At 43.5% G+C, this 72089-nt stretch overlaps 1 protein-coding gene and 1 pseudogene across 1 annotated transcript; both read right to left on the bottom strand.

Moving 5' to 3' along the window:
- Positions 1–3481: 3481 nt before the first annotated feature.
- On the bottom strand, positions 3482–6722 carry LOC123158446 (receptor-like kinase TMK3; annotated as a pseudogene).
- Positions 6723–21379: 14657 nt separating this feature from the next.
- Positions 21380–24622, bottom strand: LOC123158445 (putative receptor-like protein kinase At4g00960). The gene is made up of 9 exons (XM_044576434.1): positions 24506–24622; positions 23494–23752; positions 23171–23399; positions 22922–23072; positions 22752–22817; positions 22364–22433; positions 22052–22133; positions 21781–21928; positions 21380–21457 (listed from the first exon to the last, which is right to left on the bottom strand). The coding sequence occupies exons 1-9, from the start codon at positions 24620–24622 to the stop codon at positions 21380–21382; spliced, it is 1200 nt and encodes a 399-aa protein (XP_044432369.1).
- Between the last annotated feature and the right edge of the window lie 47467 nt (positions 24623–72089).

Below are 72089 nucleotides of genomic sequence, written 5' to 3'. Positions count from 1 at the left end.
CTCGTAAAATCACAGAGAAGAGTTGTAAGAGTTGTGGGGAACCAAACTTAGAACCTCTAGTATGAGGTAGAGCTGGGCAAACCATGTGCGCTAACATCTATTCATCCCTAAAAAGAAAGCTAACATCTATTTGTGATTAATACCACCTCGATAATTTATATTCAATGTTACCAATTTATTTACGTTTACAACTTATCTGAAATATCAACCAACCTCCTCGGAAAACAAAGAACAGATGGAATTAGAATGAAGACCAGAAAAGAATTAACTCAAGGAATGGGATTGTGTGCGTCTGATACATGATACTTCCATACTGGAATTAACATATCTAAAGACTTGATTAAAAATCGACTGAAAAAAAGAATAAGGTGCCACCTGTGACAATGCATGTGTCCAGAAATTGATGGTGCACTTAATTAACGCTAAAATTGCTTTCTCCTAATTAATGTGAGAGGGAAGCCTGGAACGGGCAGGTGCCCATGAGCCGTCCAGCGTTGCTCCTCCTCCACGGCTTCCCGGAGAGGTGGAGGTCGTGGCGCAGCCAGATGGTCGCGCTTGCCGCGCTCTCGCGACCTCGCCCCCGACTTTCACGGCGGCGACTCCAGAACCCCCTTCCACCCCGCTGTTTATGTTCCTCAACCTGCGATGGGTTCTACATCACACGGGGTACCAGGTGACACGCCAACCCCTGTGTCTTTTTGTTCTTCAATTACAATTAATTGAGTTCTCTGTAATGGAAGTTCACACAACAAATCGACTCTCAATGTCAATGCTGGAGAATGTTGGAGATGACTACAACTACTGCATGCTACGGCGTCGACAGTGGCTGCACCGGACTCTGTGAAAGATAGATGGGTGCAGAAACCATGCATGTGAATGTTGCCATGTAGTGGCGCCAGGGGCGAATCTACTGTATAGGCTTTAACAGGCTTGAGCCTGCCCTCCAATCGGATTAATTAGGCCTTTACTGCTCATGATACAGGGCCCAACCTAGCAAATCGGGTGTTTTTCGGTCCATCTTAGTGCCTCCTCCCTTGTTCGAGCCTACCCTACAATTATGTTGTAGATTCGCTGCTGAGTGGCGCCACGAGAGCTAACTCTTCGAGTTACCTACTCCCTCCGTACAGGTGAATAAGTCATCTTAGTTGTGCACCGCGATCGAGGAGAAGAGGAAAATGAGAGTATTTAATGTTTATTTATTGGTTAATAGTATTGCATGCAATGAACTATCCACTGCATGTCGTGTTTGGTAGTCTCAAGTCATTAAAAGCATGCACGCGACATCTCTTATTGGTTGATATGTCAAGAAACAAGAAACGAGGTGGGAGTTAATGCAGCACGCCTAAGTGTTTTGCGATTATTTGGTATTTGTAAGATGACTTATACACCTAGACGGAGGGACTAGATCTGATTGCACGCATGCTGGAAAAATGGGAAAGTTTATGTGACCCATGCATGTAGGCTTAATTACAGCAATTATCTCAAGCATGCAAACACACCTAATTATTTTCATAGACTAATCCATTAGTGTCTAGTTCACACTGCACCACGACGTCCCCGTTGCAATGCTCGGGCATTTGTGCTAGTAAATACTTAATTATGTTCTTATTATATTATTATTTTCTGAAACAGTAAAACTGAGGCACCTACGGCTGCTAAAGCGATTTAACATCCTTAGGCCTTGTACAATGCAAGATGCTTAGGGGAGATGCTTAGAAAAATAAATCAGGCTTTCCTTAAGCACCGGTGCTTATTTGTACAGGGTAGACATTTAATTAGGCGTCTCTCCTGTAGAAACAGGCACCGGTGCTTCAGAAAAATCCGGTTTATTTTGTTAAGCACCTTCCTAAGCACTTAGCATTATACAAGGCCTTAGACATCCAATCTAGATACTCATGGTCCACATTCTCTGAGCATGCCACTGACTAGCGTTGGTGATGCTTACCATAGCAGGCGCACATAGTGGGACCACGAACGGGTAGCTGCTCCACGGACATAACTGTGTGCACTACGGTTAATTCGGGTTAGGAGTCGATGACATTGTTGGTTTCTCTAACTCCCAGACACCCCTGTGTTCGGCTCCTCTCCTTTTACCCTCCTTTCCCCAGTCGAGTTGCAAGTCTTCACCAACTCCACTGTTTAGTTCAGAAAAACTATCTTTATGAAGGTAAGCTTCTAAAGAAGGAAAATAGCACTCAGTATAGAAGCACGATTGGTGTTCTGCAATATTTAACTCTTGCTAGACCAGATATCTCCTTTGTTGAAAATAAAGTGTGTCAGTTTATGCATATGCACCTACCACCATGTATTGAACTGCTGCTAAACGCATCCTAAGATATGTAAACAACAACAAGTGTTGGAGTAAGATTCAGTAGGTTTCGGTCTACCCTTGTGAGTGAATTTACTAATATTGACTGGGCTGAAAGTCTTCTTGACAGAAGGTCCATAGGTAACTTTGCCATATTCTTTGGTCCAAATCTTATATATGTGCTAAGAAACAGTCAACTATCTCTAGGTCTAATACAGAGGCTAAATATAAGCAACTAGCAAATGGCACTGCAGAAATTATCTGGCTTCAGTCTATGCTAAGGGAACTTGGGGTGACACAAGTACAAGCTGCTCGTCTTTGGTGTGACAAATCTTGGTGCTACTTATTTTTATGCTAATTTAGTTTTTCATGCCAGAACAAAACACATTGAGATAGATTTTCACTTTGTAAGAGAACGTGTTTGCAACAAACAATTGGATATTCATTTTATTTATTCAAGAGATCAGATTACAGATGGCTTCACCAAGGAATTGCCCACAAGATATTTTGAATAATTCAAGTGTAATGTCAACTTGATCAAGTTGTAATTCAGGGGCTATTTTGAACATATCCTAGGTGGGCGCATATGTTCTGTTAGAGCTAGTTAGTTGGAGAGATCGATTAGTATCTCATGGTTTAAAGTTTTTTTTATCTCTCTATCATCCCTTGTACTCCAGAAATGTAATATCAACTTGCATACGCATATGGGATAAGCCCCATCATATCAATAAATACACGCGCGGCCCTCCCTCCGTTCCTTTATATAAGGTGTATTTGTTTTTCCAAAAGTTAAACATGTGCAAGTTTGACTGAGTTTTTAGAAAAATATACCAATATCCACAATACCAAATTTATATCATTTGATTGCACATGAAAAGTAGTTTTATATTTTATCTATTAGGTATTGCAGATGTTTCTTTTTATTCTATAATCTTGGTCAAACATTCACATGATTGACTTGCACGAAAATCAATACACCTCATATTCTGGAACAGAGGGGGAATTTAACAAGGCTACCCTAGCCCATCACCTCCGGCGAGATTCCCTTCTCGAAAGGATGGATGTCATCCATGGAGAGTACAGGAGGAATGGATGTCGATTAAGGGAGTGGATGGGGACACCGCGTCCTAGTGGGAAGTTGTGGTGGAGTTCAGGCTCCATGGCATCTCTTATCTAGTCACCAATTTTCTGGAACGCGATCCATGGCATCGACTTGAGATAAAAGGATGTACAAACATATCCAATGATTTGCTAAACATGATTAAATTATACTGAATCACCGTGGATCATGGAAGTGCAGTTCTATCAGCAATTATCGTGCAACCGAACTAAATGTCCATATGATTATCACAGCAGGCACTATAAGTTCCATCTTAGAAATAAACTGCAAGTATGAGGGGATATGATCCTAAAAATCATCACTAGTGCCTAATTTTTGGAAAGTCAATATATGATGGATTTCCCAATATCGAATGTCAAGAACGCGATACGGAAGAGACGGAATGGTAGTCTAGCAATATAATGAAGTTGAACAAGGTAACAATAGAATAAAACAGAAGAAATGTGATTCTTACCTTGCATATTGGGCGTAGTGGATCCGTTAAATTAACATGTAAATTGTCACTTTTGAGGTCAAAGTGCACTATGTTTTTGTGATGCAAGTACTCCATTCCAAAAGCTGCATCCATGGCTATAATTAATCTCTTGTGTCGGCCAAGGCTCCTGTGTATGCAGAGAATATTAATCCATTGAACTTCATGTAAGATTACAGATTTCTTTTTATTAAGAAATGGCAGACTTAAAAGAGATATGCTAGAGTGCTAGACATCTAAATAGTGGATGTACTTGGAATTCTTCCACAAAGCCGTCCTAAGTGAGCCATTAACCATGTATTCTGTAACTGTGGCAATGGACCCCTCATGTCCATCTAGAACAATACCATAAAAGGCCACAACATTGGGATGGTGTAGACCTGCATGGTTTGATACTTCGTTCCAAAACTCATTCCGCTGCAAATATTCAGGAGTTATCTGTAAAAGGACAAGTATAAGCAAGTACAAAGAAATCTGAAATATGAGAACTGTACCAGTCTGTCGGAAGAACCTCGCTCTTGCTGATTGGTTCTTTTTATTGCAACATCAGAGCCTCTCCATTTACCATGACATACCATTTTATAATCAATAGAACTGAGCTCTCGGAGCTCTTCGAGATCATCGTCCTTTATAATCTGAAACATGAACATGTTGTTGGTAGAAAATATTAGTTTGTAACTAGACTTGTCCCTATAGTTGAACTTGTCTAAAGTACATTACGGCTGAATCCAACTAAGAAAATTCATGGCCATTAGTATAATATGTTCCGTTGGTGCACTACATATTTTGAGACTCTTGATTCGCACCTGGCACATCAACGACAGGTCATTTCTTGATGCATAAATACACTCTGTTTCCGTGGCATTCAGTTTATCAACAATATCCTGTATAGTTGGCCTTTTGTGTCGGTCCTCCTGCACACAACTTAAACCTATTTCGATGCATATCTTTACTTGTTCGGAATATGCCTTCCTCAGGTTTGATGTTTCAAGTAGCCTATTTGTCCAGATTAACTGCACCTACCGATTCAGAGAACAGAAAAATGGTAATATATTAGTATAACTGAAGTATTACTTATGAAATACGTACAGATGATCTCGATAAAGATAACACGTTCTCTTACAACATTGCTGAATTCCTGGGAAGACATGTTAGCGCTATTGAAGTAGCCCGCATGTCCTGCCATTATCTTTATGATTACAACACCCAAGCTGAATATGTCGAACTTATTTGAGATTAAATTATTGCAAATGTATTCCGGCGGTAAATACCCACTGCATCACACATCATATACATAAATGCTACTAATATTAAACATTTAATGAAAAATAAAGTTAGCTTCTCAAATTCAGTTGACATTAAGAATGCTTACATTGTTCCTAAAGAACTATTTGTAGCTCGTGTTTTTTCATCTCTGAAGAGCCTTGACATCCCAAAATCTGCGATTCTGGCAACCATGTTCTCATCTAGTATACATTGGCTGGTTTTAAATCCAAATGATAAACAGGAGGTTTTAATTCATTGTGGAGGTATTTCAGACCCTGGCAAATCCCCTTAATTATTCCATAGCCTGTCTGCCAATCATATCTATCACACTCATCTGCAAAACCAAATTAGGAGAATTCTCGAGCTCTAAATTTTTAAAATGGTATATACTAATATGCCAACTAAAACAAGAAAAACATCTTCATTACCAGAAAGATACTTGTCAAGGCTTCCATTAGACATATACTCCAAGCAGAGCGCTCTATGTGTCTTTTCAGCAAGAACCAATTTAGCTTTGTACTCTACTTGTACTTCCTGAATATTGTGGCAATAGCCAACTAATCGCACAATATTTTGTTGTCTGAGCCTTGTAAGATTGTTAAACTCATTCTGAAACTGCTCATCATCAATTCCTGGCATGTCATAGAGTATCTTCACAGCAATCCTTTTGCCATGTTGATGCACTCCCTATCCAACATTTCACATGGTTATTTTTTCTTTACATAGTTACATATACAACGTACGTAAAGCAGAAAATGCTATGTTGGAATGTGACCCAAATTATTTACTGCTATGTGATGGTTAAAAGAGCAATGCAAGATCAATTATGTGAGTTAATCATAATGAGGATCAGTAGAGAATAAATATAGCTTTCCTCTGCTTTCAGGATCTATTCATCTGCAACAGGAAGCACTGCAACATCATGCTAAGGGGAATGGTGGTGGGAAATACCCTTTGGCTCCCGCATGTATATACACCCTATATGTTTTTTAAAGATAATTAAACAAAAATTCAAAATATTTCAAAAGTATTTTTAGATTAAACTTGACTTACTTGTGCACTAGTATATAAATTTTCACAATCAAAAAACCCAACGTTTACTTCACAGCGAAAAAGACAAAATTTATTTGCTAGTATAGGTCACTATTCATGCTATTTTGACTGAAAATTTGTCTTTTTTGAAAAGAAATCAAAGAGGAATTTTCTTTTTGTGGAATTTTTCTCACTAGTACAACCCTATGTGCTGTTATAAAAAATTGTTCGTAAAGCCTTTGTGTTCGCCGCTACTTTGCTTTGTTGTTTCTGGCTTCCCAGGCAGCTGAAAGCCTGGGAAACTCCTAGTTATGGTTTTGTTAGCTATTGGTGGCAAAACTCTGCATGCTAAACTGATCTCGTAGTTATGATTTTGTTCAGGAAACCATGTACAGCATTAACCTTACCAGGTAAACCTTTCCATAGGAACCGCTACCAATCCTACGCTCCTCGGAGAAATCATTAGTAATTTCTCGTAATAAATCTAGCGGCATAACTGTTGTCTCTGAACTTGCATAATCCATGCTGTTGTTTTTCCTGGAAGAAGAAGGAACACTTATACCTTTTGTATATAACAACTTGAAAAAGGTAGTAATTTTCTTTGGGGTAGAAAAGGCTAGTATTTAATTGAGAGCAATCAAGGAGTCCTTGCTGACATCTACCAGTAGATAAATATACACTGAACAAATAAGATACAAAATACAATATAAAAACAGACAGTATGGGAAGAATAACTTTCCGGGCTCATACAACAACGATAAATGATGATTTACACGGATGATGTCGAAGATGCATGGAGTTTCCACAAAATCATCGATGGAATTCGTGGAGAGCTACACAATGGGGAAAGCACATACCTGGAAACGGCCAGGGGCGAGAAGAATGCTGCTAGTTGACGGCAGTGGTTGATGCAGGGGAATAAAGGAGAGTGAGCATCCTGGTAGCTTTTTCCTCTTTAGCAAAAGCAGATTGATAGCTACAAGAGGCCGGCGAGTGGGGCCTTCTTGTCGTGCTCGGGGAGGAAAGAGGAGCTCTGTGGAGACGGCGGCGCCTGCTGCTGGCCGGCTGAGTATTGGGGTCCTGGGAGGCGTCGGGGCATGCTGCTGGCCGGAGGAGGTGGCAGTGGCTGGTAAACCGTAACAGAGCATCGCTTCGACGGAGGGATCCACCAGAGTTTCGCGGGTGGACTCGATAGAAAGAGAAGTGGGGAATTCCTCAACGTGGGTACAAAAGGGCAGGCGTCGCACCCTGCTTTTTCGTCGACAGCGCTGCTACATGCACGCGGTGGGTTTTACGGATTCAACGTGCTGTGAGTACGTGGCAGATTTTGAAGGGATACGGGGCCCACCCCCATTAAAATGGGGTGGGGGTGGGGGTGGGGGGGGCTGAGATTACTTAGCAATGAGTACCCCGTGGAAGCCCCGTAATCTTCCGTATTTCTAGGATTTTTGGTTGACGAAGGACAAAACCCCGGTGCCATCAGGACGATGCATGCAATCTCTACCTTAATTTATTTAATAATAAAGAGAATTGGGTTTTTGTCGTCCGTTGCACCATTTTGCAAAAAAAAAAACCTGTATTTTCTTCAAATCAACCCGCAGTCCGGACTTAAGTTATCCAAACCGTTATTTTACAGTTTTTATATAAAAAAAGCCCTTGTATTTTTTCTAAATCAACCCGCAGTCCGGACTTAAGTCACACGAACTGTTATTTTACATTTTTTCGAAAACTCCCCAGACCTTTTAGGTAATTCATCCCCGGGTCATATTTAACTCAAACAAATGATTTTCTAAATCATTCATATCTTTTAGACCGTAACTCCGATTTAAACATCTTATATATGAAATTTGATTCGGAAAATATGAATATGTGATTATTTTAACCTGTTAAGTATTTTTAAATATTATGTTAGAAGATATTAATGTAAAACAAATGATTTTTTAAATTATTCGTATCTTTTAAACCGTAACTCCAATTTTAACATGTTATATATGCAATTTGATTACAAAAACATGTGAAATCTGAATAAGATGTTAATTTTACTTGTTGATTACTTTGTAAATATTATTTTGGAAGCAAACTTATAATGTATAGTGCACAATCCGTTTTTCTTCCGTACTCGCAGCGATTCGGATTGCAAATAAACACCCACTATAACCATATAGGAAAAAGAAAACATCGATAACTACACATGCATACCTCTAAATTCGTCAGAGGAAAAAACAACAGATTTATCATGGCGAGTGTGAGAGAAAGCGAGAGAGAGAGAAAGAGGGAGAGGGATGAGAGAGGGAGAGAGAGGGAGAGAGCGACGCCTTAGGATTAACCACATTCAAACATGTTTTGGTTTGTGTGAACACAGAGTCCACCACCGGCGAGAGTGAGAAGGAGGATAAGCGGCAACACAAATATGATGCCTCGCTAAAATAAAGGAGATGGACCTATTTGTGGTCTTGAGTGATGGTTGTTGGGTTAAGAGTGTGTGTTGTGCTTTTTTCTCCCGTTGCAACACACGGGCTCTTTTGCTAGTATGTTATTAATGGTGCAAAATCCAACAACAAAACACCAACTACCAGGAAAAAACCCCGAAAACAAACCCTAAGGTCGTATACCTCGCGACAATAACTCTTCCACATAGCCACTAACCCTATGATATAAGACACAACATAAACAAATAAATACACAACACCTAGGCGCGGCGTGCCGAGCGAGGAGGAGGAGCGCGCGTGTAGATCTCCTCTTCTCATGCTCATACAAGTGGTAGAAGAGCTCATCTTATAAAGAGGTGTAAGTCTCACTCAACTTCCGGGAAGGGACTAAACTTTAGTCCCACTCACACCACTCATTAGCTATGAATGAATGAGCCAAGAGAATTTCAGAATTTTAGTTGAGCTTTGGGGCAAAGGCCTACTAGCAAATTCCAGCAAAGGCTATATATATATATGCACACCGTACAGGTGGGAGCTAGAAAGAAATAAATATGATAATAGCTCATTAACATGGTAGATGTTATATACCACTAAAGATGAGTATGACTGCTGGAAATCAAGGAAGAATGCATTCATGTCATGACTTGTGCCCGCCATCCAAGGCACCGAATGTTAGTGCTAATCTTGTTTTAGAGTCTGTCAGATCTTGCATTTGTTTTCAGCTTCATGCATTGGTTAGTTAGGCTAGTTTGATTACGTGCATGTCAGCATGTGTTTGCATCTTGTAGCCTGAAACGTGCCCGTTCACGTTGAGGTTTAGTTTGTCTAGTTTCGTGTTAGGTTTGCATGTAGTTGGCATGGCACATCCAACGTGCTGCATGAGTTAGTTATATGGGCTAACGTGAGAGATCACATTTGGCCGTGTCGTGTGCGTGTGTTGTTAGGCCATAAGCCGAGTCGTGGGATGGCACGATTCACATGGGTTGTGGTGTAACTATAGGATCTTAATCTCAGTAACGGAATAAAAGGAAAGAGAAAGAAGCCAAGGAAGTCACGCGGCACAAAATCATCTTCTTCCTTGTGTCGTTCCGCTCTGTGCGTCTCTCGCCGCTACCGTGATCCCGTGTGTTTCCTCCCTCTGATCTAACAATTGGTATACAGAGCTTTAGGCTTAGGATCTTGGGCGTTTGGCGACGCTGATCGGAGGAGTTTCTGCGGTGGCGATGGGGGATACATCTCCGAAGAGTAGCGACGGGAAGAGCAGCAGCGGCGGCGGAAAGTACATGCCGCCGGCGGCCAGGAAGGCTGCTGCAGCGGACGGCGGCGCTGTCGTGCTCGCTACCCCGTCGAGGGCCATGAGTGTGCCCGTCCAGTATCCGATGCTGACGGACACCAACTACTCGCTGTGGGCTGCGAAGATGAAGGTCCTGATGAAGCCGTTGCGTGTTTGGTCCGCGATTGAAGGCTCTGGTGAGTATGATCAGGCTGCGGATGAAGGGGCGTTCGCCGCGCTCTCTCAATCCGTTCCGGATCACGTGATGCTGCAGGTTGCGGAGTGCGACACCGCGCGTGAGGCGTGGGAGATGATCCGTTGTGCGCGCCTCGGTGAGGATCGCGTGAAGAAGGCGCATGCACGACAACTGAAGAAGCAGTTTGATCGCCTCGACATGGCTGACGGGGAGACGATCCCAGAGTTCGCCAAGAAGCTCATCCCGTTGGTGAGCGAGATCCGCTCTCTCGACGTCACACTTGAAGATGAGGCCGTGGTGGAGCGGCTCTTCAGCGCTGTTCCAGACCGTTTCACGGAAAATCGTCAACACCATTGAGCAGTGGGGTGATGTCTCCGCGATGACGGTGCAAGAGGCGATTGGGCGCCTCACCGCGTTCGAGCAGAACCAGCGCGGTCGTCGTCAGAATGGTGGCGATGAAGGCGAGAAGCTAATGCTTGTTTCACGTGCCCAGCTAGAAGAGTTGATCCTTAAAGAGAAGAAGAAGGGTGTGGGCTCCAGCAGCGGCAACAAGAATGACGACCAGGACGGGCGTGGCGGTGGCCGCGGCCAGGACGGTAAGAAGAAGGAACGTCGTGGCAAGTTTGACAAGTCGAGGATCACTTGCTTCTAGTGTGGCGAGAAGGGCCATTTCGCCTCTGAGTGCGAGGAGCCGAAGAAAGAAAAGGTGCTGCTCGCCGACGCCGGCGACGACGAACCAGCACTGTTGATGGCGATGGCATGTGAGCACGGGCCATTGGTGGAGCACGCCAAGGTCAAGCCCAAAGAGAAGAAGGCTGAGATCACTCTTTTTGGTGCATCCATGGAGGAGTTGGAAGCTGCCAAGGACGAAGCAGAGAGGCTGCGTGGGGAGCTGGCTGCAGCCGAAGCAAAGTAAGCGGGCAGCACATACTCCTTAATGATGTGTATTTTGTTTCCAAACTCACAAGCAGTATACTAAGTCTTGGTCAGCTCAACGAGGAAGGGTGCAAATCAGTTCTACGACATGGGTTTCTGAGTGTGTTTGATCACTCAGGGAAGCTGATAGCCAGAGCCCGGAAAAACTAAGAATCGGCTCTATGTGCTGAATTTGAAGAAGAGGCAGTTGTGTTTAATCGAACTTCCATGACAGCAGTAGAAAACAGAGGTCCTGTTCAAGACAGCGCTGACATCAAGCCAGCATGAAGGTGCTCGGTATGCAGAAATAAATTGTGTAACAAGATTAGGTAGGTGATTGTTAGTGCTAATCTTGTTTTAGAGTCTGTCAGATCTTGCATTTGTTTTCAGCTCCATGCATTGGTTAATTAGGCTAGTTTGATTATGTGCATGTCAGCATGTGTTTGCATCTTGTAGCCTGAAACGTGCCCGTTCACCGTTGAGGTTTAGTTTGTCTAGTTTCGTGTTAGGTTTGCATGTAGTTGGCATGGCACATCCAACGTGCTGCATGAGTTAGTTATGGGCTAACGTGAGAGATCACGTTTGGCCGGGTCGTGTGCGTGTGTTGTTAGGCCATAAGCCGAGTCGTGGGATGGCACGATTCACATGGGTTGTGGTGTAACTATAGGATCTTAATCTCAGTAATAACGGAATAAAAGGAAAGAGAAAGAAGCCGAGGAAGTCACGCGGCACAAAATCATCTTCTTCCTTGTGTCGTTCCGCTCTGTGCGTCTCTCACCGCTACCGTGATCCCGTGTGTTTCCTCTGATCTAACACCGAACACGTCTATATAATACGGTCGCCGAAGCAGGCCATAGGTGCCGTCGTTTTACTCCTTTCCTTGCGTCTTTGCCGTTTCCACTCCCTATTTCCCTCCTTGCCCTTCCGACCTTGTCGTCGGCATGGTCCGGTAGGGGATAAGATGCTCATGGTCCGAGCGGAGATCGCTGCTAAATTTTGATCTTCGGATGAGACCTCGGACATCTTCGGATGGATGTCGATGGTCGAAAGTACATATGTGTGGAATGCATGGAAAACGTGGATCCTCTGCATATGTACCATTTGATTCGATTCGAGTTGCCGTCAATGATCAACGCCGATGCAGACCAGACATGGTTATCGATGGAGTAAACACTGTCCCCGTCCACCGGCACACGGGGTGGCATGCCAAGAGGCAAGGCAAGGGGCGGCAGATGAGATTGCCTCAGTGGATTCATCAGCCCATACGTTGTTGACCTCGGTAGATGCTTCTCTGACCCAAGGCCCTCGCCAGGCATCCTTTAATTTCTTGGGGTCCAGATTGGTTAATTTGTGTTCGATCTCGTTATCAGGAATTTCCTAGGGTCCGGATTTCATCCGTGTTCGGCCTCTCCATAAAATCAGCGGGGTTGAGACTTTTGAAGTCGGGCCTCTCCTTTATCATCAGCACGAGGGTATTGAATGAACTTTCCAGTGACCGAAGCAACCTCTTCACAATCTGATAATCAGTAATATCTTGAGCACCAAGACCATTCAGCTCACTAGCGATATCACTCAGACGATCAAAGGTTTATTGACAATTTTCTTTCATGATTCTCTTGAAGTGGTTAAACCTCGACCGAAGAATATCAATTTGTGTCTCTTTCTGTGTTGGCACACCTTCATTGATTTTCTCAAATCTGTCCCAGATTTCTTTCGTTGAAGTCTTCTCTACTGAAGGATCAGTCAAATGCAAAAAACACAGTGGAATCACGCAACACACGTTGCTGGTCTGCTTCCTGCCCACAAGGAAAGAAGAGCGACAAGGTTCAGATTTGACTGTTTGCAGCATGGGAGCTGATTGTGTCCTTGAGAGATGGTTGCAAAACGCATGCTTTGCTTCAGCATCCAGTTATACAAGTCTCTTCTCGTACGCAATGAGATTCAATGAGATAACCGTGAGTCTCAATCATGCCATTTTGCACCACATGCCATATGTCTTCATCGATAGCTTTCATGCAAGTCCACAACTTCTCTTTCTAGAACAGTTAATCTAGCCCATCAAAAATAGGAATCTTGTTCGTGGACTTGAAGTTAACTGCGGAAGACATACTCAACACCAAGGTGGTTAGACCTTAAAAACAAAGAAAAAGAGTATCTTGCTCTGATACCAATTATAGGACTAGAATATATCGACCAGCGAGGGTGAATGGAAGATTTGAAATTTCTTTTCAAACTAGAAATCTCTTAGCACAGCACAACACAACGGGAAATAAACTAAACAAATGTATTTTACTAAAGAAAACAATAGGAAACATGAGAGGACAAATAGAATATCTCTAGCTAGAAATCACAACTAGAAATAAACTACATATATTAAATCTGAAGTTAGATAGAACCAATGGTGCTCAAAGGTGACAAGTTATTTTTTTCGACGAGTTCACTCTTCTACAAAAGAGCTACGTCTGGTTGGAGGGACTTGTGATTGAACACATGAGCAAAACTCTCTCTGTCCTATTCTCCTTGACAAAGTTTGTCAACTAGCATCAATTTACTCTAGGTAGAAACATCAGGCGATGTCCGTAACCTTCATAGAGTTTTCTTCGCAAACTGGAATGACTCTTGGTACTTAATTAAGACTTTGACGCCTAACCATCTAGACAGTTAACATTTCTCAAGAGTACTAGGGAAAGGTTTCTCAACTTAGATCTGCGTGATGCTCAACCACTATCTAAGTTTATACTATGGGGTTTTCTCTCTGTGGATTCACTCAAAACGACTGAAGGCATGGTACTCAGACAGTCTTGTCAAAATATCACGGAGCGGACAACCATAATAGTAGGCGCAGAGTGGCTATTTGTAGCCAGAGCAATCCCAAGGGCGAAGTGACAAATTGGGGCATGTGGACCAACCAATGGCCAACCGACACGTTTACAACGGTTGGATTTGCAACTCAGACGACACCTTTACTTGAGGAACAAGTAAATCAGACTCCTCTACTAGAGTAATTCTCTTGCAGCCTAGAAGAAATTTGTCTCCGGCTAGTGAGTGATTATTTTTTGCATGAAGAGATTTCTCTCAACTCAGTTGGGATATATTTTGGTTAAGTGTCAGCAGGCATAAGTCTCGAAATACTTCAACGCCTCTTAATAGTATGGTGGTCCTACGACTCAAAGAAAGAAAATGAAACTACAAAATAAAAGAGCTACGTCTTCACGTTGTCTTCAGTCTGCTCTACTGCAGTCATTTTCTCTCGAACATCATGCTAACAATTGCTTCGACTCAGCAATAGTTTTAGGGGTCGTCTCCGACACACAATCTTCTCGATAGCAAACTTCTCTGGGGCATTTATAGCAAACTCCTCAATACTCTCGTCACAGATTTTGCAGTTAGGGTTGTGTGAGAGATCACACTCTGCAAGGGTGTCATTGGTTAGCATTCGGCCCTTAATCAGAAGCAAGAAGAAGGACCTGCATTTGGCCTCCACCTTGGCCTTCCACAGCTTGATATTATTTCTTGAAGGAACGCAAAGTAGGCAACGCATGGAATCTATCCATGGAATGATGCTGCAAAAGATGTTGTATAATGTTGTGATACTTAAATCTATTATTTGTGTGAAAGGCCACAACATTGAAAAAGGCAGAGTTGGTCCTCCGACAAAATGATAATGGTGTTCGACCAGATAATTTTAAATACTGACACAGAAGAGTTAAGACGTTCTGCATTTTTCACAAATTAATGTTTTTCTTTTTAATAAAAAATTCAACTATTCTATTAAAAAATGGACGGAAGCGGCAACACGCGCCATCATGATCTAGTATAACATATTTCAGCAGTTTCAACACTGAATTCCTAAATGTAAGAACTTGTCGGCGATGCTCCAGAATTCAGTTACCGTAGGGCTGCGCCTTCTTGGCTGCAGCCATGGAGCGCAATCTAGCAGCAATCTGGGTAAAGCTTGGGCGTTGTAATGGTTCTGCCGCCCAGCATTGCTCCATCAGAGATCTCCACTCTGGGTCACATGAGTCAGGCACCGGCGGCCGCAGAGTGTTCATCACAATACCACCTGACAGTAAAACCACAGTCTTCTATCAAAATTTGAATGCAAATGCAATTTCTAGGAGGGAATCACATATTCACACGATGGCTGATTTTGTACCCACCAAGAATAGCACCGTAATGTAAACCTGCATATGGTTCTTCTCCCGTGAGGATTTCCCACAGAACAATCCCAAAAGAGTAGACATCAACCTGGGGGAAACATGTCAAACAGTAATCCAATGTGCGAGTTGTACGCTAACTTGGCTGGATATAGGTATCTATATGGTACATACAGACAAAGATGGATTAGCAGACCTTTTCAGAGACCAAGCTGGTAGTCCCATTCAGAAGCTCTGGGGCCATCCATGGAAGCATTCCACTCACATCACAAGAGATGAGCGTGTGGCACTTTACTTTGGAAAGTCCAAGACCACCAACCTGCATCATCCAAGAGAATCACTGAAAATTAGATATAAAAAGAAATGGTGTTAGCCTAAATGATACTATGAAAGCCAATTTGTTCGCATGGGTCGATCCAGTTTCTTGACAGTTTGCATACGCAATGTTGCATTTGCATGTGGCAATGAAAAATATTAAACGGAAGCCTTAATCTGGTATGAATGTTGAGTAAATGATCCAGTAATAGATGAAAAAGTTCAGAAGCCAAAATTCAGAAGCAAAGAATGAATTAGTGGCAATGGTATATTAGAAGAAAGAAAATGAAAGTGAAACTAGAATAAAATGTTTTGTTGTGAGAACATAGTACCGACGTTGGGTTAGAACTCAACGCCACTGGCCCACTGCACATCAGTTGTTGCTGGCGGTGCATGGCTATCCAACGCCGCTAACGTGGCCCGACCCAAAGACAGAGGGAGGGTATTATCCATCCGGCAGTGGATTGGTCTTATCCACTGCCCCCTCTCCGCACAAACCCTCACTAGCTCAAACCCTCACTCCCTCTTGCACCGCTGGCTTCTCGATAGATGAGTCGCCGGATCCATCACCAACCAGCACTTATATTGACATCCGGGAGTGGGACATCGACATGGTGAGTGAGATGACATAGGCCGAGAATACAAAACAGAAAAGGCGAGTGAGATCTTGACTTTCTATTATCATACAACATAGAAGTATTTGATCAGGGGGAAGCATCTAGCCATGGAGGCGCAAAACAAGGCGCACCGCACCGAGGAGGACCTCATGGCGCACATCAGCGCCGACCAGGACTTCACGCAGGAGTAGATGGCCATCGACCGCTCCTTAGTGTCCCTTCGGGAAGACGAGAAGATGTGCCGGCAGGAGATGTAACCTCCTTAGGCTCCGGCTCCGCCTGCTCCTCCATCCACGGAGGAATTCCGGATGGCAGACGCGCTCGTTAAGAATAGCGACATACTAGTTCGCTTCCTCCTGGCGAGCGGGAGGAGATCTTGCAGGAGCAGAGCCAGCCGCCTCCCGCTCCGGCTACTCCTCCATCGGACATCGTAGAAGGCGCCGTCTGCGGTTGCGGCCATGAGGATGTCATCGACATGTAGGCGGCCCGATAGTGACAGAGGCGGCCGGTGGTGAGGAATCGGGTGCACGAATTAGTTGTAATTAGATGATATTATTTTGTGATTGAATAGTACTGTTCAAATTTTTTTGTAATATATAGATGCCAACTAGTTTATTATTAACTAAGATTTAGTTTAGTTAATATTTTCACTAGATTAGTGTAACACGCTTATCTGACAGTCGTGGTTTACTGACGATAGGGACCTGCGGCTCAAAGCCAGTCCGAGCAAAATGAAACTTGAGTAGTACTACCGGTGTATGTTCACCAGGGTGCGGTACTGATTACTAGTATTTCGATGGTGTGTTGATCCCCAACGCAACGTTGACACATATACAAGTGGCATTTATGACGGAAGCCGGTAGTATCAGCTTACCACATGCGTCATACTACTGGGGTCGGGCCTCCGTGTTGATAACAACGTTTTGGAACGCCGCTACTAGGCTTTTTCCAACACTAGGCTTTTTCCAACTAGTGAAAATTGCACTTCCTATAATATGCAATTGAATACATATATAATCACACCTATTGTACAGCATTTGCATGAATATATTTACACTCACCCAACATAAAAAGAAATACCCATAACAAAGTATACTAAAAAGCGAAAGAAACATAAAAATAGAAAAAAAAACAAAGGGAGGGTGTGGAGGGCTGGGTTTTAGATGGGCTGGACAGAGTTTTTTTTTTGAGAATTGGCTGGACAGGGCTAGCCTAGTCGCACAGCTAACGGGCCTCAAGCTAGCCTGGTCACACAGCTAATGGGCCTCAGCCCATTAAGGTATTGACTAATCCAAAGAAAAGGCCAGTCACAAATTCCCAGCGCAAAACAAACACACCACACAACAGGACAAAGGGGGGGGGGGGGGGGCACGAATTTTACAGTACCAGTCATCGGAAAGGAAAACCGACTGATCCAAATTCAAAATCCAGGCAACTTATATATAGCTAAAGTGGTACTCCCTCCGTCCGAAAATACTTGTCATCAAAATGGATAAAAAGGGATGTATCTAGAACTAAAATACATCTAGGTACATCTCTTTTTATCCATTTTAATGACAAGTATTTTTGGACGGAGGGAGTATATATTAGATATAGTAGATATACCTCAATTTTAATAAGGTCTCATGTGGTTATGATTTCTCTTACCTACTAATAAAGCAAATACGTATTTTTAGTCCGCCAGGCATATTTATGTATTTTTTTTAGAAAAAAACCCGCCATACATAATTAACCCCCCCCCCCCCCCAAAAAAAAGGTATAAAAAGTTCGCTTATGGGCCACCATACACCAAGTGGGCCTCGTAAAATCACAGAGAAGAGTTGTAAGAGTTGTGGGGAACCAAACTTAGAACCTCTAGTATGAGGTAGAGCTGGGCAAACCATGTGCGCTAACATCTATTCATCCCTAAAAAGAAAGCTAACATCTATTTGTGATTAATACCACCTCGATAATTTATATTCAATGTTACCAATTTATTTACGTTTACAACTTATCTGAAATATCAACCAACCTCCTCGGAAAACAAAGAACAGATGGAATTAGAATGAAGACCAGAAAAGAATTAACTCAAGGAATGGGATTGTGTGCGTCTGATACATGATACTTCCATACTGGAATTAACATATCTAAAGACTTGATTAAAAATCGACTGAAAAAAAGAATAAGGTGCCACCTGTGACAATGCATGTGTCCAGAAATTGATGGTGCACTTAATTAACGCTAAAATTGCTTTCTCCTAATTAATGTGAGAGGGAAGCCTGGAACGGGCAGGTGCCCATGAGCCGTCCAGCGTTGCTCCTCCTCCACGGCTTCCCGGAGAGGTGGAGGTCGTGGCGCAGCCAGATGGTCGCGCTTGCCGCGCTCTCGCGACCTCGCCCCCGACTTTCACGGCGGCGACTCCAGAACCCCCTTCCACCCCGCTGTTTATGTTCCTCAACCTGCGATGGGTTCTACATCACACGGGGTACCAGGTGACACGCCAACCCCTGTGTCTTTTTGTTCTTCAATTACAATTAATTGAGTTCTCTGTAATGGAAGTTCACACAACAAATCGACTCTCAATGTCAATGCTGGAGAATGTTGGAGATGACTACAACTACTGCATGCTACGGCGTCGACAGTGGCTGCACCGGACTCTGTGAAAGATAGATGGGTGCAGAAACCATGCATGTGAATGTTGCCATGTAGTGGCGCCAGGGGCGAATCTACTGTATAGGCTTTAACAGGCTTGAGCCTGCCCTCCAATCGGATTAATTAGGCCTTTACTGCTCATGATACAGGGCCCAACCTAGCAAATCGGGTGTTTTTCGGTCCATCTTAGTGCCTCCTCCCTTGTTCGAGCCTACCCTACAATTATGTTGTAGATTCGCTGCTGAGTGGCGCCACGAGAGCTAACTCTTCGAGTTACCTACTCCCTCCGTACAGGTGAATAAGTCATCTTAGTTGTGCACCGCGATCGAGGAGAAGAGGAAAATGAGAGTATTTAATGTTTATTTATTGGTTAATAGTATTGCATGCAATGAACTATCCACTGCATGTCGTGTTTGGTAGTCTCAAGTCATTAAAAGCATGCACGCGACATCTCTTATTGGTTGATATGTCAAGAAACAAGAAACGAGGTGGGAGTTAATGCAGCACGCCTAAGTGTTTTGCGATTATTTGGTATTTGTAAGATGACTTATACACCTAGACGGAGGGACTAGATCTGATTGCACGCATGCTGGAAAAATGGGAAAGTTTATGTGACCCATGCATGTAGGCTTAATTACAGCAATTATCTCAAGCATGCAAACACACCTAATTATTTTCATAGACTAATCCATTAGTGTCTAGTTCACACTGCACCACGACGTCCCCGTTGCAATGCTCGGGCATTTGTGCTAGTAAATACTTAATTATGTTCTTATTATATTATTATTTTCTGAAACAGTAAAACTGAGGCACCTACGGCTGCTAAAGCGATTTAACATCCTTAGGCCTTGTACAATGCAAGATGCTTAGGGGAGATGCTTAGAAAAATAAATCAGGCTTTCCTTAAGCACCGGTGCTTATTTGTACAGGGTAGACATTTAATTAGGCGTCTCTCCTGTAGAAACAGGCACCGGTGCTTCAGAAAAATCCGGTTTATTTTGTTAAGCACCTTCCTAAGCACTTAGCATTATACAAGGCCTTAGACATCCAATCTAGATACTCATGGTCCACATTCTCTGAGCATGCCACTGACTAGCGTTGGTGATGCTTACCATAGCAGGCGCACATAGTGGGACCACGAACGGGTAGCTGCTCCACGGACATAACTGTGTGCACTACGGTTAATTCGGGTTAGGAGTCGATGACATTGTTGGTTTCTCTAACTCCCAGACACCCCTGTGTTCGGCTCCTCTCCTTTTACCCTCCTTTCCCCAGTCGAGTTGCAAGTCTTCACCAACTCCACTGTTTAGTTCAGAAAAACTATCTTTATGAAGGTAAGCTTCTAAAGAAGGAAAATAGCACTCAGTATAGAAGCACGATTGGTGTTCTGCAATATTTAACTCTTGCTAGACCAGATATCTCCTTTGTTGAAAATAAAGTGTGTCAGTTTATGCATATGCACCTACCACCATGTATTGAACTGCTGCTAAACGCATCCTAAGATATGTAAACAACAACAAGTGTTGGAGTAAGATTCAGTAGGTTTCGGTCTACCCTTGTGAGTGAATTTACTAATATTGACTGGGCTGAAAGTCTTCTTGACAGAAGGTCCATAGGTAACTTTGCCATATTCTTTGGTCCAAATCTTATATATGTGCTAAGAAACAGTCAACTATCTCTAGGTCTAATACAGAGGCTAAATATAAGCAACTAGCAAATGGCACTGCAGAAATTATCTGGCTTCAGTCTATGCTAAGGGAACTTGGGGTGACACAAGTACAAGCTGCTCGTCTTTGGTGTGACAAATCTTGGTGCTACTTATTTTTATGCTAATTTAGTTTTTCATGCCAGAACAAAACACATTGAGATAGATTTTCACTTTGTAAGAGAACGTGTTTGCAACAAACAATTGGATATTCATTTTATTTATTCAAGAGATCAGATTACAGATGGCTTCACCAAGGAATTGCCCACAAGATATTTTGAATAATTCAAGTGTAATGTCAACTTGATCAAGTTGTAATTCAGGGGCTATTTTGAACATATCCTAGGTGGGCGCATATGTTCTGTTAGAGCTAGTTAGTTGGAGAGATCGATTAGTATCTCATGGTTTAAAGTTTTTTTTATCTCTCTATCATCCCTTGTACTCCAGAAATGTAATATCAACTTGCATACGCATATGGGATAAGCCCCATCATATCAATAAATACACGCGCGGCCCTCCCTCCGTTCCTTTATATAAGGTGTATTTGTTTTTCCAAAAGTTAAACATGTGCAAGTTTGACTGAGTTTTTAGAAAAATATACCAATATCCACAATACCAAATTTATATCATTTGATTGCACATGAAAAGTAGTTTTATATTTTATCTATTAGGTATTGCAGATGTTTCTTTTTATTCTATAATCTTGGTCAAACATTCACATGATTGACTTGCACGAAAATCAATACACCTCATATTCTGGAACAGAGGGGGAATTTAACAAGGCTACCCTAGCCCATCACCTCCGGCGAGATTCCCTTCTCGAAAGGATGGATGTCATCCATGGAGAGTACAGGAGGAATGGATGTCGATTAAGGGAGTGGATGGGGACACCGCGTCCTAGTGGGAAGTTGTGGTGGAGTTCAGGCTCCATGGCATCTCTTATCTAGTCACCAATTTTCTGGAACGCGATCCATGGCATCGACTTGAGATAAAAGGATGTACAAACATATCCAATGATTTGCTAAACATGATTAAATTATACTGAATCACCGTGGATCATGGAAGTGCAGTTCTATCAGCAATTATCGTGCAACCGAACTAAATGTCCATATGATTATCACAGCAGGCACTATAAGTTCCATCTTAGAAATAAACTGCAAGTATGAGGGGATATGATCCTAAAAATCATCACTAGTGCCTAATTTTTGGAAAGTCAATATATGATGGATTTCCCAATATCGAATGTCAAGAACGCGATACGGAAGAGACGGAATGGTAGTCTAGCAATATAATGAAGTTGAACAAGGTAACAATAGAATAAAACAGAAGAAATGTGATTCTTACCTTGCATATTGGGCGTAGTGGATCCGTTAAATTAACATGTAAATTGTCACTTTTGAGGTCAAAGTGCACTATGTTTTTGTGATGCAAGTACTCCATTCCAAAAGCTGCATCCATGGCTATAATTAATCTCTTGTGTCGGCCAAGGCTCCTGTGTATGCAGAGAATATTAATCCATTGAACTTCATGTAAGATTACAGATTTCTTTTTATTAAGAAATGGCAGACTTAAAAGAGATATGCTAGAGTGCTAGACATCTAAATAGTGGATGTACTTGGAATTCTTCCACAAAGCCGTCCTAAGTGAGCCATTAACCATGTATTCTGTAACTGTGGCAATGGACCCCTCATGTCCATCTAGAACAATACCATAAAAGGCCACAACATTGGGATGGTGTAGACCTGCATGGTTTGATACTTCGTTCCAAAACTCATTCCGCTGCAAATATTCAGGAGTTATCTGTAAAAGGACAAGTATAAGCAAGTACAAAGAAATCTGAAATATGAGAACTGTACCAGTCTGTCGGAAGAACCTCGCTCTTGCTGATTGGTTCTTTTTATTGCAACATCAGAGCCTCTCCATTTACCATGACATACCATTTTATAATCAATAGAACTGAGCTCTCGGAGCTCTTCGAGATCATCGTCCTTTATAATCTGAAACATGAACATGTTGTTGGTAGAAAATATTAGTTTGTAACTAGACTTGTCCCTATAGTTGAACTTGTCTAAAGTACATTACGGCTGAATCCAACTAAGAAAATTCATGGCCATTAGTATAATATGTTCCGTTGGTGCACTACATATTTTGAGACTCTTGATTCGCACCTGGCACATCAACGACAGGTCATTTCTTGATGCATAAATACACTCTGTTTCCGTGGCATTCAGTTTATCAACAATATCCTGTATAGTTGGCCTTTTGTGTCGGTCCTCCTGCACACAACTTAAACCTATTTCGATGCATATCTTTACTTGTTCGGAATATGCCTTCCTCAGGTTTGATGTTTCAAGTAGCCTATTTGTCCAGATTAACTGCACCTACCGATTCAGAGAACAGAAAAATGGTAATATATTAGTATAACTGAAGTATTACTTATGAAATACGTACAGATGATCTCGATAAAGATAACACGTTCTCTTACAACATTGCTGAATTCCTGGGAAGACATGTTAGCGCTATTGAAGTAGCCCGCATGTCCTGCCATTATCTTTATGATTACAACACCCAAGCTGAATATGTCGAACTTATTTGAGATTAAATTATTGCAAATGTATTCCGGCGGTAAATACCCACTGCATCACACATCATATACATAAATGCTACTAATATTAAACATTTAATGAAAAATAAAGTTAGCTTCTCAAATTCAGTTGACATTAAGAATGCTTACATTGTTCCTAAAGAACTATTTGTAGCTCGTGTTTTTTCATCTCTGAAGAGCCTTGACATCCCAAAATCTGCGATTCTGGCAACCATGTTCTCATCTAGTAATACATTGGCTAGTTTTAAATCCAAATGATAAACAGGAGGTTTTAATTCATTGTGGAGGTATTTCAGACCCTGGCAAATCCCCTTAATTATTCCATAGCCTGTCTGCCAATCATATCTATCACACTCATCTGCAAAACCAAATTAGGAGAATTCTCGAGCTCTAAATTTTTAAAATGGTATATACTAATATGCCAACTAAAACAAGAAAAACATCTTCATTACCAGAAAGATACTTGTCAAGGCTTCCATTAGACATATACTCCAAGCAGAGCGCTCTATGTGTCTTTTCAGCAAGAACCAATTTAGCTTTGTACTCTACTTGTACTTCCTGAATATTGTGGCAATAGCCAACTAATCGCACAATATTTTGTTGTCTGAGCCTTGTAAGATTGTTAAACTCATTCTGAAACTGCTCATCATCAATTCCTGGCATGTCATAGAGTATCTTCACAGCAATCCTTTTGCCATGTTGATGCACTCCCTATCCAACATTTCACATGGTTATTTTTTCTTTACATAGTTACATATACAACGTACGTAAAGCAGAAAATGCTATGTTGGAATGTGACCCAAATTATTTACTGCTATGTGATGGTTAAAAGAGCAATGCAAGATCAATTATGTGAGTTAATCATAATGAGGATCAGTAGAGAATAAATATAGCTTTCCTCTGCTTTCAGGATCTATTCATCTGCAACAGGAAGCACTGCAACATCATGCTAAGGGGAATGGTGGTGGGAAATACCCTTTGGCTCCCGCATGTATATACACCCTATATGTTTTTTTAAGATAATTAAACAAAAAATTCAAAATATTTCAAAAGTATTTTTAGATTAAACTTGACTTACTTGTGCACTAGTATATAAATTTTCACAATCAAAAAACCCAACGTTTACTTCACAGCGAAAAAGACAAAATTTATTTGCTAGTATAGGTCACTATTCATGCTATTTTGACTGAAAATTTGTCTTTTTTGAAAAGAAATCAAAGAGGAATTTTCTTTTTGTGGAATTTTTCTCACTAGTACAACCCTATGTGCTGTTATAAAAAATTGTTCGTAAAGCCTTTGTGTTCGCCGCTACTTTGCTTTGTTGTTTCTGGCTTCCCAGGCAGCTGAAAGCCTGGGAAACTCCTAGTTATGGTTTTGTTAGCTATTGGTGGCAAAACTCTGCATGCTAAACTGATCTCGTAGTTATGATTTTGTTCAGGAAACCATGTACAGCATTAACCTTACCAGGTAAACCTTTCCATAGGAACCGCTACCAATCCTACGCTCCTCGGAGAAATCATTAGTAATTTCTCGTAATAAATCTAGCGGCATAACTGTTGTCTCTGAACTTGCATAATCCATGCTGTTGTTTTTCCTGGAAGAAGAAGGAACACTTATACCTTTTGTATATAACAACTTGAAAAAGGTAGTAATTTTCTTTGGGGTAGAAAAGGCTAGTATTTAATTGAGAGCAATCAAGGAGTCCTTGCTGACATCTACCAGTAGATAAATATACACTGAACAAATAAGATACAAAATACAATATAAAAACAGACAGTATGGGAAGAATAACTTTCCGGGCTCATACAACAACGATAAATGATGATTTACACGGATGATGTCGAAGATGCATGGAGTTTCCACAAAATCATCGATGGAATTCGTGGAGAGCTACACAATGGGGAAAGCACATACCTGGAAACGGCCAGGGGCGAGAAGAATGCTGCTAGTTGACGGCAGTGGTTGATGCAGGGGAATAAAGGAGAGTGAGCATCCTGGTAGCTTTTTCCTCTTTAGCAAAAGCAGATTGATAGCTACAAGAGGCCGGCGAGTGGGGCCTTCTTGTCGTGCTCGGGGAGGAAAGAGGAGCTCTGTGGAGACGGCGGCGCCTGCTGCTGGCCGGCTGAGTATTGGGGTCCTGGGAGGCGTCGGGGCATGCTGCTGGCCGGAGGAGGTGGCAGTGGCTGGTAAACCGTAACAGAGCATCGCTTCGACGGAGGGATCCACCAGAGTTTCGCGGGTGGACTCGATAGAAAGAGAAGTGGGGAATTCCTCAACGTGGGTACAAAAGGGCAGGCGTCGCACCCTGCTTTTTCGTCGACAGCGCTGCTACATGCACGCGGTGGGTTTTACGGATTCAACGTGCTGTGAGTACGTGGCAGATTTTGAAGGGATACGGGGCCCACCCCCATTAAAATGGGGTGGGGGTGGGGGTGGGGGGGGCTGAGATTACTTAGCAATGAGTACCCCGTGGAAGCCCCGTAATCTTCCGTATTTCTAGGATTTTTGGTTGACGAAGGACAAAACCCCGGTGCCATCAGGACGATGCATGCAATCTCTACCTTAATTTATTTAATAATAAAGAGAATTGGGTTTTTGTCGTCCGTTGCACCATTTTGCAAAAAAAAAAACCCTGTATTTTCTTCAAATCAACCCGCAGTCCGGACTTAAGTTATCCAAACCGTTATTTTACAGTTTTTATATAAAAAAAGCCCTTGTATTTTTTCTAAATCAACCCGCAGTCCGGACTTAAGTCACACGAACTCTTATTTTACATTTTTTCGAAAACTCCCCAGACCTTTTAGGTAATTCATCCCCGGGTCATATTTAACTCAAACAAATGATTTTCTAAATCATTCATATCTTTTAGACCGTAACTCCGATTTAAACATCTTATATATGAAATTTGATTCGGAAAATATGAATATGTGATTATTTTAACCTGTTAAGTATTTTTAAATATTATGTTAGAAGATATTAATGTAAAACAAATGATTTTTTAAATTATTCATATCTTTTAAACCGTAACTCCAATTTTAACATGTTATATATGCAATTTGATTACAAAAACATGTGAAATCTGAATAAGATGTTAATTTTACTTGTTGATTACTTTGTAAATATTATTTTGGAAGCAAACTTATAATGTATAGTGCACAATCCGTTTTTCTTCCGTACTCGCAGCGATTCGGATTGCAAATAAACACCCACTATAACCATATAGGAAAAAGAAAACATCGATAACTACACATGCATACCTCTAAATTCGTCAGAGGAAAAAACAACAGATTTATCATGGCGAGTGTGAGAGAAAGCGAGAGAGAGAGAAAGAGGGAGAGGGATGAGAGAGGGAGAGAGAGGGAGAGAGCGACGCCTTAGGATTAACCACATTCAAACATGTTTTGGTTTGTGTGAACACAGAGTCCACCACCGGCGAGAGTGAGAAGGAGGATAAGCGGCAACACAAATATGATGCCTCGCTAAAATAAAGGAGATGGACCTATTTGTGGTCTTGAGTGATGGTTGTTGGGTTAAGAGTGTGTGTTGTGCTTTTTTCTCCCGTTGCAACACACGGGCTCTTTTGCTAGTATGTTATTAATGGTGCAAAATCCAACAACAAAACACCAACTACCAGGAAAAAACCCCGAAAACAAACCCTAAGGTCGTATACCTCGCGACAATAACTCTTCCACATAGCCACTAACCCTATGATATAAGACACAACATAAACAAATAAATACACAACACCTAGGCTATGCCTTCGAGAAGAAATCTCCGCACGTGCGCCGATGATGACGAGTCCACCACAAGGTTGAACTTTGGATTGTCATCCTCAAAGCAAAGGTTTAATCCACCACCTTCAGCAATGACACGACGCAGGTGCGCGACGACATAGCCCGTTGAGAGATCCTGTGTTTTCACCGGAGTGCATAACCTCGTCGTTGAAGCCGTCTGTACTATCCGCCCATATCTATCTACTGCCGCCTCGATAGTTGGATACCTCTGGAAGAGACAACGGAAGGCAAAGACGTCCCATACCACCTGCCTCCCGCTACTGTCGCACCACCTTCGATCCAACAATAACAGGCTAAACTTGACACCTCCGCCAGAGCCATCGTGCATCGATCACCTGCTGGTAGACGACATGACTTGATGTCTCCCTATAATACGTCATGTGTATCATCCGCCGGTAGCACATCCACTGGTGACTTCACCTGCTGATGACAGACACCGCCCAACAACTCCGAAAGAGGCACATGTGTCACCTGCCAAGCCACATCGAACCAGACCTATTGACATAAGGGACATCCCATACTGCCACAACTTTAGAAGGCCGTCACCATCCCAAGATCCGGACTCCGAGTCGCCTACACAACCCCGGAGTCCGCCACCATTGATGAAGAGCCCTCCCTGAAGGAAATATGCCCTAGAGGCAATAATAAAGTTGTTATTTTATATTTCCTTATTTCATGATAAATGTTTATTATTCATGCTAGAATTGTATTAACCGGAAACTTGATACATGTGTGGATACATAGACAAAATACCATGTCCCTAGTAAGCCTCTACTAGACTAGCTCGTTGATCAAAGATGGTTAAGTTTGCTAACCATTGACATGTGTTGTCATTTGATAAACGAGATCACATCATCAGGAGAATGATGTGATGGACAAGACCATTCGTTAGCTTAGCATTCTGATCGTTCAATTTTATTTCTATTGCTTTCTTCATATCAAATACATATTCCTTCGACTATGAGATTATGCAACTCTTGGATATCGGAGGAATGCCTTGTGTGCAATCAAACATCACAACGTAACTGGGTGATTATAAAGATGCTCTATAGGTATCTCCGAAGGTGTTTGTTGGGTTGGCATGGATCGAGATTAGGATTGGTCAATCTAAGTATCGAAGACGTATCTCTAGGCCCTCTCGGTAATACACATCATAAGAAGCCTTGCAAGCAAAGTGACGCAGGGCCTCGGTTTGCTGCATGGACTGTCTATACCTAATGATTTAGTTGCAGGGTGATGTATTACGGAATGAGTAAAGAGAGTTGCTGGTAACGAGATTGAACTAGGTATGAAGATACCGACAATCGAATCTCGGGCAAGTAACATACCGATGACAAAGGGAATAACGTATGTTGTCATAACGGTTCGACCGATGAAGATGTTTGTAGAATATGTGGGAGCCAATATGAGCATCCAGGTTCCTCTATTGGTTATTGACCGGAGAGGTGTCTCGGTCATGTCTACATAGTTCTCGAACCCGTAGGGTCCGCACGCTTAACTTTCGAGGACGACATTTTATTATACTAGCAAAAGAGCCCGTGCATTGCAACGTGAGAGAAAACATAACACACACTCTTAACCCAACAACCATCACCCAAGACCACAATAGGTCCATCTCCTTTATTTTTGCGAGGCATCATATTTGTATTGCCACTTATCCTCCTTCTCACCCTCACCGGCGATGGCCTTGGTGTTCACACAAAACAAAACAAAAACATGTTTGAATATGTTTAATCCTAAGGCGTCTCTCTCTCCCTCTCTCGTCCCTCTCCCTCCCTCCCTCCCTCCCTCCCTCCCTCCCTCTCTCTCTCTCTCTCGCGAAAACGGATCTTATGCTATAAATTATAAGTTTGCTCCCAAAACGATATTGTAAAAATATTTAACAGGTAAAATTAACATCATATTTAGATTCCACATATTTTTTTAATAAAATTTCATATATAATATGTTAAAATCGAAGTTACGGTTTAAAAGATACGGATAATTTAGAAAATCATTTATTTGACTTAAATATAGTCCAAAATAATATTTAAAAATACTTAACAGGTGAAAATAATCTCATATTCATATTCTACATATTTTTCTAATCAAATTTCATAAATAACATGTTCAAATCGGAGTTACGGTTTAAAAGATATGGATGATTTAAAAAAATATTGTTTGACTTAAATATGACCCGCAGATGAATGACCTAAAACATCAGGGGGGTTTTCGAAAAATGTAAAATAACGGTTCGGGTGTGACATAAATCCGGACTGCGGGTTTATTTCAACAAAACACAGGGACTTTTGTGTGAAATATGAAAAAAACCGATTCGTTTTAACTTAAAACAGGACTGCTGGTTGAATTCTCTGAAATAGAGGGACTTTTCTAAAAAATGCCATGACGGACGAAAGAAACCCAATTTGTTTTATTATTTGGTAAAGATGAGCTATGTGATTTGGTGACCGAATGTTGTTCGGAGTCCCGGATGAGATTACAGACATGATGAGGAGTCTCGAAATGATCAAGAGGTAAAGATTGATATATAGGACGATAGAGTTCGGACACCGGAAGTGTTCCGAAGGGTATCAGGTATGTATCGGGTCACCGGAAGGGGTTTCGGCCACCCACCGTCAAAAGATATGGGCCTATTGGGCCATGAGGGGAAACACATCAGCCACTAGGGGCTGGTGCGCCCCCCATATGGCCCGAACCATAGGAGAAAGGAAGAGGGGAAGGGAGAAAGGAAGGGGGGGATTCGGCCTCCCCCTTCCTTCCCTCCTCCCTCCTCTTTCCTTCCCCCTCCGGCATTTATGGAAGGGGGAGGCCGAATTGGGAAGGACCCCAAGTAGGACTCGTCTCCCCATGACTGCCTCTCCCCCCACACCTATATATATATACATGGGGGCACCTAGAACACACAAAATCAATTATTAGCCGTGTGTGGCGCCCTCTCCATAGTTTACAACCCCGGTGATATTATCGCGGTGCTTAGGCGAAGCCCTGCAAGGACCACTTCACCATCACCTTCACCACACCGTCGTGCTGATGAAACTCATCTACTACGTCGACACCTTGCTAGATAAAGAAGGCGAGGGACGTCACCGAGCTGAACGTGTGCAGAACTCGGAGGTGCCGTACGTTTGGTTTTTGATCGGTCGGAGCTAGAAGAAGTTCGACTACATCAACCGTGTTGTCAAACGCTTCCGCTTACAGTCTACGAGGGTATGTAGACACATTCTACCCCCCGTTGTTTTTATGCATCTCCTAGGTAGATCTTGCATGAGCGTAGGAATTTTTTGAAATTGCACGCTGTGTTCCCCAACAGTGGCATCCGAGCCAGGTCTACGTGTAGATGATATGCACGAGTAGAACACAAAGAGTTGTGGGCGGTGATCGTCATACTGCTTACCACCAATGTCTTACTTTGATTCGGTGATATTGTTGGATGAAGCGGCCTAGACCAACCTTACATGACCACGTTCATGAGACCGGTTCCACCGACAGACATGCAACTAGTTTTGCTAAAGGTGGCTGGCGGGTGTCAGTTTCTCCTACTTTAGTTGAATCGAATTTGACTGTGTCCGGTCCTTATTGAAGGTTAAAACAACAAACTGGATAAATCACCGTTGTGGTTTTGTGATGTAGGTAAGAACGGTTCTTGCTAGAAGCCCGTAACAGCCACGTAAAACTTGCAACAACAAAGTAGAGGATGTCTAACTTGTTTTTGCAGGGCATGTTGTGATGTGATATGGTCAAGACATGATGTGATATACGTTATTGTATTAGATGATCATGTTTTGTAAAAGTTATCGGCAACCGGCAGGAGCCTTATGGTTGTCTCTTTATTGTATGAAATGCAAATGCCATGTAATTGCTTTACTTTATCACTATGCGGTAGCGATAGTTGTAGAAGCAATAGTTGGTGAGATGACAACGACGCAACGACGGAGATCAAGGTGTCGATGTTGGAGATCGTTGCAGAAAATAAAAAAAATTCTACACATCACCAAGATCAATCTATGGAGTCATCTAGCAACGAGAGAGAGAGAGATGCGTCTACATACCCTTGTAGACCGCGAGCGGAAGCGTTCAAGAGAACGGGGTTGAAGGAGTCGTACTCGTCGTGATCCAAATCACCGATGATCCTAGCGCCGAACGGACGGCACCTCCGCGTTCAACACACGTACGGAGCGGAGACGTCTCCCGCGCCTTGATCCAGCAAGGAGGAGGGAGAGGTTGAGGAAGAGATCTCCAACAGCAGCACGACGGCGTGGTGGTGATGGAGAGGCAGTACTCCGGCAGGGCTTCGCCAAGCTTCTACGGAGGAGGAGAGGTGTTGGGGAGGGTAGGGGCTGCGCCTTGGAGGTGTGTATGCAGCCCTCCCCTCGCCCCTCTATTTATAGGGGGAGGAGGAAGGGTGCCGGCCCCCTCTAGAAGAGATCTAGAGGGGGGGCAAGGGGGGGGGGACTTGCCCCCCAAGCAAAGGAGGGCGCCCCCCTTAGGGTTTCCCCCCCAACCCTAGGCGCATGGGCCCAAGGAGGGGATGTGCCCAGCCCTCTAAGGGCTGGTTCCCTTCCCTCTACGGCCCATGAGGCCCTCTGGGAGAGGTGGCCCCTCCCGGTGGCCCCGGTACAATACCGGTATGCCCCCAAACTATTCTGGTGACCGTATTACAACTTCCCATATGTAAATCTTCACCTCCGGACCATTCAAGAACTCCTCGTGACGTCCGGGATCTCATCTGGGACTCCGAACAACATTCGGTAATCACATACAAGTCTTCCTAATAACTCTAGCGTCACCGAACCTTAAGTGTGTAGACCCTATGGGTTCGTGAATCATGCTGACATGACCGAGACATCTCTCTGGTCAATAACCAACAACGGGATCTGGATACCCATGTTGGCTCCCACATGTTCCACGATGATCTCATCGGATGAACCACAATGTCGGGGATTAAATCAATCCCGTATACAATTCCCTTTGTCAATCGGTACGTTACTTGCCCGAGATTCGATCGTCGATATCCCAATACCTCGTTCAATCTCGTTACCGGCAAGTCACTTTACTCGTTCCATAATGCATGATCCCGTGACTAACTAGTTAGTCACATTGAGCTCATTATGATGATGCATTACCGAGTGGGCCCAGAGATACCTCTCCGTCATACGGAGTGACAAATCCCAGTCTTGATTCGTGCCAACCCAACACACACTTTCGGAGATACCTGTAGTGCACCTTTATAGTCACCCAGTTACGCTGTGAAGTTTGGTACACCCAAAGCACCCCTACAGTATCCAGGAGTTACACAATCTCATGGTCTAAGAAACTGATACTTGACATTAGAAAAGCTTTAGCAAACGAACTACACGATCTTGTGCTATGCTTAGGATTGGGTCTTGTCCATCAGATCATTCTCCTAATGATGTGATCCTGTTATAAATGACATCCAATGTCCATAGTCAGGAAACCATGACTATCTCTTGATCAACGAGCTAGTCAACTAGAGGCTCACTAGGGACATGTTGCGGTCTATGTATTCACACATGTATCACTGTTTCTGGTTAATATAATTATAGCATGAACAATAGACAATTATCATGAACACGGAAATATAATAATAATAATTTTATTATTGCCTCTAGGGCATATTTCAAACAGTCTCCCACTTGCACTAGAGTCAATAATCTAGTTACACTGTGATGAATCGAACACCCATAGAGTTCTGGTGTTGATCATGTTTTGCTCGTGGAAGAGGTTTAGTCAACGGATCTACGACATTCAGATCCGTATGCAAATATCTATGTCTCCATCTTGAACATTTTCACGAATAGAGTTGAAGCGACGCTTGATGTGCCTGGTCTTCTTGTGAAACCTGGGCTCCTTGGCAAGGGCAATAGCTCCAGTGTTGTCACAGAAGAGAGTGATCGGCCCTGACGCATTGGGAATAACTCCTAGGTTGGTGATGAACTCCTTCATCCATATTGCTTCATGCGCTGCCTCCGAGTCTGCCATGTACTCCGCTTCACATGTAGATCCCGCCACGACGCTCTGCTTGCTGCTGCACCAGCTTACTGCCCCACCATTCAAAATATACACATATCCGGTTTGTGAATTGGAGTCATCCAGATCTGTGTCGAAGCTAGCATCGATGTAATCCTTTACGACGAGCTCTTCATCACCTCCATAAACGAGAAACATGTCCTTAGTCCTTTTCAAGTACTTCATGATATTCTTGACCATTGTCCAGTGTTCCATGCCGGGATTACTTTGGTGTCTTGCAACCGAACTTACGACAAGGTTTACACCAGGTCTGGTACACAGCATGGCATACATAATAGACCCTATGTCCGAGGCAAAGGGGATGACACTCATCTTTTCTTTATCTTCTTCCGTGGTCAGGGATTGAGCCGAGCTCAATTTCACACCTTGCAACACAGGCAAGAACCCCTTCTTGGACTAATCCATATTGAACTTCTTTAATATCTTGTCAAGGTATGTGCTTTGTGAAAGACCTATGAGGCGTCTCGATCTATCTCTATAGATCTTGATGCCTAATATATAGGCAACTTCTCCAAGGTCCTTCATTGAAAAACACTTATTCAAGTAGACCTTTATGCTGTCCAAAAGTTCTATATCATTTCCCATCAAAAGTATGTCGTCCACATATAATATGAGAAATCCTACAGAGCTCCCACTCACTTTCTTGTAAACGCAGGTTCTCCACAAGTCTGCATAAACCCAAACGCTTTGATCATCTCATCAAAGCGAATGTTCCAACTCCGAGATACTTGCACCAGCCCATAAATGGATCGCTGGAGCTTGCATACCTTGTTAGCATTCTTAGGATCGACAAAACCTTCCGGCTGCATGATATACAATTCTTCCTTAAGATAGCCGTTAAGGAATGCCGTTTTGACGTCCATTTGCCATATCTCATAATCATAGTATGCGACAATTGCTAACATGATTCGGATGGACTTCAGCTTCGCTACGGGAGAGAAAGTCTCATCGTAGTCAACCCCTTGAACCTATCGATAACCCTTAGCGACAAGTCGAGCCTTATAGATGGTAACATTACCATCCGCGTCCGTCTTCTTCTTAAAGATCCATTTGTTTTTATCGCTCGCCGATCATTGGGCAAGTTTGTCAAAGTCCATACTTTGTTTTCAAAGATGGATCCTATCTCGGATTTCATGGCTTCTAGCCATTTAATCTGGGCCCGCCATCGCTTCTTCATAGTTCGAAGGTTCACTGTTATCTAACAACATGATTTCCAGGACAAGGTTGCCATACCACTCCGGTGTGGAATGTGTCCTTGTGGACCTATGAAGTTTAGTGGTAACTTGATCCGAAGTACCTTGATCATCATCATTAACTGCCTCTCCGGTCAGTGTAGGCACCACGGGAACATCTTCCTGAGTTGCGCTACCTACCGGTTCAAGAGGTAGTACTTCATCAAGTTCCACCTCCCTCCCACTTACTTCTTTCGAGAGAAACTCTTTCCCCAGAAAGGACCCATTCTTGGCAACGAAAATCTTGCCTTCGGATGTTAGGTAGAAGGTATACCCAATGGTTTCCTTAGGGTATCCTATGAAGACACATTTTTTCGACTTGGGTTCGAGCTTTTCAGGTTGAAGTTTCTTAACATAAGCATCACATCCCCAAACTTTTAGAAACGACAGCTTAGGTTTCTTTCCAAACCATAATTCATACGGTGTCGTCTCAACGGATTTAGACGGTGCCCTATTTAAAGTGAATGTAGATGTCTCTAAAGCGTATCCCCAAAATGATAGCGGTAAATCGGTAAGAGACATCATAGACCGCACCATATCCAATAGAGTGCGATTACGACATTCGGACACACCGTTACGCTGACGTGTTCCAGGCGGCGTGAGTTGTGAAACAATTCCACATTCCTTAAGTGCGTACCAAACTCGTGACTTAAATATTCTCCCCCACGATCTGATCATAAGAACTTTATTTTTCTGTCACGTTGATTTTCTACCTCATTTTGAAATTCCTTGAACTTTTCAAAGGTCTCAGACATGTGTTTCATCAAGTAAACATACCCATATCTACTCAAGTCATCAGTGAGGGTGAGAACATAACGATAGCCTCCGCGAGCCTCAACGCTCATTGGACCGCACACATCAGTATGTATGATTTCCAATAAGCTGGTTGCTCGCTCCATTGTTTCGGAGAACGGAGTCTTGGTCATTTTACCCATGAGGCATGGTTCGCACGTGTCAAATGATTCGAAATCAAGAGACTCCAAAAGTCCATCTGTATGGAGCTTCTTCATGCGTTTGACACCAATGTGACCAAGGCGGCAGTGCCACAAGTATGTGGGACTATCGTTATCAATCTTACATCTTTTGGTATTCACACTATGAATGTGTGTAACATCACGTTCGAGATTCATTAAGAATAAACCATTGACCAGTGGGGCATGACCATAAAACATATCTCTCATATAAATAGAACAACCATTATTCTCGGATTTAAATGAGTAGCCATCTCGTATTAAACGAGATCCAGATACAATGTTCATGCTCAAAGCTGGCACTAAATAAAAATTATTGAGGTTTAAAACTAATCCTGTAGGTAAATGTAGAGGTAGCGTGCCGACGGCGATTACATCGACCTTGGAACCATTGCTGACGCGCATCGTCACCTCGTCCTTCGCCAGTCTCCGCTTATTCCACAGCTCTTGTTTTGAGTTACAAATATGAGCAACCGCACCGGTATCAAATACCCAGGAGCTACTACGAGTACTGGTAAGGTACACATCGATTACATGTATATCACATATACCTTTGGTGTTGCCGGCCTTCTTGTTCGCTAAGTACTTGGGGCAGTTCCGCTTCCAGTGTCCGCTTCCCTTGCAATAAAAGCACTCAGTCTCAGGTTTGGGTCCATGCTTTGGCTTCTTCTCGGCAACTGGCTTACCGGGAGCGGCAACTCCCTTGCCGTCCTTCTTGAAGTTCTTCTTACCCTTGCCTTTCTTGAAACTAGTGGTTTTATTGACCGTCAACACTTGATGTTGCTTTTTGATTTCTACCTCCGCTGATTTCAGCATTGAAAATACCTCAGGAATAGTTTTCACCATTCCCTGCATATTGTAGTTCATCACAAAGCTCTTGTAGCTAGGTGGGAGCGACTGAAGGATTCTGTCAATGATCGCGTCCTCCGGGAGGTTAACTCCCAGTGGAGACAACGGTTGTGCAACCCAGACATTTTGAGTATGTGCTCGTTGATAGAACTATTCTCCTCCATCTTACAACTGTAGAACTTGTCGGAGACTTCATATCTCTCGACCCGGGCATATGCTCCGTGCTTCTCAAAACACTTTTGGAGCCCCGGTTCTAAGCTGTAAAGCATGCCGCACTGAAGCAGGGAGTAATCATCACTACGCGACTGCCAGGCGTTCATAACGTCTTGAGTTGCTGGGAAAACGGGTGCTTCACCTAGCGGTGCATCTAGGACATATGCTCTTTTGGCAGCTATGAGGATGATCCTCAAGTTCCGTACCCAGTCCGTATAGTTGCTGCCATCGTCTTTCAGGTTGGTTTTCTCTAGGAACGCGTTGAAGTTGAGGGCAACATTAGCATGGGCCATTTGATCGACAAGACATATTGCAAAAGTTTTAGACTAAGTTCATGATAATTAAGTTCATCTAATCAAATTATTTAATGAAATCCCACTCAGATAGACATCTCTCTAGTCATCTAAGTGATCCATGATCCGATTCAACTAGGTCGTGTCCGATCATCACGTGAGACGGACTAGTCATCATCGGTGAACATCTTCATGTTGATCGTATCTTCTATATGACTCATGTTCGACCTTTCGGTCTCTTGTGTTCCGAGGCCGTGTCTGTACATGCTAGGCTTGTCAAGTCAACCTAAGTGTTTTTGCATGTGTAAATTTGTCTTGCACCCGTTGTATGTGAACGTTAGAATCTATCACACCCGATCATCACGTGGTGCTTCGAAACAATGAACTTTCACAACGGCGCACAGTTAGGGGGAACACTTTCCTGAAATTATTATGAGGGATCATCTTATTTACTACCGTTGTTCTAAGCAAATAAGATGCAAAAACATGATAAACATCACATGCAATCAAATACTGACATGATATGGCCAATATCATTTTGCTCCTTTTCATATCCATCTTCGGGGTGCCATGATCATCATCATCACTGGCATGACACCATGATCTCCATCATCATGATCTCCATCATCGTGTCTTCATGAAGTTTTCACGCCAACGATTACTTCTACCAATATGGCTAACGGTTTAGCAATAAAGTAAAGTAATTACATGACGTTATTCAATGACACGCAGGTCATACAATAATTAAGACAACTCCTATGGCTCCTGCCGGTTGTCATACTCATCGACATGCAAGTCGTGATTCCTATTACAAGAACATGATGAATCTCATACATCACATATATTTCATTCATCACATCCTTTTGGCCATATCACATCACAATGCATATGCTGCAAAAACAAGTTAGACGTCCTCTAATTGTTATTACAAGTTTTTTTTACGTGGCTGCTATAGGGTTCTAGCAAGAACGTTTCTTACCTACGCCAAAACCACAACGTGATATGCCAATTTCTATTTACCCTTCATAAGGACCCTTTTCATCAAATCCGATCCGACTAAAGTGGGACAGACAGACACCCGGTAGCCACCTTATGCAACTAGTGCATGTCAGTCGGTGGAACCTGTCTCACGTAAGCGTACGTGTAAGGTCGGTCCAGGCCGCTTCATCGCACGATGCCGCCGAAATAAGATAAGACTAGTAGTGGCAATTAAATTGACAAAATCTACGCCCACAACAAAATTGTGTACTACTCATGCATAGAAACTACGCATATACCTAGCTCTGATGCCACTGTTGGAGATCGTTGCAGAAAATAAAAAATTTCTACGCATCACCAAGATCAATCTATGGAGTCATCTAGCAACGAGGCAGAGAGAGAAGCATCTACATACCCTTGTAGATCGTGAGCGGAAGCATTCAAGAGAACGGGTTGAAGGAGTCATACTCGTCGTGATCCAAATCACCGATGATCGTAGCGCCGAACGTACGGCACCTCCGCGTTCAACGCACGTATAGAGTGGAGACGTCTCCTGCGCCTTGATCCAGCAAGGAGGAGGGAGGGGTTGAGGAAGAGATCTCCAGCAGCAACACGACGGCGTGGTGGTGATGGAGAGGCAGTACTCCGGCAGGGCTTCGCCAAGCTTCTACGGAGGAGGAGAGGTGTTCGGGAGGGGAGGGGCTACACCTTGGAGGTGTGTATGCAGCCTCCCCTCGCCCCTCTATTTATAGGGGGAGGAGGAAGGGGGCCGGCCCCCTCTAGATGAGATCTAGAGGGGGGCAGGGGGAGGGGGACTTGCCCCCCAAGCAAAGGGGGCGCCCCCCTTAGGGTTTCCCACCCAACCCTAGGTGCATGGGCCCAAGGGGGGATGCTCCCAGTCCTCTAAGGGCTGGTTCCCTTCCCTGTATGGACTATGAGGCCCTCCGGGAGAGGTGGCCCCTCTCGGTGGACCCCCGGAACCCTTCCGGTGGCCCCGGTACAATACCGGTATGCCCCTGAACTATTTCGGTGACCGTATTACAACTTCCCATATATAAATCTTCACCACCGGACCATTCCGGAACTGCTCGTGACGTCCGGGATCTCATCCGGGACTCCGAAAAACATTCGGTAATCACATACAAGTCTTCCTAATAACTCTAGCGTCACCGAACCTTAAGTGTGTAGACCCTACGGGTTCAGGAATCATGCAGACATGACCGAGACATCTCTCTGGTCAACAACCAACAGCGGGATCTGGATACCCATGTTGGCTCCCACATGTTCCACGATGATCTCACCGGACGAACCACGATGTCGTGGATTCAATCAATCCCGTATACAATTCCCTTTGTCAATCGGTACGTTACTTGCCCGAGATTCGATCATCGGTATCCCAATACCTCGTTCAATCTTGTTACTGGCAAGTCACTTTACTCGTTCCATAATGCATGATCCCACGACTAACTACTTAGTCACATTGAGCTCATTATGATGATGCATTACCGAGTGGGCCCAGAGATACCTCTCCGTCATACGGAGTGACAAATCCTAGTCTCGATTCATGCCAACCCAACAGACACTTTCGGGGATACCTGTAGTGTACCTTTATAGTCACCCAGTTACGTTGTGACGTTTGGTACACCTAAAGCACTCCTACGGTATCCGGGAGTTACACAATCTCATGGTCTAAGAAACTGATAATTGACATTATAAAAGCTTTAGCAAACGAACTACACGATATTGTGCTATGCTTAGGATTGGGTCGTGTCCATCACATCATTCTCCTAATGATGTGATTCCGTTATCAATGACATCCAATGTCCATAGTCAGGAAACCATGACTATCTATTGATCAACGAGCTAGTCAACTAGAGGCTCACTAGGGACATGTTGTGGTCTATGTATTCACACATGTATTACTATTTCCGGTTAATACAATTATAGCATGAACAATAGACAATTATCATGAACAAAGAAATATAATAATAATCATTTTATTATTGCCTCTAGGGCATATTTCCAACAGTCGAGCCGGTGACAATGGAGATCATGATGATGCTTTGGAGATGGAGATCAAAAGCACAAGATAATGATGGCCATATCATGTCACATATTTTGATTGCATGTGATGTTTATCTTTTGTGTATCTTATTTTCCTCAGCACGATAGTAGCATTATAAGATGATCCCTTAACTAAATTTCAAGGTATAAGTGTCCTCCCTGAGTATGCACCGTTGTGACAGTTCGTCGTGCTAATACGCCACGTGATGATCGGGTGTGATAGGCTCTACGTTCACATACAATGGGTGCAAGACAATTTTGCACATGTGGAATACTCAGGTTAAATTTGACGAGCCTAGCATGTACAAACATGACCTCGGAACACTTGAGACCAAAAGGTCGAACGTGAATCATATAGTAGATATGATCAACATAGAGATGTTCACCATTGATGACTACTCCATCTCACATGATGATCAGACATGGTTTAGTTGATTTGGATCACGTATCATTTAGATGACTTGAGGGATGTCTATCTAAGTGGAAGTTTTTAAGTAATTTGATTAATTGAACTTAATTATTATGAACTTAGTCCTGATAGTATTTGCATATCTATGTTGTAGATCAATGGCCCGTGCTACTGTTACCCTGTATTTTAATGCGTTCCTAGAGAAAGCTAAATTAAAAGATGATGGTAGCAACTACACCACTGGGTCCGTAACTTGAGGATTATCCTCATTGTTGCACGGAAGAATTACGTCCTTGATGCACAGCTAGGTGAAAGGCCTGCTGCAGGAGCAGATGCTGATGTTCTGAATGTCTGGCAAGCTCGATATGATGACTACTCGATAGTTTAGTGTGCCATGCTTTACGGCTTAGAATCGAGACTTCAAAGATGTTTTGAATGTCATGAAGCATATGAGATGTTCCAAGAGTTGAATTTAATATTTCAAGCAAATGCCCGAGTTGAGAGATATGAAGTCTCCAACAAGTTCTATAACTGCAAGATGGAGAAGAACAGTTATGTCACTGAACACATACTCAGAATGTCTGGATATCATAATCACTTGACTCAGCTGGGAGTTAATCTTCCAGATGATAGTGTTATTGACAGAGTTCTCGAATCACTGCCACCAAGCTACAAAGGCTTCGCGATGAACTATAATATGCAAGGGATGGAGAAGACAATTCCCGATCTCTTCACAATGCTCAAAGCCACGGAGGTAGAAATCAAGAAGGAGCATCAAGTGTTGATGGTGAACAAGACCACTAGTTTCAAGCAAAAGGGTAAGGGAAACAAAGGGAACTTCAAGAAGAATGGCAAGCAAGTTGCCACTCCCGGGAAGAAGCCCAAAGATGAACCTAAGCCTGAAACTGAGTGTTTCTACTGCAAAGGGACTGGACACTCGAAGCAGAACTGTCCCAAGTATTTGGCGGATCAGAAGGATGGCAAAGTGAACAAAGATATATTTGATATACATGTTACTGATGTGTACCTTACTAATGCTCGTAATAGCGCCTGGGTATTTGATACTGGTTCGGTTGCTCATATTTATAACTCGAAACAAGAGCTACGGATTAAATGAAGATTCACTAAGGATGAGGTGATGATGCGCGTCAGGAATGGTTCCAAGATCGATGTGATCACCGTCGGCACGCTACCTCTACATCTACCTCCAGGATTAGTTTTAGACCTGAATAACTGTTATTTGGTGCAAGTGTTGAGTATGAACATTATATCTGGATCTTTGCAAGCGTTGAGTATGAACATTATATCTGGATCTTGTTTAGTGTGAGACGGCTATTCATTTAAATCAGCGAATAATGGTTGTTCTCACTACCAGGGAAAACCCTACCAGTAGTGCGGGTATTTTGCCTATCAGTAGCGCGGGACGTCGTGCTACTGATAAGGCACTACAGCTGACGTGTAGCAGTACCGCCTGTTATCCCACGCTACTGCTATACATGGATAGCAGTAGCGCGCTTTATGTAAGAGCATTGCTGCTAATATCTGCAATGCCTTTTATAAGTAAGCGCTACTGGTAAGGGAGCGCTACTGCTAACTTTGTTCCCCTCGCTACTACTAGTTTTATTAGTTTGTGTTTTTTATGCATATTTGTTTTGTATGAATAGGCTTTATACAATAATCTTTAGCATATCATACACATACAAATGTAATCATAGCATATACATACAAATAGTCTCATCAAATCATGTCATCATAATCATTATCCAACACAAAGTGGTCTCTCGTCATCATCTCGAAAATAGCGATACAAGTCTCGATTACTTGCAACTACATCGTGTGAGTGCATCTAGTGCCCCTTAGTGATTTTGGTGTATTGAAGACTGATAGGTTAAGGGACTAATATGTTTGTGAGTGTACACAAGCTCTATAAGTCAATGAGGAGCTTGATATTTACAGTGAAAGTCGACCCCTAAAAATGAATGTCTTCGTCTGAAGACTTTGGTTCTCCTGAAGACTTTGAAAGTGAAGAAATTGGTGTGACCTTGAAGACTTCGATATTCATGCGAGGAATATGAAGCGTGAAGACATTTGTTCTCGTAGTTTCATTTTATTCTTCTTGAGTCATAGGAAACACCATACTGTTAAAGGGTGTTGAGGTAATACTAAGGAAACAGATTTCCAAGTGATGCTCATCTCAAAATCCTACACCTACCCAATCCTTCGAGTGAAGCCATTGGAAGTCTCATATCAGTTCAATCAATTTCTTCAGTGACAGAGATGAAGATCTTCTGGTCTCTGAGGAATTTGTTCTGACTGAGGAGTTAGGAATTGGCCAGTGCAAATTGCCTACACAGTGAGGAACATGATAGCCCTGAGGAATTTGAACCTCAAATCCGATCGTTGTTGTGCTACGCGCCAGCTGTCCAAAATATCCTACCACCTAACGGTCATATCAAACAAGGGCATTTATGTCTTAGCATGTCGGGGTGCTCCCTAGGCTATAAATAGCCGCCCCCCTACAACCACTAGCTGGTTGGCTGCTCCGAGAGAAACTGACACTTGTCATTTGAGAGCATCCCATCCTCCGAGGACTTTGAGCGAAAATCATCGAGCGAGGAAATACCCAAATCCCAAACCCAAACCTACAAACTCCAAAGTGATTGAGCATCACTGAAGAGATTGTTTCTGTGTGGAACCGATGCTTGTTACCTTTAAGGACTGTGTATCCTCCAGACGGTTAGGCGTCATGGTCTGAGCATCCAAGAGGAATTGTGGATTGCCGAGTGACCAAGTCTATGCAGGTTTCACTACTAGGAAAATGCTTATACATAGAATTTTAGCAGTAGCGCCTGTTTGGGCGCCCACGCTACTAGTATGTACCAGTAGCGCCGGCCAAAACGGGCCGCGCTACTCCTTAGCGGGCCGCCGGGGCCAAAAGGGCAGGCCACTTAGCTGTAGTGTGTGATGTGCGCCGGTGCTACAGTTAGTGGGCTTAGCAGTAGCGCTGGCCCGTTACCCGCGCAGCTGTTAAGCCCACTCCCTCCCCCGCACGCCACTGGCCCGTTACCCTGCTCACGCCCCGGCCAGCCTCATCAGCTCACTCACACACTCCACTCCTCCCTCAATCCCCCCCCCCCGCGCGCCGCCATCGACCCCCCGCACGCTGCCGTACCCCGCACCGGCCCTCCTCCCTGCGTCGGCCGCCCACGCCCGCGCCGACCCTCCTTCCTGCCGGCCGCCCTCCCCCGCGTCGGCCTCCTCCCCCATGTCGGCCTCCTCCCTCGCCGACCCTCCTCCACCGAGAGGTACATCCTCCTCCCTCCTTCCTCCTCCTCCCTAGTTTCTTTTGAACCCTAGCAAGTTGAAAAATTTACGTTTTTAGTCTTAGTTGTTTAATCATAGGAAAATGTATATAGTATGAAACCTAGCTGCTATAATCTTAGGATAATGTAGTATGAATCTTAGGATAATGTAGGTTTTTTTATCTTAGTTGTTTAATCTTAGGTGTTTAATCTTAGTTGTTTAATCTTAGGATAATGTCGTATAAACCCTAGCTAGTTAATCTTAGGATAACATAGTATGAATCTTAGGATAATGTAGTATGAACCCTAGCTAGTTAATCTTAGGATCATATTTTGAACTATCACATTTGTTGTAATTTTTTTAGTAAAATCAATTATTCTTGTTATATGCAAATTTGAAGTGGATATATGTCATATTTTGAAGATGTCACAATCTTAGTCATTTAACCGAGTGGCCTATGTTTTGCCAGAAATGTCGATTCGTTTACGTTCTGGCAAATTTCAGGCGCTCGATATGTCCTGCTTTTAGCAAAGGTCATGCCGAATTTTGCTATGTGTTTATTAATTTTGTTTTCATAATTAAGCATTTTGTTATAACGTCGACGATGCCTATCCCGCATCCTCGTCGTGGACTCGACGGAGGACTCCTACTTGATCCGAGGGGCCATGTCCGAGACTGGGCTCCGCCGGGCTGGTACCGGGTTGTGCTACCTTCTGGTGAGCGCAGCTTAGTGAGGAGCCAGCCCGTCATTGACCCGGAGCTTCTTTTGTGGCGGTCACGTGGGCCTGAATCGGTGCAGAGGCTTGAGTTCCCCACGCAGGTGGTACAGCATCGTGTCATGGAGGAGAACGCGCACGTCCACCGCTACTTGGTTTCGTTGACGAACGATAGGTTCTCCAATACCTGGCAGATTCTTTGGGGATCATACCAGAGCCACGCTCCTGTGATCATTCCTTCTCTTTGGGTGTCCACCGCGGCCAACTGAACCTAGAGGAGCTATTATTCGAGATGTATTAGTGATATTATATGATGATCTTTGCTACAAACTACTATATATGTATTCGATGATGGATTATTAATTACCTATGAGTTATTTGCTTATTGAATGCAAAAGATGAGCGTGGTTTTTGCTACAAACTACTATATATGTATTCGATGATGGATTATATGATGATCTTTGCTACAAACTAGGTTCGATGATGATCTTTGCTACAAACTACTACAAACTACAAATTTTAGGTGTTCTAGTTGTTATATGATGATCTTTGCTACAAACTACTATATATGTATTCGATGATGGATTATTAATTACCTATTAGGAAATGTCTGACGATGAAAGGGAATTCTCTATGTGCGATTACTGTGAAGATGAGCGCGGTCTGTGCGACAGGCCTCACCTGGTAGAAGGTCGACGCTTCAGCATCAAGCTTCAAGAGACCTTTGGTGTTGATACGGTACGCAACGATGACAAGTATTTTTTTTTATTTTTGCATGACTTCTCTGCTTCTTCAATGTGTAATTTCCGTCTTTTACAATTCGACTAGCTTATCCCATGCCATGCAAGACGCTATGTCTTGGAGAAGATGGGTTTTGAAGATCATGAAAGCATGGAGACAAAGATATTTCAACTAAGGACCCATCATGGTTATGATTTTGCTGTAAAACTATACAATTCTGTGAACTCATCCAATTTTGGTTGCCTAAATTGGGAAACCCTTTGCAAGGCGTATGATTTTCATGAGGGTATGCTTCTCACCTTCGATCTTGGTGATCCTGATATCAATGAAAAGAATATGACCATTTGGGTCCTTGTTGACACGCTTCCAGTTCTACCACTGTGTGAGTTTCTCAAACATATTTATTAAGTAATTTATATTATTTATTTCAAAATATTTGACAGCTTATTTCCATTGACAGCTTATTTTCATTCTTAAAAAAATGTACGGAAGATGGTAGACATAACCTACTACTACAATGATGAAGCACAATTAACTTATAAGGAGAAAGATGGTCTTATCACATTTTTTACTGATCTTGAGAATTACAATATCAAATTCCTCAAAATTATGGTCAATATGTGGCACTAGTGCACGCGGTGTGCTACGGTAACATCAATGGAGATAGCATGGTAGGATTTTATACTATTACGACATCCGTGCATCTTTTGCATAAATACTTCTAAAACTAAACTACATTGCTAACTACAAAGTTATTACTATGTTTTTGAACAGAAAATCCTGATGGATTGTGTGCCTCATCTGATGTTGCCAAGAGGTCCCATTGATGTTATGAGCTTACGGCCACCACAGCCAGTTCAGCCGCAGTATCCACATCACTCCTGTCCATACCGGATTTCTAAAAGCGAGGAAGCCATGATAATAAATGATTGGAAAAAATGTTTCGACCATCATAGAGAGCTACTTGGAAGCAACATTGTGCGTAGGACAAGACTTGGAGACAAGATGATCTCCGTTCTTCATTATGGAGAGTCTACTTTCCTTAATGAAGAGTCAATGTCTATCTTGTTTTATGATATTTTAACTAACAGAGGGTAGAGTAGGTCCTGTGAGAGGAGTAGGTCCTAGGTAGAATATGTTATTATGTGCTACAATGTGTTAGAGTTGATGAGGAGGATGAGGAGTTTTGATTATAACTAGTGACCTACATGACCAACTTGTTATAGATATGATGTCTCATTGACGAACATTGTTTGGTGGTGATGACTAGTGGTAATGAATATGCTATTTAAACAGACTAGTTCATGATGAGTTGTTATTGTATAAAAGATATATCTGTTTAAACATGTACATCGCCAAAATATGAAAAAAAAATAAACTTTAGCAGTGGTGCGGGCCAAAATATTACAAGTGGCGCTCATTTACCAGTAGCGCGGGCCAAAACAAGCGCTACTGCTAGAAAATAGTTGTAGCGCCATAGCAGTAGTGCGCCTGCCCGCGCTACTAATAGCAAAAAGACAAGCACTACTGTTAAGGATTTTCCTAGTAGTGTGGAAGTCACTTGTGAAGACTTACCACTACTGTTGGGCGTGATTTGTGTGATCTTATCTCAATGAGAATACGGTGAGGATTGTGTATCCGGGACTGTGTGTCCTCGAGTTTAAATATTCAGCCGCTCCAACCAGACGTATAACTGTCACAGTAGTTGGAACTGGTCGATCAAATCATTTTCTTCACCAAGCCTATTGGTTCTATTTCCTCAACCCTTTCATTTCCTCAGATATGTGTTGATGAACCTGATCATTACTGTTTGAAGACTTTGACTGAAGACTTTCTCTAATTCCTCAATCCTATTTCTTTAGTTTGTTTTGTCTTCATCCTGCTTATCATGTGTTCACGCTTTCTGTACTCTGTGTTTGTCTTTCATTTCATCATGATGACTATGCTATTGGTCGGTTATGCTTATACCGGAGTACTTATTCCACTGCAAGTGGTTCTTCATTTAGGAATTTCCTCACCCTGAATTCCTCAGTGAAGAGATCATAAAAATCACCTATTCACCCCCCTCTAGTCGACGTAACGCACTTTCAATTGGTATCAGAGCAAGGTACTCCCTTGTTCTTTGTGATTTTGGTTTAACCACCTGGAGTTTTAGTTATGTCGACTGCAGGAATGAGGAGTGTGTCCTGCCCCATCTTTGACGTTCATGAGTATCCCAAGTGGAAGGCCATGATGAAGAAGCGACTCATGGCGATGAACAGCAAACTGTGGACCGTCACTGAGATTGGTCTTACCGATCTATGCAGGATGGCGGAGACTGATGACATTCGCAAGTACACTCTACTCAACCTCACAGTGAAGGATGTCATCTACTCCTGTTGTCCCAAAATCAGTTCAGGAACGTCATGCATCTCAACCATGTGAAGCTAATCTGGGACCGACTCTCTTAGGTCTACGAAGGCCATCGTACTCGTCATGATCCTTAGTTTGAGGATTTCAAGGAATCACCCAAGGAGATGACTTTCGCACCTGAATCATCATCTTCCTCACCATGCCTTATGGAAAAGGATGCCAAGGTAACATAATGCTACCTTTCCGAATCTAGTGATGATGAATTTGGCCCAGCTATGTCAAACTGGCTTCCCATGCCACTAAACAACAAAGGGCTCTCGAGAAAGTTCAAAACATGCTAGAGGAAAGCGATGATATGTTGGGTGAGGAATTGGATCGAACTAAGGCTTTGACTGATAGTCTTCAAAAGCTTCAGTCAAAGTTTGACAACCCTCAAAATCATCATAACACTCTTTTATCTGATCATGAGAAACTTTCTTATGAATTTCTTCAGAGAAAGCAAGATCTTGAGAAGTTAAAAGCGAGTTATGAAGATCTTCAGAAGGAAAACGATTCATTGCTTGCTCAACAGATCAGTTCCGCTCAGGAAGAATTTGTTCCACCATGTCTTAAATGCATTGAGCGTGAATCTGCTAATTCATCACCTGAATGTTCAAATGCTACTATTGCTGCAAATTCTTCAAATCTCTCTGTGGTTACAAATTCCTCATCTGAGGATACCACATGTATCACTAACGATAATATAGGGTTGAAGGAATTGTATGTGACAGGCATTTACAAAAACATCAAAGGGCATCAGACTTTATGTGATCTGCTCAAAAAGAAGATCTTGAACAGGAACCCTAGGAAAGAGGGTATTGCCTTTGACAGGAAACTCAATGCTGATGGAACCTACTAGAAACCTGAGCAGTACCCCAAAACCTCATGGGTTGCTGCTAAAGGACCTCTTGTAGATCCATGCAATTTATCTGGATTTACCTCTGATTCTTCATATTCCTCTAATGAGTTATTTGACTCCAACTATAAACTGTTCAAGAATCGGAACGGTGAAGTATTTGCTCGATATGTTGGAACTAACTGCAGGAACGGTCCCCCTATGAAGAAAATATGGGTTCCTAAAAGTTGCCTTGAAAACCTTCAGGTGAATGTCATCATGACACCACCCATGAAGAATAGGAACCCCATATGAAATTCTTCATATGGACCAAATTCTTCATATGGATCCAAGTCCTCATATGGACCAAATTCCTCTCATGGATCAAATTCCTCACGCGGATTAAAATCCTCATATGGACATCATCATGCTAACACTTCTATTTCGCAGGGAAAGTCTAAGTGCCATGAATATGTGCATTATTCTTCAACCCATTATGTTCATAAGTCCTCGAAGAATTTCTCTGCTTATTCATATGCTTATCCTAACCTTCTTCTATGAAACAAAGTGCACTGGCTTCTATGCCATCATTTTCTTATGGAGCTCGCGGAATGATGAACTCTTTGCCACCCCTTCAGATGTGGGTAGTGAAGAAAAAGAACTAATCTCTTATGCAGGGTCAGGTCTCCAGATGAACTTGATCGTCTGAAGAATTTGCTGGAGACCTGAATGTGCTTGAAAGGACGGAAGCTAATCACGAAGAAACGAATCATTCATTTCTCATGTCCTCATATTGCTATATCTGTTACTGTTGATGAAATTGATATCATATTCTTCACTGATGAAGTATATGGGTTCGTAAGTTGCACTAATTCATCTACATGATGAACAACCCAAAGCTACTGAGTGGGTCCTCGACAGTGGATGCACAAATCACATGACTGGTGACATGAGCTTGTTGTTGGACACTGATTTGTCACCATCTCATCTGAAGCATATCACCTATGTCGAAAAAGGCAAAAGAAAGGTATTGGGTCTGGGTAAGGTTGCAATTTCAAAGGATAAACACATGGACAAGGTCATGCTTGTTGAGTCCTTAGAATTCAATCTTATGTCTGTCTCAATGCTTTGTGATCTTGATATGGTTGTTGTCTTTGGCAAATTTCGCTATCTTGTGCTAATGGAATCTCTTCAAAGGCTTTAGGAAAGGAGACTTGTATATTGTTGATTTCTCTGCAGGACCACAACCTGCCACATGTCTACTTGCAAAAGCTTCAGAATGCTGGTTATGGCATCAACGACTTGGTCATGCTGGGATGAGGAACTTGCATACACTCGCAAAGAAGAAGCGCATCATTGACATCGAGGGTGTCAAATTCCTCAAAGATCATCTTTGTGGGGCTTGCGAGGCTGGAAATATCACCAGATCCAAGCATCCTGTGAAGACTATCATGACCACTTCTCATCCCTTTGAATTACTTCATATGGATCTATTTGGCCCTACTCATTATGCCACGTTCACTAGTTCTGCATCTTTATATGGCTTTGTCATAGTTGATGACTACTACTCTCATTACACATGGGTGCATATCATCACTTACAAAAATGAAGTGCATGAATTCTTCAGACGATTTTCCTCAAGGGCTTCCACTAACTTCAGTGTGAAGATCAAGCATATCGGGAGCGATAATGGAACCAAGTTCAAGAACACCGGCCTCGATGAATATCTCGATATGCTTGGTATCACTCACAAATTGTCTGCTCCTTATACTCCTCAGCAAAATGGCGTCGTGGAGCGCAAGAACAAGACTCTTTGTGATATGGCCTGCACTATGCTTGATGAATACAAGACATCTGGCGCTTCTGGCCTAAAGCAATTGATACTGCCTGCCACATCATCAACAAGGTATATCTTCACAAATTCTTCAAAAAGACCTCATACGAACTCCTCACTAACAAGAAACCAAATGTAAGTTATTTCAAAGTCTTCGGTGCTAAATACTGGATTAGAGATCCTCACCATCACTCTAAATTTGCACCAAAAGCACATGAGGGTTTTATGCTTGGTTACGGAAAGGACTCGCACACCTACAGAGTCTTCAACATCAATAATCACAAGGTTGTTGAAACTGTAGATGTGCGGTTCGATGAAACTAATGGCTCACAAAGAGAGCACCTACCTCCTGTGCTAGATGAAATGTCACCTGAGGAATCCATCAAGTTCAAAGCTACTGAAGATGTCATCCCTACCAAAGAATCTGCTGAAGAAGTCATTCCTGATCGTGAAGAAAATCATGCTGGTGCTGCTGAAGAAACTGGTCCTGAAGAAACTGCTGGGCCTAAGCAAAGTCGTCAAACCGCACACCCTCGCATTGCAAACAAAGTGCAAGTCGAGAAGATCATCGATGACATTCGTGCACCAAGTCCCCTCACATGCTCAAAAGCTTCACATTTATCTAAGTTTCATGGGCATTTTGCTTTTGTCTATATCATAGAGCCCACTAATGTAGATGAAGCATTCATGGAATATGAGTGGATTCAAGCCATGCAAGATGAATTGCATCAATTCGAGCTCAACAAGGTGTGGGAGCTTGTCAAGCGACCAGATCCACGCAAGCACAACATCATAGGTACCAAATGGATCTACCGCAACAAACAAGACGAAAATGGCCTCGTGGTGAGGAATAATGCTCGTCCTGTAGCTCAAGGCTACACACGGGTTGAAGGAATTGACTTTGATGAAACTTTTGTGCCTATTGCTATACTTGAGGCTATTCGCATATTACTTGCTTATGCTAACCATCATAATATCATCTTACAACAAATGGATGTGAAAAGTGCATTCCTCAATGGTAAGCTTGAGGAAGAAGTATATGTTACTCAACCACCAGGTTTTGAGGATCCAAAATTTCCAGATCACGTCTACAGACTCAACAAGGCCCTCTATGGCCTCAAGCAAGCACCTAGGGCGTGGTATGACACACTGAAGGAATTCCTCATGAGGAAAGGCTTCAAACCCAGTTCACTTGACCCAACTCTTTTCACCAAATCATATGATGATGAACTATTCGTGTGCCAAACATATGTTGATGATATTATCTTTGGCTGTACTAACCAACGATACAGTGATGAATTTGCCTATATGATGAGTGAATAATATCAAATGTCTATGATGGGAGAATTGATATTCTTCTTAGGTCTTCAGATTCGTCAACAATACAATGGCATATTCATATCTCAGGAGAAATACCTCAAGGATGTGTTGAGGAAATTCGGCATGCAAGACTGCAAAGGCGTCAATCTTCCTATGCCCACAAATGGCCATCTCTGCACTGATGAAAATGCTAAAGACTTCGATCAAAAGGTATACCCCTCCATGATTGGCTCTTTATTGTACTTATGTGCATCTAGGCCGGATATTATGCTTAGTGTTTGCATGTGTGCCGGATTTTAAGCTACACCGAAGGAATCACACCATAAGGCTGTGAAGCATATTCTTCGATATCTAGCTCACACACCAACACTTGGATTATGGTATCCCAAGGTCTCCTCCTTTGATATCATTGGATATTCAAACTCTGACTATGCTGGCGATCGGGTGGACCACAAGTCAACATTAGGCACATGTCATTTCCTCGGACGATCCTTAGTATGTTGGTCCTCGAAGAAGCAGAACTGCGTATCACTCTCCACTGCAGAAGCTGACTACATTGCCGCTGGGTCTTGCTGTGCTCAATTACTATGGATGAGGCAAACACTCAAGGACTACGGCATCAATGTGAAGAATGTGCCTCTCTACTGCGACAATGAGAGTGCTATCTAGATTTCTCACAACCCAGTTCAGCACTCGAAGACAAAGTACATCCAGATTCGTCATCATTTTCTTCATGACCATGTGTTGAAGGGCGACATCTCCATCGACCATGCAAGTACTGAAGACCAGCTGGCCGATATCTTCACAAAGACATCGGATGAGAAGAGATTTAGCAAGTTGAGGTGTGAGCTAAATATCCTAGAATCTTCGAATGTTCTCTGAAAAGGACACACATCCTAACACTTATGCTGACTTGATGACTTAGATGTGCAACACACAAAGTAACGTTTTTCTTCAATCAATGAAGACTAACTCTCTAAGTGTGAAGAAATTAATGAAGAAATTGATTCTCAGAACCCTACGAGAATTGTACGCGGTGTCTGAAATCAGCTTTCTTATACCGTGGATTATACCACCAACCAAAAGTTGAAAATCTTCAATTTGAGTTTTCCCTCATTTTTTCGAAATTCCTCAGTTTTTCAAATTCTTCAACTTTGCATTGTCTTCACTCTTTCCGTTGTTGTTCTTCATTTGATTATGTATATATATAAGTTTATGTCCTCTACAACATTCACTTATTGCTAATTCTTCTGGTTGATTTTTTTGCTAAGTGAATGTGATCGGACCCTACCCCCTCGATGCTAAACTGAACTCAGTCTATTCACAAATTCTTTATGTGCGTTCTATTTGAAACTCGTTCAAATTCATCATTGTGTCCTTGACAACTGAAGAAATTGCAAACGACACTTCAATATATTCTTATCTAAAATTTTTGGCTTTTGCCGCTCAAACCATTACGCATTCCACGATATACTTATCTATTCACCCATGATCTCACATGATCTCCACTTCTCAATACGTGGGTGACACATGTTGCGCGAATGAGAAGGGTCTGGGGCACGTTCGTCCAAATTCTTTGGGCGAACAGTTATTCACCTCCGCAATAAATACCCCTTCCCTTCCTCATTTCACTTTTACTCTGCTCGACCTCACTCCCTCGCTCGAGCTTCTCAAATCCTAGCGCCGCCGCTAACTCCATCGTTGCTGGTGAGGAAGAGATTCACTGCCTCGACCTCGTCGCCGTCGTACTCGCGCCGGCCGCGGAAACATTTCCTCCGCCGCCGCCGTAGACGTCTTCCTCCGCCAAGTTAGGGCGTGGAAGATCCGAGCCAACAAACTTCCAAATCTACTCTTACAGTTTGTCGTGTTCTTCATAAAGGGTAATTAATAGTTACTTTTACGGCAATTATTCTTCTGATGATTTTCATCAAATCCTCAAAAGGTGTTTATTCTTCAACCTCCACACTTTAAACACAGAGCACACATCTTCAGTTCTTGATCTGTTTCTCTAAGTGATGTTTTTCTTCATGATTCCTCAATTGTGTGAATCTCACGATCCGCACAACTCTGGAACGAAAGACAAAGAACTCTTAGTGAAATTCTTCTAGACATATCGGGTCAATTTCCTAAAACTTGTTCAATTTACAAAACCTTCTGAGAACGCATATGACCTCTCCAAATTCTTCGCACCTATACTCTGTTCACGGGTACACATGTTAGCTGCTGAATCACTAGGTTCTTATCAACTTAACTCATTTGCAGCATTCGTCGAAGAAAAGATGCATATTTCATCAGAGAACTCAATTGTGCAAATTCCTCAGCTGAAGAAATTGGCTGACGGTAAACGTCCTCAGAAAGGAGGAAAGAAGATTGAGGTCAATACTGCTTTTGAGATCCCTGCTGATATATATGCAGGGTACTACACGCCTGATGAGGCAAAACAATGCAAGGAAACGAAGAATGAGCACAAAGTGCGCATTCAGAGGATAGAAAGAAGATGGGCAAGAGAGTGGAGGGAGTACAGATATGTCACTCCCAAATACATGAAGAAATTCGCTCTCAACCTTCCATGCCCAAGACCTCCTCTGGCACCTCGCCAATTAGCTGATCCAACAAGCCTTAAACGTGGTGAGGATTATGCTGATGAATGGGCCAGGTGGCAAGCTAAGCTGGCCAAGCAGGCCAAAGAAGCAGTCAAGAAATTCAATGAGGATTCTGCTGCTGCCGCTGCCGCTGCTGAGGCTTCTTCAAGCAAGAAGGCTATGCCAAAGAAGCCAGGCAAGAAACCACCTTCCTCAGCAATGCCCTCACGGCCAAGTTCTTCTTCGATGCCCTCACGGCCAACTTCCTCAGTGCCACCAAGGAAATTTCCTCAAGCTGCCCCAATTCCTCAGGCTGGTCAAATTCCTCGGGTTTCAAGACCCTCAGCTCCTCCAGCAAAGTCCTCAGCACCTTTGCATCTCGCCACGTGCCAAAGGACCACTGGTATATCAATTGCCTCAGGATCCTCAGCAAGTTCTTAAGCTCACCCTTCATCAACCGGTCCCACTCCGCCGAAGACCAAGGCCACTGCTGGACGAGGCACTAGACCTAGTCATCACAAGAAGCAGGTGGTCTTTCAAACACCTTCTGATGATGAAGCTGATGATAATGAATTAGCTGATATCATCATGGACAGACAGCAGCAGGCCGCTAGAGCCAAAGGGAGTGTTTTGCCCCTTCTAATCGATTCGAAGAAAATGCTCGATTTCATCGACCTATGGCACAAGGATCCAAATGCTCCAATGCCAGAGTTGGGCCTCACTCTGGACCAAGTCACATTGTGATGGCATTCATAGCTAAAGAAAAGTGGAAGTATGACCAAGCCCGAGTGGCTAAGAAAGCGCAGTACAAGAAGCAGCTCTACCTCAACGAGAATGTCCTCAGTCTTTCGCCTGAATAGCTGATTGCACTGCAAGCTGACATTAAGAAGCTTAGAAAAGAATTTGACGCCTACAAGGCTGAATGGCAGGGTGCCAAAGTCAGATTTGTTCAGCTGACGAAGAAATTCACCTCAAGTGTTGCTGCTCCTGTGCACATTGACGTTACTCAGGCTGAAGTATCTGCTCAAGACACTAAAGGAATTGCCAGCACCGCTGATGAAAATCAGGCTGCTGATGAAACTGCAAGCACCAGGGCTGCTAAAGAAATTCCAGCCAATGAAGAAACTCCCAGGGCAACCACTAGTGTTGCGCCTGAAGAACCTGCTAGGCCAGCTAAAGATTCAGTTGCTGCGCCTGAAGAAACTGCTCAGAACAGGCCAACTGCATCAGTTGGGCCTGATGAAATTGATCCAACCCTCACTGCTCCGCCTGCACCAACACCAAGCCCAGTTCTTACTTCTGCTCTGGAAGTGAAGAAAACCAAAGCTGCAGAGCGTGCTGCTTTGAAGAAGAGGAAAGCATCAGCTGCCACAGAATCTTCTACCTCCAAGAAGGCGAAGATTTTGACAAGTTCAATGGACAATCCAATTGATGTTGTTTCCCTTACAAGCATACCATCAAAGGAACTTGTTCCTTATGGTGAAGACTATCAGATTCCTGAAGAATCTGCTGAAGAAGATCCCTCTGCTGCTTCCACAGAGTAGATGGATGAGGAAATTGAAGTTGAGGCTTTCACTTCAACTCCTCAGGTATCATTGCCAACGCCTCAGTTTACTGCTGAAGAGGCCGGCATTGAAGAAATGGAAGTGGATGAGGATGCGGACATTGGCTGCACCACTCCATTGATGAACGATGATTTTTGGGATAGCCAACGCCCCAACTCTCCTCTGTTCACACCAATCCAACAAAAAAATCCTCAGTCCCCAGCTCCAACTGAAGTTCAAATGGGTTCTGAAGAAATTCATGCCACCCGTTCCATTCCTGAAGAGATTCCAGCCACTAGTGCTGATGAAAATGCTGAAGAAATGGAGGCCCAGGCTACTATTGAAGCAGAAGATATTCCTCGGCCTGCAGCTCCTGAAATTGATATTCCAGAAGTTAATCTTCAGATCACTGATACTCCTCAGCCTCAGCCTAAGAATCCATTCTCCAAAACTCCGAAGTTCAAGGCTGATTTCTTCTTCAACGAGCATGTGTTCTTCACTGAATAAAATCCCTATGACTCTGCTCGTATGCTAAAGAAGCGATTTTGGACAGCTAGCCAAGCCAACTTCTATTCTTCAGTGCTGTTCGACAAGGACAAAGTTTTCGACCATGAGCATATTCCTCACTTGGATATGGAATCACTGCCTTGCTTTGCACCAGTCCTTGCTACCTTTCATGATGCTAGCCTGCTCAATTTCTGCACTAACATTTATGATTGGAATGAAGAACTCATTCTTCAATTTTATGCGACGCTGCACATCACATGCAATGCTGAAGATGTGAACTCTTGGGTGTTGGACTGGATGACAGAGAACACTCACTATAAGGCACCAGCAACTGAATTGCTTCGTGCCATGCCTGCCAGTCCTCTCCCAGAAGGTGCGTGTCTAATCTACTCTGAAACTGAGCTGTCAGATCATTTCATGCAAGTGCTGGAGAAGCCATTAAAGCCTGGACAAGACTCAAGGACCAAATTCTCATGAAGGAATTGCAATATGTGCCAAGGATAGTCTATCGCATTCTGACGAAGAAATTGAGTCCAATCAAAGGCCATGACTCGAATGATGAAGAAGTCGTTGGCATCATGAAGAATCTGCTTTTCAACATCATGCACGGTATTCCCATGAACTATCATGATTTCTTCATGAGGACTTTGGCAAACATTGCAATGTCCCTGTTTGAGCTGAAGCCTTACGCTCCCTGGATTATGAGATTCCTCCTATCAAGGTCTTCATTCAACTACAAAGCTGATACACTCAACCATGGCAGCTACTTGTCCAAATTAAAGTCCTCAAACGGACATTTTCCTTAGCTGATCAAAAGGGCAAGGCCACTGCTATTACTGATGAGGGCATTCGACCATTGCACTACAGCAATCGGCTACTTTGCCGTCTGCCACGGCGGACGGCAAAGGTCTTTGCTGTCTGCCGCGAACGGCAACAGGCTCCGGCAACGTAAGATCCGGCATATAGCTACTTTGTCATCTGCTTTTGTCGGCTGACGGCAAAGGAGCCTTTGCCATTAGCAGCGGACGGCAAAGAAAGCAGACGGCAAAATTTGCGCTGTTAGTCCATTAGGTGGCTAACGGTAGGCCTTTGCCATCCGTGGCTGACGGCAAAATTTGTCCTGCCTTTGCCATCTGCCGTATGATGTCACCTAGACGTCACTACACGGCAGGCCTTTGCCGTCTGCCGCTGAAGGCAAAATTGTTTACTCTTTGCCGTCTGCCACTGTAGGCAAACTGACCAAAAGGGTCAGCTCCCAGGAAGCACAGTTGGCTGCCACGTGGCTTCTTTGCCGTCCGCGCTGACGGCAAAGAGCCTGTTGCCGTCGGTTGCTGACGGCAAAGAGCCTTTATATTGGCTCTTTTTCTGTTTTTTTAAATCCAACAATTTTCACAGCAAATATATATGACATATATAGATATATTTCACAGGGCTATTTAACAGCAAACATATCACATATCCAGCACATAAGTTTCATCGTACATACATATATAGTTCCATCCATTCATACATAGCAAGTTGCACATACACATAAGTTGCAATCATTAGGAAGTTGCACATACATATTACAATGCAAAGTTTCATCAAGATAGCAAGTTCCATCGTAGCAAGCTAGAAGAATACTAGAAGAGAATGAAATAAAAAACAAGCACTCCATCATAGCAAGCTAGCTTCCGAGAAGTGAATGAAATCTGCAAAATGGCAAATAAGAAAGTTAGGAAAAGGTGACTAGAAGAAGAAGACTAGAAGAATAAGCACGCCATCGTTTGTGAGGTAACTTAGGTGAAATGGATCATTTATGAGCTAACTTAGGTAAAATGCATCATTTTAGAGCTAACGTAGGTAAGATGGGTCATTTTGGAGCTAACGTAGGTAAAATGGATCATTTTGGAGCTAACGTAGGTAAAATGGGTCATGTTGGAGCTAACGTAGGTAAAATGGGTCATGTTGGAGCTAACGTAGGTAAAATGGGTCATTTTAGAGCTAACGTAGGTAAAATGGATCATTTTGGAGATAATCTAGGTAAAATGGATCATTTTGGAGATAATCTAGGTAAAATGGATCATTTTTGGAGATAAGCTAGGTAAAATGGGCCATTTTAGAGCTAACTTGGGTAAAATGGATCATTTATGAGCTAACTAAGGTAAAATGGGTCATTTTAGAGCTAACTTACGTAAAATGGATCATTTATGAGCTAACTAACAGTACTAGGGAAAAGCCTATACACAGAAAGTTACTAGTAGCGAGGGTTAAAAACCCTCGCTACTGCTACTTACCAGTAGCGCAGGTTTTTAAACCTCGCTACTACTAAGTTGATAGCAGCAGCGCGGGTTTTAACCCTCACTACTACTAAGCGGTCTCTACCGTGCCCCCCGGGACATGCCATAGTAGTAGCGAGGGTTTTTAAAACCTCGCTACTACTAAGTTTGATAGAAGTAGCGTTGGTTTTTAGCCCTCGGTACTACTAAGTGGTTCCATAGTAGTAGCGAGGGGGTAAAAAACCGCGCTACTACTAAAGGTCCCATTTTCAAACTCTACCCCCCTCGATCGCCTTTTCAGTTAAAAAAAATAAAAGAAAATGATGAAAATGTCAAAAAAATAAAAGAAAATAAGTTTCCCATGTGATATGTGGTGTAGTTGTTGGGAAAATTTGCAAATATGAATTTCAACTTTATTTGCAAAATCTCTCGAGAATTTGTAAAAATGGGCATAACTTTTGCATACTAACTCGGATGAAAAAGTTTTTTATATGAAAAATCATCTATTCGAAAAGTTACATCCAAATTTAATCGAGGGAACCCCGTTAAACATTTTCAAAATCCTCAAAAACCCAACAGGAAAAAAGTTACGGGGCTTTTAAGATCTAGAGTGGAAAAAATCGAAAAAATTTCAAACTGTGTGGACAAACTGTGGTCAAACAATGGTCAAACTAATTATTCAAGAAATATTAGTGTTACTAATTTTTTTGAACAATAGTTTCAAACTCAAATAGTGAAATGTGTGACTCCATGCTCAAGCTAAATTCCTGAGGTTAATAGGATTGACATCTTACTATTGTCAGGAAAACAACAAGTGCAGACTTGGAAACGAGGGAGAATAGAACCCGGAAGTTAAGCGTGCTCAGGCTGGAGTAGTGAGAGGATGGGTGACCGTCCGGGAAGTTAGATGATTTGGAATGATGAGGGGTGATTAGAGATTAAATTGAGCAGCGATGAGGGGTGATTAGAGATATGAGGTTAAAATAATTCAGAAACTTGAAAAATAGGAAAAAAAATCGAAATATTTTTTCGAAAAAATTCAAAAAAAAACCCGCGCTAGCGCGGGTTTTTACCCACGCTACTACTAAAGGACGTAGTAGTAGCGCGGGTGGCACCCGCGCTACTGCTATAAGTTAGCTATAGCGCCTTATTAGTAGCACCGGCCCCCGCGCTGCTTATAGGCCCAAAACTCGCACTGCTGCTAGGCTTTTCCCTAGTAGTGTAAGATAATTATGCCGTTTTTTACATAAGTAAGCTAAGTACATGTCATTATTGAGCAAACCTAGTTAACTAAGCATATTATGCCATTTTTTACATAAGTAAACCTAATTATGCCGTTTTTACATAAGTAAGCTAAGTACATGTTATTTTGGAGGAAAAGAAGCTAACTCTAAGTCATTAAGGTAAGCATATTGGAGGAAATAAAGCTAAGTCTAGGTCTTTATGCATTTGTTAAGCAAAAAACTAGAGAAACTTACCGTGATCATGGAGGTGTAGGAGCGGGCTGGCTCGTGCCAGTAGCTGGAGAAGGATCGTGTGATGCTTGTCTGGAGTTACGCTGCCCCAAAGATCATTTCCAATGTTTCGTTAGCATGATGACACTCAAATGTTAAGACTAACATCAATTCAAATTAAACTCACCGTGGTCTCAGGAGCAATCTCTGGATCAATGGCTATGGAGCCACGGGACCTCCTGCCACCATATATCATCACTTGCTATGGATCAATGGGAATCTGGCTCGGGTTAAAGTCCTCCCCTTTCCTCGCCTTCCCCTTGACTTTTTTGTAAGAGGCAGTGTGGGCCATGGCATACAGGTCGTACCCCACTGGCACTATGCCTGAAAGAGAGAAACAAAGTAAATTAGTAATTAAAGGGCTCAAGATAGCATGATGAATGAATTGCATTAATCATGAAGCAAACCACATACCCAGTTCCGCCCGAACTGATATAAGCTGGAGCTACCTTGATGGTGTGGCACACCTTCAATTTGGGCACGTTTGTCCTTGGCCTCAGTCGGCTCCCCTTCCATCTTTCAACACCTGCCATGACAAAGAGTAAACGAAATTAGTACAACATAAAAAAAATACAGACATGAATAATAATATGTATATCACTTAAGTGTATCATCATCAAGTACAACATAAAAAAATTGATTACCTGACACTACTAATAATCTCGATCAGTATCATCAATAAATGCATAATCATCATCATCACTATACTCAATGATGGGCTCATAGGGTTCAGTGGCATCAACATGTGGAAGGCCACCTCAACGTAATCGGTCAAGCATTGATAGGTCATCCGCAACAGTAACCTCTTCTTGTTCCGGCTCCTCTTGTTCCTCCTCTGGGGTGATGTCGGATTCACTGTCGTTGTCTACTTCAATGTTTTGGGGTGAAGTATAGCGGTTCTTGAAACGCTTTTTGGAAAGACGTGTCTCTTGGAAGAATACTCCTTCATATGTGTATGGGTTAATGTGAGGTTCATAATCCTCTTCCTTTGGGGGAGAAAGTCTAGCACATGGCGGCACTTCATAAATGACATCCCAACCTTTCAGATTTGGATTAGTTTGGCAGGCCCACGGTAGATAGAATACTTGGGTCGCTTGTTGAGCCGTAATATAGACATCAGGAACATATAAATGGGTGCTTTGGTTGATTTCAACTAGCCCTACATGTTCATTAGTCCTTCTAGTCTCCTTCGGCTGAAACCAATAACATTTGAAGACTACGACATTTGGTGGGTTTTCACCATAGAATAGAAGTTCATAAATTGCTTCAACTCTCCCATAATACTCGATACCTCCTTCGCCGATAGCAGATACACAATAATTTGTGGACTTTCGGTCGGCCATAGATAGCTCTTTGCCACAGGTACGAAAGCGATACCATCGATGTCGTATTTGTCAAATGAACTGACCTTATAGTCAAAACCATTAGCGATTTGTCTCAATTCGGCGTCCATAGACTCTAAATTAGCCTACAAGTTTAATATGAAAGGATTGTTGCATTACGCACAAATTAGTGAATGAAATGAAATTGTCTAATAGAAATTACCGTTTGTTTGAACCAAGAGATGAAACCAGGATAGCCGCCTCCTTGCTTTGCGAGAAGCTCATACTCTTTGACGGAATCCTTTTGGATCACCGCTCCATACGAGAATATGGCGATGTATCGACTGTATGAAATATCCAGGAATAAGAGCAGTTCAAAGGAAATAGAAGTTGCGAAACAATGTACCAAGAACTTACTCGATGTACGGCCGCACTTCTATCAGGTTGTTGAAGATATACAACGAAATGGTCCGCCATTCTTCGTTATCCAAAGATACTGGATTTGAAACACTGGCTGGTGCGAGATTCCCTTTGAATAGGCTGAGGTTGGATCCGCCCTTTTTAGGGTCGTCAGCATTGTACCGAGGCTTCGGATTATGCAAATGACGATTTTTGGCTTCGTAGTGTGCTGTCACGAAGTTTGCCGCCTCCTCAGTGATGAATGCCTCAACCATCGATTCTTCAATTCTACGTTTATTTTTACATTTTTCTCGAAGCGTCTTCTGCATCCTCTCAGTTGGGTAGCACCAACGATTTTGCACGCCCCCCCCCCCAATCTTGCCTCGGTTGGGAGATGCAAAATCAAATGCTGCATTGGATTAAGGAAGCCCGATGGAAAGATCTTCTCTAACTTGCAGATAAACTCCGGTGCCAACTGTTCCATTTCTTCTAGCACGCCAGGCGATAGTTCTTTCGCACAAAGAAAACGGAAGAAATAGCTGAGTTCTGCCAGTACTAGCCATTCATCCTCAGGGATGAAGCCACGCAACATCACCGTCATTACCCGCTCAATCCATATGTGCCAATCATGACTCTTGGGACCAAATATATTCAATTTATCAAGACTCACTCCCCTCTTTAGATTTGCTGCATATCCATCAAGGAACATCAAATGCAGTTTCACCCACAAGATAATTTCGCTCATAGCTGGCCTTCCAAGATTGAACCATGCCTTTGGCTTTGTCCAGTTCTGCTTTCCTTTCGGTTCTTTCATGTTTTGTAACGGCCTATCACATAGCACCTCCAGATCGACTCTAGCCTTAGTATTATCCTTTGACTTCCCATCTATGCCGAACAATGTACCAAAAAGTGCCTCGGCGATATTCTTCTCAGTGTGCATCATGTCGATGTTGTGTGGGCAAAGGAGGTCTTTGAAGTAAGGCAGATCCCATTAGCATGTTTTGTGAGTGCAAGCGTGCTTAGAATTATACCCCTTGAAGTACCCTGGACGCTCTGGATCTGGCTCGAGAGCGTTTAACTGATCCAGTGTCTGTTGGCCTGTCAACGCAGGTGGTGCAGAGTTTTTGACAACTCTACCCCTGATGAAGTTCTTCTTTCCTGAACTTATGGCGAGGATCCAGGAACTCTCTATGCATGTCGAAGCAAGAAAACTTGCGACCGGCCTAAAGCCAACGAAACTCAAGAGCTCCCTTGCATGTGGGGCATGGGAACCTTCCATGCACACACCAGCCAACGAATAGCGCATACGCCGGCAAGTCATGCGTCGAGTACATGTACTAGACACGCATTATGAAGTTCCGTTTGCTATAGGTGTCGTACGTCTTGAACCCATTATCCCATGCTTCTTGCAATTCGTCCTTAAGCGGCTGCATGTACACATTCATATTTTCCCCCGGATAGTTGGGCCCTGGAATTATCAACGTCAAGAAAATGTTCTTTCTTTGCATAATCTGTCCGGGGGGGGGGGGGAGATTGAGTGGAAAGACAAATACGGGCCAACAACTGTATTGGGCTGTCGTCATACCAAACACACTGAACCCATCCATGCTGATGCCGACTCGAGGATGCCTCAGATCTGCCGCTTTGTCAGCATGTAATTCATCAAACTTTTTCCACGCAACACCATCCGATCTGTGTACCATCATCAGATTTCCATCTGCATCTAGTTCGGTTCTTTTGCCTGTTTTGTGCCATGTCATCTGTCTGGCCGTCTCTTCGACCATGAAAAGACGTTGAAGTCTTGGTACGATTGGTATATACCGAAGAACACTAACGGGGATTTTGGTCTGTGTCTTCTCACCCATACCATTGTCTACCACAATATACCTGGAAGACTTGCAAATGGGACAATAGTTCAAGTCCGCATAGTCAAGCCTAAATAATGCACATCCTTTCTCACAGGCATGTATCTTCTCATAGGGCATCTTCAGTGCACGGAGGATTTTGTTCAACTGGTACAGGTTTGCAGGCATTACATGGCCTTTGGGTAGAAAGCGTCCAAATACTATCATAATTGCGTTGTAGCATTCTCTGCCCAAGTTGAACTGAGCCTTCAGAGCCATTACTTGTGAGATGGCATCCAACTGACAAAGCTCACTGTGCTCGTGGAGCGGACGTTATGAAGACTCCAACATTTCATTGAAGGCCTTTGCAGATTCCTCCATCTCCTCATCTGAATCCCGAGCATCATCATAGTCTTGCACCATGTTTTCCATCCCGGTACCATGCTCGTCGGTGCGACGACGATCCACCTCAGCTCGGTCACGTTGGGCAGACTCACCATGAAATGTCCACACCGTATAATCGGGCGTAAAACCACTCTTCTGTAGGTGTTTGCCCATTTCAGCCTCTATCTTCTTTTCCCAATTGCCGCACCGGAAACAGGGGCACCAGGTTTTCCTCTGGAAATTTGCAAATGCGGCTTGCACAACCCCCTTGGTTTTTGTGAACCATTCAACGCTCCATTTGTTCTGACCAGTGTGACCGGTATACATCCACGCACGATCACTCATCTTGACTTTCAGAGCTACTGGACACACAACAATTATATATATAATTCACCATGTATATATTCATCAGTTGATCTACTTTGTCGATTTTATTACGTTCATGCAACCTACACTCTAATAGGTAATGATAGGTCCTAATCCCACCCGAGTATGTGTAGATTGGGTTCATTTTCCCATGCTATGCTCCGGATCCGACGCAAAATTTCGGCAGCACCTCCCTGTTGTTCTCCTGATACACGTCTCTGCAATAAACAGAGAGGATGTGTACCTGGAGAACAACAAGGGAGGTGAGGGAGTCCTGGATTAGGGGGTGTCCGGATGGCCGGACTATGACCTTTGGCCGGACTCCCGGACTATGAAGATACAAGATTGAAGACTTCGTCCCGTGTCCGGATAGGACTTTCCTTGGCGTGGAAGGCAAGCTTTGCGATATGATATGAAGATCTCCTCCCATTGTAACCGACTCTGTGTAACCCTAGCCCTCTCCGGTGTCTATATAAACCGGAGAGTTTTAGTCCGTAGGAAGAACAACAATCATACCATAGGCTAGCTTCTAGGGTTTAGCCTCTCTGATATCATGGTAGATCAACTCTTGTACTACCCATATCATCAATATTAATCAAGCAGGAGTAGGGTTTTACCTCCATCGAGAGGGCCCGAACCTGGGTAAAAACATTGTGTCCCTTGTCTCCTGTTACCATCCGCCTAGACGCACAGTTCGGGACCCCCTACCCGAGATCCGCCGGTTTTCACACCGACATTGGTGCTTTCATTGAGAGTTCCTCTGTGTCATCACCCTTAGGCCCGATGGCTTCTTCGATCTTCAACCATGACACGGTCCAGGGCGAGACTTTTCTCCCCGGATAGATCTGCATATTCGGCGGCTTCGCACTGCGGGCCAATTCGCTTGGCCATCTGGAGCAGATCAAAAGCTACGCCCCTGGCCATCAGGTCAGGTTTGGAAGCTTAAACTACACGGCCGACATCCGCAGGGACTTGATCTTCGACGGATTCGAGCCACGGGCGAGCGCGCCACACTGTCACGTTGGGCATGATCTAGCTCTACCGCCGGACAGCGCCCAGAGCGCCGCTCAGGTGTCTGCTCCGACCATCAGCTTGGAGCCGTCTGCGCCAGTCGGGGACGGTCGGTTGGACGCCGCCCCAGGAGCCGCAATCTCTACGGCGATAGAGCCGAATACCAGCCTAGTCCTTTGCAAGGCCCGTGACTCCAAGGTGCCGGACTCCGTTCCGGACTCCGAATCTTCCGCGCCCCTTCCGATCGAACCCGACTGGGCTTCGATCATGGAGTTCACCGCCGCGGACGTCTTTCTACACTCGCCCTTTGGCGATATCCTGAATTCACTAAAGTCTCTCTCTTTGTCAGGAGAGCCCTGGCCGGACTATGGCCAGCATGGTTGGGATGCGGACGATGAAGAAATTCGAAACCCACCCAGCACCCACTTTGTAGCCACTGTCGACGATCTAACCGACATGCTCGACTTCGACTCCGAAGACATCGACGGTATGGATGCCGATGAAGGAGACGACCAAGAACCAGCACCTATAGGGCACTAGAAGGCCACCTCGTCATATGACATATACATGGTGGACACCCCCAAAGCAGGGGATGGTGATGAAAAAACGGAGGATGACCCCTCCAAGAAGCAACCCAAGCACCGATGTCAGCGGCACCGCTCTAAATCCCGCCAAAGCAAGAACGGCGAATCCGGCACCGGGGACATCAACACCCCGGACAATGCCGAAGACAACCCCCTCCATCAGGATTCAGCGCAGGAGGACGAAGGAGCCAGCCCTCATGAGAGAGCGGCGGACAGAGAGGTCGAGGACAAAAATTATATGCCTCCCTCCGAAGACGAGGCAAGCCTCGACGACGACGAATTCGTCGTGCCAGAGGATCCTGTCGAACAAGAGCGTTTCAAACGCAGGCTTATGGCCACGACGAGCAGCCTCAAGAAAGAACAACAACATCTTAGAGCTGACCAAGACTTGCTAGCCGACAGATGGACTGAAGTCCTGGCGGCCGAAGAGTATAAACTCGAACGCCCCTCCAAGAGTTACCCAAACCGCGGGCTGCTACCCCAACTAGAGGAGGAAGCAACTAAACCTACATCACCAGCGTACGATGCGCCGGATCGGCCACCCAGTGGCCGCAACAGAAAGGCCTTTCGGCCCTCAATACAAGCCGCACCCCGGCGCCGCTCTAAGATTACCAGAGCACGGGGAAACGCAACAGACCTGCAAGACATATTGGAGGATAAGGCCAGGCAAACAAGATCGATCTACGGATCGCGTGGGCACCCCACATCACGTGACGATAACCGTCACGCCGGATATGATAAATACGGCCAAGCCGAATACAACAGACAAAGCTCATCCGAGCTGCGTCGCGATATAGCCCAGTACAGGGGCGCCGCACACCCACTATGCTTCACAGACAAAGTAATGGATCATCAAATCCCTGAGGGTTTTAAAACCATAAAGATCGAATTATACGATGGCACAACTGATCCCACGGTATGGATCGAGGATTATCTCCTTCATATCCACATGGCCCGTGGTGATGATCTACACACCATCAAATACCTCCGGCTCAAGCTTAAAGGACCAACTCGGCATTGGCTTAACAGCCTGCCACCAGAGTCAATTAGTTGCTGGGAGGACCTGGAATTCGCGTTCCTTGACAACTTCCAGGGCACTTATGTGTGACCGCCAGACGCCGATGACCTAAGCCATATAATCCAGCAGCCAGAGGAATCGTCCAGACAATTCTGGACACGGTTCCTAACCAAGAAAAAACAAATAGTCAACTGTCCGGACGCCGAGGCCCTTGCAGCCTTCAGGCACAACATACGAGACGAATGGCTTGCCCGGCACCTAGGACAGGAAAAGCCGAAATCTATGGCAGCCCTCACGACACTCATGACCCGCTTTTGCACGGGCGAAGACAGCTGGCTAGCTCGTAGCAACAACATAACCAAGAGCCCTGGCAATTCAGATACCAAGGACAACAATGGCAGGTCACGTCGCAACAAGCACAAGCGCCGCATTAACGGCGACAATACTGAGGATACGGCAGTCAATGCCGGATTCAGAGGCTCTAAACCCGGTCAGCGGAAGAAGCCAGTCAAAAGAAACACTCCGGGCCCATCCAGTTTAGACCAGATACTCGATCGCTCGTGCCAGATACATGGCACCCCCGAACAACCAGCCAACCACACCAACAGGGATTGTTGGGTGTTCAAGCAGGCCGGCAAGTTAAGCACCGAAACCAGAGACAAGGGGCTGCGTAGCGATGACAAGGAGGAGCCCCGGCCGCCGAACAACAGAGGACAAAAGGGCTTCCCCCCACAAGTGCGGACGGTGAACATGATATACGCAACCCATATCCCCAAAAGGGAGCGGAAGCGTGCTCTCAAGGACATCTATGCGTTGGAGCCAGTCGCCCCTGTAAGTGCATCTAGTGCCACCCCTAGTTGGTTTTGGAGTATTGATGACAAAGTTGGTTGAGGGACTAATGCGTTTGTGAGAATTGCAGGATAACGCAGGTAGTGTCCCTCATTGATTCGGTTTACCTACCGGAGCTGACCCCTAAAAATGTATGAAGACATTGAAGACAATGGTGGTGTGTGAAGATATTCACACTGAAGACTATGACATGAGAAGACATTGAGTGAAGACTATGGAGCACGAAGACTGAGTTGTTTCGTTGTTTCCTTTTCTTCTTTGTTGAGTCATAGGAACCACCGTACTGTTAAGTGGGGTCCAAGTGAACAAAGTCAGAGTGACTGAAGTGATGCTCAACCCAAATCCTATGTCTTCGAGCAAAGACAATGAGAGCAAATCTTATCCAGAGCTGGATGAGTCAGCTTTGCTTGTAGCCCAAGTAAAGTTACCGGGTGTGTTTGAAATCTGACCGTTGGAACACGTGTCAGTTCCTTAGTGACCCAGGGTAATTTTGGACATATCAGGTCGGGTTGCCTTGTGGCTATAAATAGCCCACCCCCTACACCATAAATTGGTGGCTGCTCAGAGTTAGTATATGGCTTTTGTCGTTTTGAGAGCAACCCACCTCGAAGCCTTTGAGAGAGAAATCCTTGCGAGGACAAAGCCCAAACACCCAGAGCCAAAGAGTGTTAGGCATCACTGAAGTCTTTTTGTCTGTGTGACTTGAAGACTTATTACACTCGAGGACTATGTATCCTCCAGCCGGTTTGGCGTCGCGTTCTGAGCATCCAAGAGTCATTGTGGATTGCCGGTGAACGAAGTCTGTGAAGGTTCGGAAGTCTACCTTGAAGACTTACCAGAGTGATTGGGCGAGGACTGTGTGTCCTTAGCTCAAGGGGAATAAGGTGAAGACGCGGTCTTCTGAGTTGAATCTCAGCCTCCCTAACCAGACGTACAGTTGTCACAGCAACTGCAACTGGTCGAACAAATCCTGTGTCTTCAACAAGTGACTAGTTCTATCCCTTCCCTCCTTTACTTTGAGTTTGTCTTCGTGAAGTCATTATTATCTGTCTTATCTGTTTGACTTCATTGCTTGACTACTATTGTTGATTGGCTTCATACTATCTTCCATCCTGATCCTTACTACCTAGCTGCTATTAGTCTTTGTACGATCACATATTGCATACTTGACTATGGCTTGCTTGTTGTAGTTTATCTTCCGCTGCATATCAATTAGGTCATTTCTATTGTTTGTCTTCGAAACTTCCATGTTTTGAAGACTTTGATAAAAATCGCCTATTCACCCCCCTCTAGTCGATAACTAGCACTTTCAATTGGTATGAGAGCAAGGTACTCCCTTGTTCTGTGTGATTCGGTTTAACCACCTGGAGTTTAGCTATGTCGACTACAGGGATAATCAAAGTCTCCCCTGCTTGCCCCATGTTCGATGGAATTGAATATCCCTACTGGAAGAATAAGATGCGCATGCATCTTGAAGCCATTGATGTCGACCTCTGGTATGTCGTCAAGAACGGCACTCCAAAAAATGGTGAAGGTGTCACCCCTGCTAATGTCAAGAAGTTCATTCAACTGGACTCGACTTCAAAGAACATCATCTGTGGTCATCTGACCAAAGGAAAGTATGGTCGTGTGAGTGCTCTGGAAACATCAAAGCTAGTCTGGGACTGGCTGTCCACGGTAAACGAAGGCGTCTCAACTCAGAGAGATCAAAGGATCAGTGTTCTTCGCAACCTCTTCAACTGCTTCAAGAGAAACGATAATGAAAATGTCCAGCTCACGTTTGATCACCTCACCGACATCACAAATGAGCTTCAAGCTCTCGGCGCCACTAAGATTACCAAGCATGAAATCGTCAAGACGCTGCTGAGATCTCTTGACAGCTCCTTTGACACCCTTGCCCTCATGATACAAGAACGTCCTGACTTCAAGACTCTCGATCCGTCTGACATACTTGAGAGGCTCAACACACATGAGTTCCAGCTTTCTGAGAAAAGAGATATCTATGGCCCCAACTATGGCCGAACTCGTGCTTTGAAGGCAAAATTTGTTTCCTCATCTGAAGAAGAAGAATCTGACTGCGGTTCTGATGATCCTGAAGACATTGGAAGGGAACTTGCTATGCTTGTGAAGAAGTTCCAGAAATTCACCAAGAAGAAGGGCTTCAGAAAGTCTTCATGATCCAATTCAAGAAGTGATGAAGCTTCCACTCAAGACAACAAGAAGAGAACATGTCACAAGTGTAATAAGCATGGGCACTACATCTCTGAGTTTCCTCAGTGGGACAACAAGAAGAAGAAGAAGAAGAAGAAGAGCAAGGAATATGACTCTGATGACAAGAAGAAGAAGAAATCTTCAAAGTCTTCTTCCAAGTCCTCATCAAGGTCTTCATATCATAAGAAGAGCTCATCTGGCAAGGCTCGTGCTTTTGTTGGCAAGTAAATGGATTCAAAGGAGGAGTCTGCTTCTGAGGAGGCGGAGGTGGAATCTGAAGTTGAGTCCGACTCTGGCGTTGCAAGTCTGGCTCTAGCCACAGCCTACGTTGCCAAGTCCATCTTCAACACTAAAGACAATGACTCCCACACCAACGCTGATGATGACAAGGACGATCTTGCTCCCACCTACTGCTTCATGGCACGCGGTGCCAAGGTAAAATCACGTGATGCTTACTTTCAAACATCAAGTGAAGATGACTCTGATTGTGAATCTAAACCCAGCTACAAAACACTTGCTAAAATTGCTACTGAACAAAAAAGGGCTATGGAACATACTCAAAAACTCCTAGACAAAAGCGATGACCTGTTGGACGCAGAAATGACACGTTCACAGTCCTTAGTTTAAGACATAAAAAATCTTCATGCTAAGTATCAAGAACTTGAAAGTCTTCATGAGACGCTCTCAACCACTTATGAAAAGCTCTCCTATGATTATCTTCAAAGGAAGCAAGAGCTTGAGAAATTGAAAGCGACTCATGAAGATCTATAAAAAGAGAATGAGTCATTTCACGCTCAACAGATCAGTTCCGCTCAGGATGAATTTGAACCACCATGTTTAAAATGCATTGAGCGTAATAATGCTACCTCTGTTGCTGAATGTTCCAATGCTGCTATTGTTGCTTTGTCTTCAACTACTGATGTGGTAACTAACCCCTCTGCTGAGGATACCACTACTATTGCTGATGAAAATGCTAGGTTGAAGACACTGCTTGAAACAGGGATGTATAAAAGTCTGAAAGGGCATCAGACACTTTGCGATGTCCTCAAAAAGCAGATTCTGAACGGAAGCCCTAGGAAAGAGGGTGTTGGGTTCGAGAGGAAAATGAATGTTGATGGCTCCTACTGGAAGCCTGAGCAGTATCCCAAAACCACATGGGTTGCTGCAAAGGAACCTTCAGTGGATCCATCCACCTTATCTGGCTTTACTTGTGCCAATCCTATTATCATTGATGAATCCTTTGATGCAAACTATAAAATGTTCAAAAACCAGAATGGTGAAGTGTTTGCCAGGTATATTGGTACTAACTGCAGGAATGGACCGCCAATGAAGAAGATCTGGGTTCCCAAAAGCTGTCTTGAGAATCTTCCTGTGAATGTTGTCATGACACCACTAGGGAAGAAGACAAACCCCAGACCAAAGGCGTCACATGGTCCAACGGCTTCATATGGAAACAGGACTCACCTGAGTCACCCTAACGCCAATGTTTTGCAGGGAAATCATACTCAAACTAATGACTATGGACGTGTGTCCTCAAACCGCCATGTTCATAGGACTAAGAACTTTTCTGCTTACTCATATGAGTATCATTCATCTCCTGCAAGGCTATTTGCTAGGGCTCCAAAGCCGAAATTCTCATATGCTGCACTTAGACTCATTGCTTCTAAGCCACCCCTAAAGATGTGGGTGGTGAAGAAGAACTAACTCTCTTTTGCAGAATATGGTCTCCAGCCAGCAATCAAAGGCATCCGATATTATTGCTGGGGACCTAAAACACTATAAGGGACGCATGATAAAATGACTTACTGTGTATTCCACATATAAATTGCTTACCTGTCGTACTGTGTGCTCTAACTTTCATCTAAGCTGTGATAATCCTAGTGTGCGTCAAATGCTTATGCTTCACAACATACCTTGTGAAGCCTATGCTCCTAACTGCACTGTAGGGCATGACACCTCGTGCTTCAGAATGGATTATGGACAGTGGATGCACTAATCATATGACTGGTGATCGAAGTCTTCTCATGGACTCAACCTTACGTCCATCCGACAAGAGTCAAATCACATTTGCTGACACTGGTAAAGGCAAGGTATTGGGTCAAGGCAGAGTTGCAATCTCAAAGGATCAACACATGGATAAAGTGATGCTTGTTGAATCCCTTGGATTCAACTTAATGTCTATCTCAATGCTTTGTGACTTAAACATGATTCTGATATTCGGAAAATATCGTTTCCTTGTACTAATGGAATCTGACAAATCTCTAGTCTTTGAAGGGTATAGGAAAGGTGATCTATACATGGTAGATTTCTCAGCAGGTCCATAGCTTGCCATATGTCTTCTTGCAAAAGCTTCAGAATGCTGGCTCTGGCATCGAAGGCTGGGGCATGCTGGCATGAGGAACTTACACACTCTCGTCAAGAAAAAGCATGTCATAGGCATCGAAGGTGTCAAGTTCAAGAAAGATCATTTGTGTGGTGCCTGCGAAGCTGGGAAGATGACTAGGGCGAAGCACCCCTCGAAGACAATCATGACGACATCTCATCCCTTCGAGCTGTTCCACATGGACTTATTTGGCCCTAATCACTACTCTACCCTGACAACAACAGCGTGTCTCTATGGCTTCGTCATTATTGATGAGTACTCAAGATATACATGGGTGCACA

This window comes from Triticum aestivum, chromosome 7B (genome assembly GCF_018294505.1).
Source record: "Triticum aestivum cultivar Chinese Spring chromosome 7B, IWGSC CS RefSeq v2.1, whole genome shotgun sequence".
Classification (NCBI taxonomy): domain Eukaryota; kingdom Viridiplantae; phylum Streptophyta; class Magnoliopsida; order Poales; family Poaceae; genus Triticum; species Triticum aestivum.
The sequence above is the reverse complement of the archived record's forward strand: the minus strand, read 5'-3'. Positions and strand labels throughout refer to the sequence as shown.

Bases quoted from the DNA above. Each gene is read 5' to 3' on its own strand.
- LOC123158445 (XM_044576434.1), bottom strand. From the start codon at position 24,622: ATGGATTATGCAAGTTCAGAGACAACAGTTATGCCGCTAGATTTATTA. The intron at 23,753-24,505 runs GTAAGGTTAATG...AATGTTGGATAG, and splicing joins CCTATGGAAAGGTTTACCTG to GGAGTGCATCAACATGGCAA. The intron at 23,400-23,493 runs GTAATGAAGATG...TTGGTTTTGCAG, and splicing joins CCTTGACAAGTATCTTTCTG to ATGAGTGTGATAGATATGAT.